The sequence below is a fragment of the Triticum urartu genome, chromosome 5A (genome assembly GCF_056163025.1).
Source record: "Triticum urartu cultivar PI428250 chromosome 5A, HENAU_Tu73, whole genome shotgun sequence".
In the NCBI taxonomy this organism is placed as follows: domain Eukaryota; kingdom Viridiplantae; phylum Streptophyta; class Magnoliopsida; order Poales; family Poaceae; genus Triticum; species Triticum urartu.
Window position 1 is genome coordinate 215,304,067 of NC_141877.1, and position 72,089 is coordinate 215,376,155.

General features: G+C 43.9%; 1 pseudogene; it reads left to right on the plus strand.

The window, feature by feature from the left end:
- Window positions 1–70,846: 70,846 nt before the first annotated feature.
- LOC147970833 (uncharacterized) lies at window positions 70,847–72,032 on the plus strand (annotated as a pseudogene).
- Window positions 72,033–72,089: the final 57 nt, after the last annotated feature.

The window sequence follows — 72,089 nt, forward strand, 5'->3', positions numbered from 1 at the left end:
AAAAACAGTACAAAAAAGTTGTTTGGAAAATTTTCAAATAAATCTTAAAATAAACTAGACATTATTTGAGAGATGTAGGAAAAAGAATCAATTCATTTGGAGTTATATTTAAAAAGTTATAGCCAGTCAAAGTTCTGGTCAAATCTGTTATATAAAATAAAACTGAAAAGAAAACGTTTCGGAGGGGAATACGCTTTCGGAGCGGGGAAAACGTACTGGGGGAAATACGCCTTCACTTGATCCCACGTGGACAGGCACGCGGTCACTGACAGTGGGTCCAGAGGGCCCACTGGTCAGGTTTGACCAGTCTATCCCTCCTCTTTCTCAGTCCCGAGCGGAGGCGGAACTCCGGTGATCGCCGCCGGTGATTGGCGGCTCCATTCGAGAAACCGAAGCCATCCACGGGCTCAGGGGGTCGAGGCGGTCCCGCCGGTGGGTGTTACGGTCTCGGGGGTGGACGGGGTCGTCGGCGGTGAGCTTCGCGGCGGAGGGGAGCTTCGGGAGCAAGGTGATTTTGGGGCTACGGTGGTTCCTGATCAACATCGAGTAGTGGGAATGGTTCACGGGAAGATGAGGAAGCTCTTGGTGGAGAGAACGGAGAGTGGGAGGTCCTGGTGGTGCCGAATTGGCCGGGGCAGTGGCGGCGGCTGCAGTTGCCGGAGATGAGGAAGGAGGCCTCCCCGGGTCGATTGGCTGCCACGGGAGAACTAGGGGAGCATTCTAAGATTGCCTGTGTGCTTGAATGGGTTCGGGGACCTCTTTTTATAGCTCGTCGAGGTCGGTTCCGCGGCGGCCGTGGATAAGCCCTCCGGCGAACCGCCTCTCTGTAGCCAGGGCGACGTGGCGGCGACGAGCACTAGTGGACACACTCGCGGATGAGCACGCGCTGTTCCAGGGGCCAGGTGGCGAGCGGAGGAAGGTTCGGCGGCGCCGACATGGGCAGAGGCTGTCGGGCGGCGGCGGCGGCTAGCGCTTGGCCTGCCGGGCGCGGCGAGGGGCGGCTTGGCGCGTAGCTATGAGAAGGGGAGTGCGTGGCGTGATGCCGCGGAGCGAGCCAAAACCGTGGGGGCTAGCGTGTCGGTTCGGGCGCGGGTCGTGCAATACGTGCGCTCTGCTCGTGCTCCGGGCGTGCGCGGGACGTGCTCGACGCAATGCCAGAGCGTGCTAGAGGTCGAGGTTGAGGCTGGGAAAAAACAGGACTAGGTTAGGAGTAACAGGGAGTCTAGTGGACATGCTTGTTTGATCAGAGGTGCAAGTTCACAGTTTAATGCCAAAACTCATGTCAAAACTGGTCTTGCCCATAAGGTGTTTGACAAAATGCTAAGGGCACTTAGGCAGGTCTTGGAGTGGCCAAAAACTCCAGATGGTGGTCTCTTTAGATGCAAGAGAGAGTGGTGAGGTTAGTTGGCCAAAAGCAGAAACTTGCTAGTGCAAGTTTTGCAAAACCACAATTCTGGACAGGAAATAAATGACATTATTTCATGAACCAAAAATATGCCAATGGGTGCATGCTCCTGGATTTAGGGGTTTGGTAGGGCTGTCTACAAGTAGGAAAAAGAATCAAGAGCTAAAGAGCAAGCAAGAATATGGTTGCTGTACAAACCATCATGTTGGACCAGAATGAAGATGAGGTTGATTCACTCAAAATTTTCAAATAACAGCACTAGGTTTTTGCATAAAGTTGATTCATAAGCTACTACCAACATCCCATAATTTTGGTGGAGGCCAGAAAGAAATATTTAAATGGGTTGTAGTGCAAATTGCACTCTGGACCAGAGAAGAAAAATTGAGTGTAGAGCTCAAAATATTTCATGGATAAAATATATTTTTGCATAAAAGTGATTTAAAAACATCACATGACATCTCCAAATTTTGGTTAGAATTTTAGGTGAATTTATCAAATGGTTGTAGTTCAAATATGGCCATATAACCTTGAAGAACCATTTTTCAAGAAAATAAATATTAAGCAAAATAATTATGTAATTAGTTATACTGATAAAAGGGAAGTTTTTCTTGAGAGGTTAAACAAGCCCAATAACATATTTGAAAGGTTTTCACTTTGGGAAAAACTCATCATAACAGGGAAGGAAATGATTTAAAAAAATCAAAATGGAGCTCAGAAATTCAAAGTTTTAATTCCTGGCAAAATTTTAAGTCAATAAAACAAGGCCAAATTTTTTTGGGGTGTCACAACACTACCCCCTTAAGAAAAATCTCGTCCTCGAGATTTGTCAAAAGCTGTTTTAAGAAAAACTATACGCAATAAAAATGTGGCCACAGTGAGAGGGCAATAAGTGGTGAAAAAAAATCACAGTGTGAAAACTGGTGCTGCGTGGAAAAGTCTACGGTTTGGGACAAAATCGTGAGATTTCTACGCTGGATATAAATTTAGAATAACTTCTAAATTTAAATATACGCTGATCGTACCCGAGAGCACAGTGCTCTCTCTGGCTGACAGGTGGACCCGGGGTCCACTGTCAGTCTCTTCTTCTCCCTCTGGTTCTCTCTTCTTCCTCTCTCCCGCGCGCTTTCTCCACCGGTGACGCCTAGCGCGTAGGGCATCTAGGACGTACTGCGGTAGTGCGCGGCGTGCTAGCTGCCGGTTCAGCGTGCACTCACCTCGCGGGCCAGCGCGCTGTCGGCACTGCTCGCGGATTCGACTCCGAACACCGACGATCGGCGACGAGCGGCGTTGGTGGACTTCGCCCACCGTACACCGAGCTCGAGCTATAAAACGGCCGGGTGCCTCTCTCTTCTTCCTCACACCTGGCCTCACTTCTCCTCCTCCTTCTTTCTCCATTACTGCTTACAGAAGCTCGGGCGAGGCTCTAATGGCGGAGGTGATGCCGGACTGGTTTGCGGTCCTGATATACGTAGGGCTGGCGACACTACTGGGGCTCTCCGTGCTCCTGTGCGCGATGATCCTCGACGATCGTCGCGACGCTGCTGCTCGGGTGTTGGCTCTCCGCGGTGGTGGTGATCACGAGGAGTAGGTGAGGTGTGCCGGGTGCTAACCGTTGTTAGGGGGTGATTAGCTGGATGCAACACTGTTGCAAAGTTTTGCAAGCAGTGTAGGTGTCCGAAAGATTATGGTTGTGAGTCTGCTGCGTGGTGCTGTGTGAAATTAATAAATCCATGCCGTGAGAAAATGTAGACGTAGCAACTCATGGAAAAGAAATCTCACTCCGGGATTTTGCGAGAGAAAAAAAACAGTTAATTTAAAGGAGCATAAATCACAACAAAAACTACACACATTAGTAGAAGCCAAATAATTGACTCGTCGTACAAACTCAGGGCATTAGGCATAAGTCACACACATAAATAAATGTTGCAAATAATGAACACTGCAGCGACGTCTAAAATGGAAACGGTAACTGGACGGGGTCCCTAGAAAACGTTTCTGGTACTGGGATACACTCCTCTTCTATCGGGGGAAGTGGTTTGACCAGTCGATGTACGTGTCTCTCCTGGTCGGGCCTTAGTGCTCTGCCGATGGCGATCTGAGGATTTAAATCTGCGAGGCTCTGAAGATAACCCATCACACGTTGGGATAAATGCTCTTGAGCGATGACGTACTGGACAAGGTTGGCCAGGACTGGGTCTCTCTCAATGCGTCCACCGGGAAAAGATGTCACTCCTCCGGGTGCTGCACGGCTCGGGAAGTAATAATACCCTCGTTCGCTGGCATAGGGTACCGCGAATCGAAGGCGAGCAAACGCTTTGTATGCAACAGCTTCTATGGCCATCTGTGGGGTTGGCATAGATTTCCCCACGAAGGAGACTTCCGTTGGATCTTGGTTTGAGTTTACGGGAGGGATGTGTACTGCTGCCCAATATCTTGAGGTGGAAGGGGTAATCCTCGATTTGAACAGCTCGTACTGGGGTGGCTGGGTAGCGCCCATGGTACTGCAGGTAAAATCCCGCAATATCTTGACAAAACTACCTGGGGTTGCATCTGGGGTTCTAAGGTAAATGCTAGGGCTCGGCATGGCCAGGAAATGGCTGTGAGGGTGGCGCACAAGGTGAGAGGTGCTTGGCAAGGTCACGCGGTGGCCTTTTTATAGCACCGGAGCTGGGTCATTTTTACCGAGGTGAATGGTAAATAAAATTTCAGCTCTGTCCCAAGGGTCGGGGTCAAGCCACAGATTCACACATTTCACTATAGTGATGTGTTACTGTGGGGTTGACGGGGTTATTTTTGGTAACTGCGTCCGGGATAGAAATCTTATACTACATACTGGCGCATCCAGGTAAGGCTACTATTACAATAGAGGCACGACAACAGGCGGCATTTAATTACAAGACCACACGATTACAAAGCGAGGGTACACTGGGACTCGATACGACTCGGGTGTCTTAGTCTACCTCGTTTACATCCAAGCGGGCGTGCCTTGAGGCTCCTCCACGGGTCTCGTCATCAGAATTAGCTGGAGTGGGTTGAGGGGCTGCAGGCTCTGGGTAGCGATGATGACCATCTCGGGGATTGTTGGCCACAACCCCGTTGGAGTGTGCTCCCAATATGCGACGAAGCACTTCTGGGGTTATCGCAGCTCCTTGGTCGATGGCTGGGGCAGTCCTCAGGGACTCGATCGGGTGTCCAAACAGCACGACTGGGTTGTTGGCGTTGGGCTCGTTCTGTTCTCTTGCCGGGGCTCGACGAACCAGCTCTCCACGAGCTGCGATTAAATCAATAGTGATTTGATCACACAGTTCCTCTAGTGCACTTACATAGCGCACTAGGTGCAACAATGCAGGATCCGTCTCATGATCTCCGTTGGCAACTTGGGGTGGTCTACCATACCCTTCACGTCTGGGGTAGTAGTGGAACGAGCGACAGTTAACTCTGGGCGACAAGTGCCGGAGATGAACTATAGCCTCTCGAGCAGCTAGTTGGATGGCTTGAAGCTCAAAGGAAGTTGTCCTTTCGGTGAACCTGTAGGGGCGCTCGGGCTCTAGACCCCTACCGTAGATGTGTACAGTGGCCCAGAATTGACGGTTCTCACCGCTCATGGGTCCTTGGTATACAACATATTCTGGGGGCTCTTCTAACGCATAGGCACGACGGGTGAGGTTTGCGAGTATGGTCACAAAGCCTCCAAGGTTGGTTGCTGTGGTCTCATTGTGCACGACAGGGCCAGGCATTGTAGCTTGGTTTGGGGTAGAGGCTGTGCTGTGCTGTGTTGGGGCTAGCGTGCCCCTTTTTATAGGAAAAAGGGGACGGAGTCTTCCTTCGCACGCTTGCGAGAAAGGACTATTTAGGGGCCGGTCACTGGCGCATGAGTGACAGGTTAGGTTGATAGGTTGGGCACCGACTGCCAAAAAGGTGTTGGGTCAATGTGTGGCTATCTTGTACAAGAAGCTTGGCTGGGGTTTGGTTATGGTTTGGTGGGTCGGTTTGCCTAAGTTTATAGACCCGGCTAAGATAGGATTAGCCAAAGGTCAGCCTGGCTCTGATACCAAGTCTGTCACGACCGGGTTTTCCGGGTATAAATTTCCAGAAAAGACCGTCGTGCTCATCAGCCCCAGGATTACTATTAGCTGATGAGGCTCAAACTGGATATAGAAATTCCAAGCAAAAGTACAAAATCTGTAGTACAAGACCATTCTGGCCTGTGAGTACAACAATTGGGTTTCTAGTGGTTGATAGCGGAAGCGGTTTGTGAATCATCAGTGTATGGGACTCCATTTCCCACGGGAACAGTTGACCAGGTTAACTCCTATCTTCGCGAGACTGCTATCACCGTTGCTTAAGTCTCGAGGCTGTCATCGCCACGCTCCTCTCCAAGCAAGCAATCTGGCCAAGACAATAGCCAGGGACAAGCCAGTGAGTACTTTGAATGTACTCGCAAACATTAGGAACACAGGTATAATATAATTGATAATCATGCGCAATTTTTTTTTTATGATCACATCGTCAGTCATAAATAAAATATCTTTTATGCATGCAAGCAGGTTATTATCATGCAACATGAATAAGCGGTAATGGAGTGGGAATAAAAATGCCACAGTCGGGCGTCTGAGCGACACCACATAAAGGGCTTTAAAAGAAATGCCACAGTCGGGCGTCTGAGCGACACCACATAAAGGGCTTTAAAAGAAATGCCACAGTCGGGCGTCTGAGCGACACCACATAAAGGGCTTTAAAAGAAATGCCACAGTCGGGCGTCTGAGCAACACCACATAAAGGGCTTTAAAAGAAATGCCACAGTCGGGCGTCTGAGCGACACCACATAAAGGGCTTTAAAAGAAATGCCACAGTTGGGCATCTGAGCGACACCACATAAAGGGCTTTAAAAGAAATGCCACAGTCGGGCATCTGAGCGACGCCACATAAAGGGCTTACAAGATAAATAATCACAATGAATATCCAGGAGGTAGAACCGTCCTAGGGATACTCAATAATATAATTAATGCAACGGGTTAGTCCATTACAAGATAATAATCATAATCTTCACAAGTCACAAGTCACGGTCCAAGTTCTGGTTTAACAATTTCTCCTCCGAAGACCGACACTAAGACCAACACTTGACCCATCCCAGACTGTAATCCTTAACCATGGACACGGCTATTCGAATAGGTTTTAATCTTTGCAGAGGGTGTACTCTTTACCCACGAGTAACGGATTTCCTTTAGTCCATCGGGACTAATTCCGTTTACGGTTTTTTTAGTTGAAAACACGCCTAACTTGCACACACCAGCTTAACTCATCGGTGTCTGGAATCACCCACGACACTTGTTAAGCAAAACTCTAAGTGGGGAGGCTACAACCTTGCGTAGCATGGGATCAAATTTATATCGCGCGCTCTAAGGGGTGGCCTCCCCTCTCGGTCCCAACCGGAAACACCCATGCCCCCAGACCAGGTGGCATGCCTACCGGCTACAACCGATATCTTCCACCATGGCCTCTCTGTACGGTGTGTGCTTGAAAGGGGTTGACGACTTACTGAACCATACCCTACCTGCGGCAGGGACAAGTGGTAGTACATAGCAAGTATGGGGGTTACTGGAAACAAGACTCGGTCTACGGTCGACTCAGGAGGTTTATAAGTTCCCTGCATGACATGTAAACAAATATATTTCAATCAACAAAAACACCACTCAATATACCTTACCATGCCATACCGGACATAACCGTCCCGACGGGGACCAGCGACAAGCTCACGCCTACCCAAGGCCGAGGCTTTCCCGGATTCCTTTCCGGCATGCATGCAAGGCACATGAGGATGATTACCATCACAATTATATTCATTTCCAACAGCGAGGAAATCACTAATATGCTTCCATGCAAATGATCATGTAACATGAAATAACAAGTCCTTTGAAGTAAGGTGGTGTTATAAACGTGTCAAATAACACACCAAAAACATTATGCCAGGGTTCAGAATGCTTGCCTCTAAGTTGTGGAGGGGTGAGGTGCTCTCCAAAACTTTTGAAAGTTTCTTCTCTCTCTCCAAAATCCTATTTTAAAATATATTTGAATTAACACACATTTCAAAAACAGTACAAAAAAGTTGTTTGGAAAATTTTCAAATAAATCTTAAAATAAACTAGACATTATTTGAGAGATGTAGGAAAAAGAATCAATTCATTTGGAGTTATATTTAAAAAGTTATAGCCAGTCATAGTTCTGGTCAAATCTGTTATATAAAATAAAACTGAAAAGAAAACGTTTCGGAGGGGAATACGCTTTCGGAGCGGGGAAAACGTACTGGGGGAAATACGCCTTCACTTGATCCCACGTGGACAGGCACGCGGTCACTGACAGTGGGTCCAGAGGGCCCACTGGTCAGGTTTGACCAGTCTATCCCTCCTCTTTCTCAGTCCCGAGCGGAGGCGGAACTCCGGTGATCGCCGCCGGTGATTGGCGGCTCCATTCGAGAAACCGAAGCCATCCACGGGCTCAGGGGGTCGAGGCGGTCCCGCCGGTGGGTGTTACGGTCTCGGGGGTGGACGGGGTCGTCGGCGGTGAGCTTCGCGGCGGAGGGGAGCTTCGGGAGCAAGGTGATTTTGGGGCTACGGTGGTTCCTGATCAACATCGAGTAGTGGGAATGGTTCACGGGAAGATGAGGAAGCTCTTGGTGGAGAGAACGGAGAGTGGGAGGTCCTGGTGGTGCCGAATTGGCCGGGGCAGTGGCGGCGGCTGCAGTTGCCGGAGATGAGGAAGGAGGCCTCCTCGGGTCGATTGGCTGCCACGGGAGAACTAGGGGAGCATTCTAAGATTGCCTGTGTGCTTGAATGGGTTCGGGGACCTCTTTTTATAGCTCGTCGAGGTCGGTTCCGCGGCGGCCGTGGATAAGCCCTCCGGCGAACCGCCTCTCTATAGCCAGGGCGACGTGGCGGCGACGAGCGCTAGTGGACACACTCGCGGATGAGCACGCGCTGTTCCAGGGGCCAGGTGGCGAGCGGAGGAAGGTTCGGCGGCGCCGACATGGGCAGAGGCTGTCGGGCGGCGGCGGCGGCTAGCGCTTGGCCTGCCGGGCGCGGCGAGTGGCGGCTTGGCGCGTAGCTGTGAGAAGGGGAGTGCGTGGCGTGATGCCGCGGAGCGAGCCAAAACCGTGGGGGCTAGCGTGTCGGTTCGGGCGCGTGTCGTGCAATACGCGCGCTCTGCTCGCGCTCCGGGCGTGCGCGGGACGTGCTCGACACAATGCCAGAGCGTGCTAGAGGTCGAGGTTGAGGCTGGGAAGAAACAGGACTAGGTTAGGAGTAACAGGGAGTCTAGTGGACATGCTTGTTTGATCAGAGGTGCAAGTTCACAGTGCAATGCCAAAACTCATGTCAAAACTGGTCTTGCCCATAAGGTGTTTGACAAAATGCTAAGGGCACTTAGGCAGGTCTTGGAGTGGCCAAAAACTCCAGATGGTGGTCTCTTTAGATGCAAGAGAGAGTGGTGAGGTTAGTTGGCCAAAAGCAGAAACTTGCTAGTGCAAGTTTTGCAAAACCACAATTCTGGACAGGAAATAAATGACATTATTTCATGAACCAAAAATATGCCAATGGGTGCATGCTCCTGGATTTAGGGGTTTGGTAGGGCTGTCTACAAGTAGGAAAAAGAATCAAGAGCTAAAGAGCAAGCAAGAATATGGTTGCTGTACAAACCATCACGTTGGACCAGAATGAAGATGAGGTTGATTCACTCAAAATTTTCAAATAACAGCACTAGGTTTTTGCATAAAGTTGATTCATAAGCTACTACCAACATCCCATAATTTTGGTGGAGGCCAGAAAGAAATATTTAAATGGGTTGTAGTGCAAATTGCACTCTGGACCAGAGAAGAAAAATTGAGTGTAGAGCTCAAAATATTTCATGAATAAAAAATATTTTTGCATAAAAGTGATTTAAAAACATCACATGACATCTCCAAATTTTGGTTAGAATTTTAGGTGAATTTATCAAATGGTTGTAGTTCAAATATGGCCATATAACCTTGAAGAACCATTTTTCAAGAAAAAAGATATTAAGCAAATTAATTATGTAATTAGTTATACTGATAAAAGGGAAGTTTTTCTTGAGAGGTTAAACAAGCCCAATAACATATTTGAAAGGTTTTCACTTTGGGAAAAACTCATCATAACAGGGAAGGAAATGATTTAAAAAAAATCAAAATGGAGCTCAGAAATTCAAAGTTTTAATTCCTGGCAAAATTTTAATTCAATAAAACAAGGCCAAATTTTTATGGGGTGTCACATACACCGAATGAATTTCAGATGAAAAACTTTTAAAACCATCGCGAGTATGAAAAAATGATCAACACGGAAAAGTTATGTGCTTACAGCAGCTTTCCACCGGTATATCACTTGCTCAATTCCGGTGAGTGGATGGAGAGTTACGAGCAGTGGATGGAGACCTACGAGCAAAAAAATCACGTGGAAAACAGAGTGAAGTTCAGGTACACGCGCCGAGAAGTTCAGGTTCTTCACGCGGTGCATTTTCAAAGAATCTGTTTCGCGATAGAGGCATAACGAATGATCCCGCCATTTTCCAAATTACTTGAAAACGGCAAAGAATCAGAGAAACCCATCAACATGAAAAAGTTTCGCATTTTCCGTAGCTTTTCAATGGTATATTATTTGTCCAATTCCGATAAAGTTTGTAGAAATTATGGCGAAAATACGTTTTTCGCCATTTTCGAAACTGACTTAAAACTGTAAAGAATTGGGAGAAACAATACATACCAAAAAGGTTCGCATTTGTTCATGCTTTCCAACGCCATATCATTTGCTGCATTCGGACGCACGGTTAAAAAATTAGCTCAAAAATACGAACTCGGTAGGACTTGGACCATTTTCTAAATTACTGTTAAACCATTCAAAATTAGAAAAAAACTTTCAAGATGAAAAAGTAGCGCATTTTCAAAAGCTTTCCAATGCCATATCATATGCCTCCATTGGATTAGCCGTTTAGAAATGACATCGAAAAAACGAACTCAGCTGTTCGGTTTACGAAATTTTACGTTTTTTCAAATTACTTTTTAACCACAGGGAATTAGAGAAAAACTTTCAACATGTGGAAGGAGCGGTTTTGTAGCAGCTTTCCAACACCATATTATATGCCTCATTCCGATAAACAGTTTAGAAATGCGATCGAAAATACGATTCACGTTTTTTGTACGAAGAGAAAACGGTTTTCAAAACTGCTCTTAAACCGCTTACATTTTGTCAAAAATTTAACTTGGGTCATGATACTGGTGTCCATAGCTTTCCAATGGTATATCGCAAGCCCCATTTCGGCAATGTTGGCAGAAGTTCAACCTAGTTCACAGGGAAGTTCAACGTACTACTAGCGGGGCAGGTCAGGTTGTGATCAGAATATTATTCTGATCCCGTGATCAGAATAGTGTTTATGTATATATGTATGTTTATATATATATGTATATATATATATGTAAAGATATATTTGTATATATATATGTATATATATATATATATAAGAGAAACCACGGACCCGGCTATTTGACATGCTCGTGGTCGGGATCAGAGGAAAAGGGGCATAGTACAGGCTCGGAGTAAAGAGTGCTGTCTACAAAAGGTAATTTTGGACCTCCTGTCGCACGTCTGCGTAGCCCATCCTCGGGGAGTGGGATCCTTAAAGGAAGTAACCCCTTAGGTGAGTGTATGGATCCGAACTCCGATAGAGTCCGCTGTAGATGCTTTCCAGTTGGTCACCTGTTCTTTAAACATGATACAGAAAAAATGAGAAAAACATATAAAAATCATTACGGGAATGCTTGTAGGGTTGTCCGTGTTGTGCTTCCGCCGATGCCCATGGTATCTTGAGTGCGTAGTGATGTGCGCGTGGTGCAAATTTCGCCAGTACAGTAGGTGGGTGGCGGGAGCCGAACTGCTATTTGCGTTCCGGGAGTGGTCGAATGTCGGAGGGGAACTTTTTCTGGCCCCTGGTGTTCTGCTGGCGAGCTGATCCGTCGTCTTTGGCACCCGGTGGCCTCCTCCCCTTGTGATCAGCGTTAAGCTTGCCTGCCTGCTTGAAGACCCAACAGTTACGGTTGGTATGATTAGCTGGCCTATCAGGGAGACCGTGAATCTGACAAGGTCGGTCCAATATCCTATCAAGGGTGGATGTTCCATCCTGGTTTGCCTTTAGTGGCTTCTTCCGTTGATCGGGCTTCGGATTGTGAAATCCGACATTCACCGTTATGTCGCGTATGTTGTTATGTTTGGTTCGTCGTGGCTTGTCGTTGCCATCTCGAATATCAGAAGTGGCCGGGCCGCTGGTGTCGTTGCTTTTATGAGCAAGCCAGTTGTCTTCTCCCGCGTAGAAGCGGTTCATTAGAGCGGTGAGGGATGTCATGGATTTGGGTCCTTCCTGGCCGAGGTGACGCACGAGCCATTCATCCCGGATGCTATGTTTGAAGGCCGCGAGGGCTTCTACGTCCGGACAGTCAACAATTTGGTTCTTTTTGACTAAGAACCTGGTCCAGAGCTCCCTAGCTGACTCGCCGGGCTTTTGGACAATGTGACTTAAGTCATCGGCGCATAATGGGTGGACATATGTTCCCTGGAAGTTGTCTCGAAAGGCGTCTTCAAAATCTTCCCAGTTGCCAATAGAATTTTCTGGAAAACTGTTTAGCCAGTACCGAGCTGGCCTTTTAAGCTTGAGATGTAGGTATTTAATGGCGTGGGGGTCGCCTCCGCGGGCCATGTGAATATGGAGGAGGTAATCCTCGATCCATACCGCGGGGTCTGTTGTCCCATCGTATGATTCGATGTTAATGGGTTTAAACCTGTCTGGAAATTCGTGTTCCATTACTTCGTCCGTGAAGCAGAGGGGGTGTGAGGCTCCTCTATGTTGGGCCACTCTATGAAGTACCTCCGGCGGGCTCCGTTTACGGTGCTCGGACCGGGCGTGGTCAGCACTGTAGTGTCCGGATAGGCGTCAATCATCGTCGGTCGGGGTATATCTTCGTGATCTGTACATCGATCTTGTGCGTCCTGCTCTACCCTCCGTGCCGGATGGGTTGGTATGGTGCTCCGCTTGGGCTTCTGCTTTGTCTGGACCGAACTGTGATCGCCCTGCCGCTTTATTCGATGGTGGTATGGGCTCCATTGCCCTGCCATCATATTGAGGGAGCCACCTACTCTCGGGGTGGCTTCTGTCTGGGCTTCTAAGGCCGTATTCTTTGGCGGCCAAGACCTCGGTCCATCTATCATTGAGCAAGTCTTGGCTTGCTTGAAGCTGCATCTTCTTCTTTCTTAAGCTCCTTGTAGTGGCTATAAGCCGGTGTTTAAAGCGCACCTGCTCGAGAGGTTCCTTTGGCGTGGTAAAATCCTTGTTGCCGAGGATCTCCTCCTCCTGGGAGAGGGGGGGATAGTTGCTGTCCTCCGAGTCCCCACATGTGGCCTGTTCGTCAGGGCTATCTTGCCCGTCTTCTCGTTCCTCCTTCTTGGATTCTACCTCAACAGGGTCTTCGTTGTTCGGAGTATCGTCTTCTCTAGTGCTAGCAGTGTCTTCTCTTGGGCGATGAGGCCCAGAGCGCCGATGTCTGGGCTGTGTACCAGGCGGTTTCTCTTCGACCGGATTCTCCTTCTCATCGTCAAGAGCACCGTAAGGTGTGTCTATCATACACACATTATACCAGGAAGTGCCTGTCCCGTGTCTAGCGGGTAGTAAGCTCCGCCCTTGCCCCTCACCGTCATCCATACCGTCGATGTCTTTGGTGCGGGGATCAGGTGTGTTGGTTACGTCTTTAACAGTGGCTATGAAGTGGGTGGCGGGTGGGAAGCAACATTCTCCGTTGTCCGCCGTAAGTTCGAACCGAACATAGTTCGGAGATGGGTCGCCTGTCAGGGATAGGGTTTTTTAGAGAATTTAGTATGTCACCCATGGGCGAGTGTTGGAAGACATCTGCAGCGCTGAACTTGAAGATTGATAACCGATCGAGTTCGGCGTACGCAGGCTCGCAGGGTTCGGAGCTCGACATCGGAGGCGAGTCCAGGGTTCCGTTGATGCAGATACCGTACGAAGTGGAATCCGCGTGTGGCTCCAGTGCCGCGGAATCGATGGTGCCCGTGATGGGGTTGAGCTTCCCATCTTCGGACGACTTGAATTGCTCCGGATTTGAGGTCGGAGCTGCTACAGGAGCTATCTCCTGGATGCAGCCTGATGACAGGTTTAAGCCATGTTCATTGGGGCAATGGGGAGCGGTTGTCGCGGTCTCGAATCCCTCGAAGATCAAGTCTCCATGGATGTCCGCAACGTAATTCAAGCTCCCAAATCAGACCTGATGGCCAGGGGCATAGCTGTCGATCTGCTCCAGATGGCCAAGCAAGTTGGCCCGTAGTACGAAGCCGCCGAATACGAAGATCTGTTCGGGGTGGAAGGTTTCTCCCTGGACAACATCATTACTGATGATCGAAGGGGCCATCGAGCCCTTTGCTGATGGCACAGTGGAACTCTCAATGAAAGCACCAATGTCAGTGTCAAAACCGGCGGATCTCGGGTAGGGGGTCCCGAGCTGTGCGTCTAGGATCGATGGTAATAGGAGACGGGGGACACGATGTTTACCCAGGTTCGGGCCCTCTTTATGGAGGTAAGACCCTACGTCCTGCTTCATTGATATATATGAATATGAGTGTTACAAGAGTTGATCTACCACAAGATCGTAATGGCTAAACCCTAGAAGTCTAGCCTATGTGGGTATGGTAAAGAGTATATGTGGTGTCCTTTCCGGACTATCCCCTTCGGTTTATATAGACACCGAGGGGATCTAGGGTGTACATGGAGTCGGTTACATAAGAAGGAATCTTCGGTTGCCAAGCTTGCCTTCCATGCCAAGTAGAGTCCAATCCGGACACGGTGTAGTCTTCGGCCTTCATGTCTTCACAGCCCATCAGGCCGGCCCATAGATAACAGGCCGGACGCCCGAGGACCCCTTAGTCCAGGACTCCCTCATCTGCCACCCCTCACCTCCCCATACTTATAGTCTCAGGCGGCGAAGCCGAAGGGGCAAGAACATGGGGGTCGTGGGATTAACTGCGCCCACGCCCCCACGATCCCGCTTTAACCGCGCAGTAACAATGTAAAGTTACTGCGCGGCGGGATTCCAACCGTTCGCCTCGGCCGCACCGGATCCGCGCGCGCGCCGAGGCACGGTAGTGGCGGGCCCTAGCCTGCGGCAATGTCCCGTCATACACGTGGGCTGGCAGGCCGGTCTAGCCGGCAGACGCCTCGTGGCGCGCAGACAGCGAGTGTCCAGGCTGCCAGCCGGCTGGCGCGCCACCCGGCTCCCGCCGCGACATTTCAAAAAAGCTGACGGTCCACCAGGTTGCGGCCGGCTCGTACCAATCGGCACCTCAAACGACAGATAGAACAAGATCATCGAGTCAGTTAGAATATGAAGCTGATGAGGCTTCTCGCCTTTTTCAGCCGCGGCGCCCCACCAGCTTCGGGGACTACTATCGAAGTAAATGACCACGGGTAGCCTCATCAGCCTCCCGTGGTGTTTCAAGACATCGGGGCCGGCTGCGCCCCTCAAGAATCAAAGACCAAAGCACCACCTTCTTTGCAGCTGCTGGTCCAAGCGGCCGGCTTCCAGAAGACGGCAAGGCTCAGAAGACGGCCCCAAGGTGGGCCAGCTCTTAGCAGGCGGCCTCAAGAGAGGCCGGCTCCTACCAGGCGGCCCCAATCGCCCTGAAAGTTTGCACCACATTATGACGACGAGACAGGGTGCGGCTACAGCGATGCCTGCCACCCTCGAATCCAGGGCGGAGCATGGCCATAGTGCGGCGTACTGGGTGAACATCCCTCGCCCGGCACGGCACTGTTGCCACACAGCCCATGACATCACCATGATAGAGAAGGCCATGCTCCCACTACGAGCTGTCCGTACGGCCCTAGGAGGCAGGCCCTACCTGACAGTGAGAAGCCGGAAGGCAGTGAACTCAGACCAATCGGCATGAGGGGAGGCCGACTCCCGGCAGGCAGCCCTCTTCTTCCCTCAGAGTTTCTGCGCCATTAACCAGAAGGGACGACGAGTTGCTATAGTAAACGCCCACCAGGCGGTGGCACTGTAGCCACGCCATCTCCGACAAAGCATGCATCATCTGCAGCATTGCCCCATTAATGAACAGCTGGCGAGACCTGGAAGCGGCGGGCGCGGCCTGTCGATGAAGTACAAGACAGCCGGTGGGACCACTAGGCGGTGGGCCCCAGCGGTCGGCAGAGAAGCCGGCACCTATAGACACTGATAGTCGGGTCCGCACCCAGCTGGATTACCATTGTACCCCTAGGGGGTAGGCCTATATAAACCCCCCAGGGCACCCATGCAAAGGTTTTAGCCTGACTGAGACCTTAACACACCCACACACGCATATAGAGGAAGGAAGCTAGGGCTAGCATTGTTCTTCTCCCCCTACAGAGAAACAGCTCAAGGAGCAAGCTTGTAGCCACCATTATTGCTTGAGTGATCATGCGGAGACCCCGCAGAGCAGGAGTAGGGGTGTTATCTCCTAGGAGAGCCTCGAACCTGGGTAAGCTTCGCCGGCAGGCATGTTTGCGCCTTATCCCGTTTCCTGGCACCGGCGACTTATTAGTAGCCCCCTCCATGATAATCCATCCATTGGCGTATGTCGCACAACACCCCCAACAGTGATTGAAGAAGGCCGCTGTTTGGAATTCGAAGGTCGTCGCTTCGTCGGAGCTCTCTCTCTCTCTCGCGGGGTATGTGTACCTACCAAATTCTTTGCCAACTATGTTGAAAATCACGGCCCATGTGATCCCGCTGCATTGATGTGTGTGGATCAAGGAAGGATTGCACCCATGTGGGAAAGAGAATCACATACTTGAAGGTTCCTTATTTATTTATGGAAAATTTCACAGCATCGGCTGTCCCCCTGATCAGATCTTCTGACCGTTAAACTTTTCTTCAATGGCATCAAAAATATGTTTTCTGAATTTCTCGGATCCTACCGATTTAGCAAATATTATCACGGTTTGGAAAATGGAGAATTATAGTTTTATTTTCCATGGAGAAAATTGATTAAATTATTGACAAGAACAAACCGAAAATGCTAAATTGAAGTGCCACTGTCGAGGAAAGGATATGTTCAGTAATATGGACTTGGATTATGGATAGTAAATGACTTGTGTTTATGTCTGAGTCAGTCTATTTTTCTTTGGCTATTGTATATTGGAGACTTAGAGTGAATGTATTGCATGGAAATTTATGTCCAATATGGAGCACCATTTTTGGGTGGAATATCTCTCTAGAAATATAGATTCTTGGCTATTATTATTTTTTGGAGATAAAAGCCATTGTTTTCCTAAAAAATTGTTAAAATAATTTTGTATACACTTGTCACCATGAGTGGTCATTCAATCTATGCAATATGGGATACTATTTGTTCTATGGAGGAAGACAGAAAACTCTTTGAGGGAACGATCTGGTCAAATATAGTTGACTACACCTTGAAGAGGAAGATGCAATATTTCAAATAGAATTGGCTAAGAGGAAGTGTCTATTATGGAACATCACTTATTTATGGAGGAAGGTAGAAACCACTTTATGGACAAGGAAAATTGCTCTTCATTTGTCGGTATGTTTAATGATAATATTTGGACTATATTTATTTATTTGGGGCTATTTTTTCAAGTAGTTGGATTGTGGCCATGTCTTATTGATGGAATACAATAGCAATTTTATTGACATACAAATGGTTTCAAAGGAAATTATAATGTTTATGTGTTTTGTCATTGCTGTTAAATCTTCTACACTCTCGAATTGGAAATTTTGCCATGAAACTCCCTTGTGGAGGAAAACTATTGTTGTTATAGGACACTCTGTGCAACTTCGGTGAGAAGGGATTTGATTTATTGTTTTACCTTGGAACCTAGTGACTATGCTATACTATTTGGAAAAGGAGGAGTGGAAAGGTTACTCAATAGTAAAATTAGTGTATTATTGAATTTTACACAATGGTCTCTTCTTTCTTGATGGTCCATTGGAAGTTAGCAACCCAAATTGTTTATTTGGGAAAATAACTCCACATCGAGTAATACTAACAATGGGAACATTGGAATCTCAATATTTATCTCATGTATGACTTGGTCACAAATCTTGGAGCATGATTAAGTGCTTTTATTAATTCTAGAATTCTAAACTTTAGTTGGAGGAGTATGGTACTTGTGAAGCTTCACATATATACTAGTTTTTTTGGTTTATATACACCCTTTTTCGAAGGTGGGAAGAGACAAAAATCTTCACATCATTATTATTTTGGTACCCTTATGGTATTTTCTTTACACTCCCACTAGAGGCCGGGTTATTTGTTTTATCTCATCATTGATGATTGCACTTGATATGGTTATGTTTATACTATTTCAAAATACAAGTCGGAATGTTTTATTGTACCTGTCATATTATGTACTGACGTGAAAAATCAGTTGATTAAAATATTTCAAAGTTTTAACAACGGATTGGTGGGGGAAGTACACTTCAGTAATATATCAATCGAACATGTAAAGATCATGGAATTATTCACCATTGTAATATACCTTACAGTCCACAGTTGAATGGATGAATTGAATGTCTTCTATACATCCTTGTTTTTTAAGGAAGCATTACGTACTGCTATTTGCTTATATCACTCTTCATCTACCACAGTCACTTGACTGGAAGGAGATACTCTATTTTGGCATGAAATTCTTAGTAACTACAAAGTGGACACCAAGAATTTTTCATGGTTATTCTAGTGGATCAAAGGGTGTTTCCTTAGTTATCTGGAAAATAAATACTGGTGGAAAGTAGGAACCCAATTATGTTTATGATCAAGGATGGAATTATTGACAATCATAATGGAATATAATCTTGACCCCAAGGAAACTACAAGTGACACTCCTAACATGACATGCTTAGGATAAGTGGGAGGAATTAACTTGGAATGTAAACTCTGGATAATTTTTATGTGATTTTGGGGGGAAGTCACTCTAAATACTAGAGGAAGACTACTAAGAAGGCTTAAAGTTTTCATCAATGTCAACTATGGGTGGAAGAAATGCGGGAATGAACAAATTCAATGAGGAAATATATTGTTTGGGAACTTATCCTATATACCTAAGAGATTCATCCCCACTATCTTTTCTATCTCAACATGCAAGCTATCCACATAAGCAACACTGCCACATCACCGTCTCTCAAAATTTCTACCTTAGAAAAAAATGGCACATGCAAGCACATGGAGCCCAATAATAAATCAGCAGACTTCCACAAAATCAACTAGAAAAATGAACGCACGCGAGCAAGCACATGCAGCCCATTACTCGAGCCAACAGGCATCCCATTATTAAGTGCTCACCAAAACTGATGGAAGCATACCACACTGATTTGCGCTAGCTTCTCCCCTTCCTATTCCAATGCTCACATATATCATTTGCCCTTCCTATATACTCCACAGGATGAATCCCTTCCCCGTCGCAGTCCTCCCACATTCCTTGCCTTGTGAACATGCCCAAGCCAGGGCCTCGCCGTGACTCAACAGGATGGTATTCTCGCCAGCCGGTTTACCACATCACCATGAGATGGAGCTCGATGCCTGCAGCGCGTCGGCGGCAACCGCACCAAGTCGACGTCACCCACGACGCCTCCCCCTTGGCCCACATCGGCTTTGCCTGACCGCGACGCCACGGCTGGATTGTGCCACCATAGTTCCGCAGAAGGTCGACGACACGAGCAGCATCTTCCGGTGCCCCACATCGGCTTTGCCTGGCCGTCCGTGGTTGCACTCCACACGCACCCAGAGTCATAGGAGCTCCACCAAAGATAGCGCTACCTCCCTTTGCTCTGGCGTGGAGCCCGACAAGCCAGTGGGCATGGCTTGTAGTTGGAGAGGAATAATAGGTGCTCTTCATTCTCGGTCTCAGCCTCAGCTTGCCTCGCGGTAGTAATTAATCTAATTTCACCTACATAGCTAACTCGACCATGCATGTTATAGGTACAAAACCTGCCTCAAAGTTTCACGACTGGTGTCACTCCATGCTCCCGACGATCGGAGGGAAGTCCTAGAATTAAGGTGATGTCATGAGGTTATCCTGTTAAAGCTAATAAAAATATTATAACTAATTTCTTGCCCATATTTTTCGAAGTAAGAAATTCTTGATTTGGGATCCATCTCCGTGGCCCATACCATGAATCATCTCACCTTACCAAGATTAACTTTCCGTAATCTTTATGTTGTTCTTACATACTCAACTAATTTTGCTTAAATTTGTTCATTTGTTGTTCTAACTGTTCCATACTTCCACGGCAGGAAATATTGCTATTTCATTTCCACGACCATTACTCCATTAGCATGTTTAGTCCCGAAACATTTATAGTTTCTAGAGATAATTTTTCTTCTACAGATAAAACTTATGTCATTGTTTCATTCTAGAGCAGGGACTTGCTATGAAATGCGGGCAATTCCCTCTCCTTTTACCTTGAGCTATACATTTTTTAACAAACCTTTAGCAGTACATGGTTATAGTCCTTTAGCTTCTCAAGTATAGGTGACTCCTATGTTGCACTCATCTTCATCATCATTTCTTGAAAGCACCTCCTTTTGTTTTCTTTTCAATTGTAACATTCATTGGGTCTCTCAATTTAGAAGTGACATATTCTCTACTCTACTCTAGAGGCACAATGTTATTGATTTGTCTTCGATCTTAATGTGCTATAAATTTAAAATTTATATAGCTTGCACAATGCCCACATTCATTATCTCATTTTAATAATTTTTGTAGAGACGTACTCCATATTGTCACTCGCAAGATGAAGCCTGAAGACTCTATTGTCCCTTCCTGTCAAGCATTAGTGACTACTATTTATATTAGCTTAGCCTCAAAAGTCAAAACATACCCTTTTCACTTAAAGGGGAAATAGGAGCATCGTTTGATTAACAAAGGCAAGGCCCTACTACCATCGGTGTTTCCAGAGCATCGTTTCCAACTGTTTGTAATCTCATATTATGGTTATGAGAAGATACAACTATTTAATGTAACAACTATTTTTACACTTGCTGGTATGAACTACTTGGCTATCGTATGTAGAACTATGTACCGAGGTGCAGAAGATTGATTTACAACAAGTCTCACATAATACAGAAGTATCTCAAAATGGCAATATGTACATATCCTTTCATGGCATCTCCATTTCAAATCCATGTTCTTTATTTTTAATAAACATTAGACTTATGTAAAACCTATGAGATTAGTTCTGTCATATCACTGTATTTAGTTAAAAATATGATACACTGCCATCTTTACAACTATACACCAAGTATTGTCCACAGGGCAGTTTTTTATGCTATATAAGAAACCCAACATGCGAACAAATTTCTTCAATTTATGTATTCTCATACGCATAGGACTAAGAGTTCCTACAGCAATGCGCAGGGTCTCATCTAGTAATCATAGCAAACAACCACAAGCCCATCATTTGTAAGTGTTTTATTTATTTATTAGGAAACTTGGCTCATTGGAATATTAAATTGTCACTCTTGCTATTCCGTCTTTACCCAAAGGGAAATATACTTTGTGGAAACTCTCTCTCCTGGAATTTAGGGAAAGATAAACTAAAGACATGATTTGTTAATTGAATACATTAATGTATGGTCTTATGACAAGCTTCACGTTAATGGAATAGCATGCGAGAAGGTTTTCTAAATGAAGAATGACTGGTCTTATGACAAGCTTCCACTAATGCAGGATGCTACTAACGCGCACTACGATCAGAGACCCTTCGACGAAACTGTGTGCGATGCAATAATCGCAAACGGAGATGTAAAAAACCGTCAAAAAAGATGCAAAATGTTTGTGATGGTAGAGACATCAAACACGGTTCAGATTTTTGTTCCGTGTGTGATGTGGGGCACACGGTTGATCCAGAAGAACTGTTTGCGATGAGGCAGAACAACAGAAATGGGCAGCCATATCGATGCATGTGCGATATACGGCATACAGTTTGCTCCAATGAACTATGTGCTATTAGGGAATGCAACAGAAACGGTCAGCCAGATCATGGTGTGTGTGTGTGATATACGGCATACGGTTCACTCGAACGAACTGTCTTCGATTAGGGAAGAGAACAAAAACAGTTCAACTTAACAATATGTGTGTGATATGCGGCATTTGCGATGAGCCAGAAGAACACAAATGATTCGCGTAAACAAGATGTGTGTGATACACAGCAACAGCCCACTCGGATGAACTGTTTGCGATGAGAAATTATAACACAGACAGTTACTATAGTAAGTTCATGTGCGATTCTGTTCGTACAAAAAACTTTGAAAAATGCAAACTAGTTGCTTGCAGTGGCTAGGAGTATCGCACATGATGCATCTGCGAGTACTCATGTGCAATGATTAGTAAGTTACACATACGTTTCCTTATGTGAACACGTGTGTGATAAATAACATGTGGCACCGCATACGGTATTCGGGTTGTGTGTGTGCTCCACTTAGTCTTCCCGCGCTACAACGAATGCTTCCCACGCTCCACATGGGTGAATTGTAAAATCCACGCCTCTTCCCTCATCGGTTTCCCACCACCAACTAATGGCTTGCTGCATATAACCCAGGCAGCAATGCACTGTCGTGACACTCTGCACAGATCTAGTCCTCACCCATCTACCATTAGTTATTCCAAGCATGCCAGGAAACAACCAAAGCTTCAACGTCGACCCCTACGTGCGTTACATCTTTGGCGAGGAGAACAAGCCGGAGCAGGTCGGGGAGAAAGAGCTTCATCGGCCGGTGTAGGCACCATGGCCCATTGGCAGCAATATCGGCGTGACAGTCCTTGGGCGCACACCGACATATTGTAGAGGAGGTGTGATGAGCAGTTTTCCATCCACTGTGCAAAATATCCAGAGCTGCTCGGCGACATGATTGATGACCCACCCGAAGAGCCGTCGTCGCTAGTGCTCGTCGAGAGCCTGATGCCCCGCAAGGAATGGGCAGAGGACCTCTGCGATTCAGTCAAGACACAGGCACCCTGCGGCTTCATCATTTCCCATGGCGGCCGTGTCAACCTTGACCCCGATGATGTGGTGTCTAGGCTCGAGCGCATCCTTGGCGGAGTTGACGTCCCCGACGAAGTAGAACATTGCTAACATGATATCTTAAGGATGCAAGTGATGGACAAAATTTGCTACCAGGCCAGACACATGGAAATGGTGCGGTTCTGCGGAGATATCATGCGCGCGATTGCACGCTGTCAAGCTATTCTGGAAGAGGTCCAACAGCCCCAAGAGCCTCCCAGCGCCAGCAGCTTTGTAGGTGGAGGCGGGCTGGGACACTTGGAATGAATGACAGCAAGGGTGCTATGCTGATCATGGAGTCCGAGAAGATTGTCGTCAGAAGGCCGCCAGCTCAGCCTTTTAGCCTATATTTTATTTTTATTGTATGCATATGTAGGTCGTGAGTGTTTTGGGCCTTGCCACATGTGGCATTTTAAATTATCCTGAATATGTACGTAAGACAATTATTAATTGTTGCCATTGTAAAATTGCCTCAATGGCGAGCAGAGTGCGCAGGGACGCCAGAGCGGAACGCGCTGCGACCGCCTCAATGGCGAGCAAAACGCGCGGACGGACACGAGCAGACACTACAAAAATAAATACACTTTCGTGATGATACATGTTTGTCATAGTAGGTCACGTTTTCTGTCATGCATGTACATCCATGATGATTTTATGACAGAATCAAGATAGTCATAGATGTGCTGTTGTAGAAGTGTTCCATGACATTACCAAAATTATCATCATGGAAGTGTCCACTTCCATGATGATAAATCGCGCGTCATAGAAGTGCTTTTGTCAAGGGTGACCGACACGTGGCATCGACCGTAACGGGTCACGGTTAAGCTATCGGGTCTGGTTTTGGATCCGATAACCCGTTAACAGCCCAGACCAATGGGGATTTTCCACGTGTAAAATTCTCATTGGCCGGAAGAAACATGTGTTGGCTCAACATTGGGATAGATGTCATCCACTCATTGGACACGAGGCGCCTATGATATGCGGACACGTGGCACGGCCCAACAGAGGCCCATTCCGGTGAAAAGGCCGTCCCAGCTAAAGGCCCGCCATGTTTTTTCACACACTGGTGGGCTGGCCCGTTAACAGCGTACCATGTGTTTGGGTCAAATTAAGGCCCATACCAGATCAGGCCCGTTCACAGCCTGCCGTGTTTTGGGCCAAATTATGGCCCATATCGAATCAGGCCTATTAACAGGCCACTGTTCTTTTGGGCCCATACTAAGACATGTTCGTATTTCTGCCTGTTAAATGCCCGTTTACCAGTTCGACCCGATAATAGTTTCGGCATGTTAGCGGCCCATGGTGCATCTGAGACATTGTCGGCCTAGTTTAACTTTAGTCCATTTAACGGCCCATGCAGAAACTAGGCTATTACTTGTTCGAAGTAACTTTAGGCCTCTTAACGGCCCGTAGTCTTCGTGAATAAATTTTAGCCCAAATAGCCTATCGGCCTTTTAATGGGCCGTGTAACAACTGGGCCTAATTATAGCCCGCATTGAATCCGGCCTGCTTACAGCCCATCTGATAATGGCCCGTGACACTTTTAGGCCTATGGCCCATGTAGATACCTACCTGCTTAAAGCCCATAATTTTATTGGGCCAAACAGGCCCGAGATATATTTTGGCCTGTTAACTGCTTGTCCTATTTGAGCCAAACATGGGCCTTAGGCAGTTTCGGCCTGTATTGGCCTGTGAAATTTTCAGCTCAACGCTAGCCCAATCTAGGTTTTAGCCTATTAAAAGCCCATGGTGCTGGACAGAACTTTACTCGGCCTGTTAAAGGCAGGAAACAACTATAGGTTTTTACCTTCTAATGGCCCAAGATGATTATAGGCCCACGTTTTGGCCCATATGAGTAACGGGACAGCCTGGAGACCGACAACACTGAGATCCACTGAACCTTCCAGCCTAAATTACAGCATACCGACCAAGAATAAACCTAGAATATACAACAAAGAAATTACAGCATATTACATCCCCTCGGCATCAAAGTTTGCCACCAGTGATAGTAAAGGGCAACCAGACAGCAGATTACATAAACTGGGCAGGTCGCCACTAGTGGAAGTTAGCCGGCAAACAAAATAATAGACAGAACCAACAACACTTCAACACAGTTCAAGAAAGGTTAGCCCAGCCCAGGAGCTGCAGCGCAAGCAGCCTAGCAACCTGATGAGACTGTGCTTCTTTGGTGCTCATATCCAGCAACTTAAGCTGTATAGCATCAATAAACGTCCTGTACTTACGGTTAATCTTGCATAGAGATTGGAGTTCTAGTCGTATTTGAGCGGAAGCATGTATTTCTGCTTGAATTTCAGACTGAAGAAGTCAAACAAATTCAGGCGGCGACTTCATCGAGCTTGTGTCACTGAGTAAGTTTGACACTGCATCAAGATGTGACTTCGTGGTTGTATCCCTACCCTCAATACGTGTTGCCTTCTCCTCTAGAATATGTGTTAGAGGGACAAACAATGGGTTTGTCTCAGTATCATTGTGGTAGTTCTTCCTAGCAGCAGTGTTGTCACCTTGAAATAGAAACAAGTAGGTAGACAACAGTTTTGCATGTATAAGCATCATCACAGTCAATTCATCTCATTTCTTTGTCAGAAATAAAGAGACATGGTTTAAAATAGCATTAACATAATAGGCATTGTTCATACTTAAGACAGCAGGAAATGGCATTGTGCAGGAGCGACCAGCTTCACCAGACCACTAGATTATAGATCAAGAACACAAGCATATATGTAGTTCTAAACAACGTATAAGCATGAATGGTGAGTGTACTGTCAATTTATACCATTTCAGATTGGTAAAGAGACACGATTTAAATAACATTAATATAATATGGCATTGTTCATAGTTGAGACATAGCAGGATATGACATTGTGCTGTTGTTGGTAGTCTCACCACACCACTGGATTACAGATCAAGAACACAAGCATACACATAGTGCTAAAGAAGATAACTTGCTATGTTTAGTTTAATTTACATGGTACGAATAAGGAACTAAATTTTACAACTAAAGATTGAAATTGAGAACGAAAAATTTATGTTTATGTACTTCTACTTTATAAACTTGGAACAAGCAATTTGATGCAGACGGCAAAAATAAACAATATTTGCACTCATAGCTATCCAAATATAAACAACCAAGTTTGAAGGCTTGAGTAGCACAAACTTACATTAGTAGTGAAGACAGACTCTATAAAGGCCTTGTCCATATTGATGTGGGGGGGGGGCAATTCAAGTAGTTTACCGCACACTCTTCTTCAAGAGTATTGCCTTTATTCTACATTTTGTTAAGAGTAAATATAGATGTGAAAAAATAGGAACAAATGGCGATTATTTAACTTAAGATGCAGAGTACAAATGTAAATACAACATATAGGCAGAAGGCACTGACAAGAGCAATGTGGAGCTAAACTTCTTCAGTAACATTGGTTTTATTCAATATTTTGGCAAGAGTAAATGTAGATCTGATGTGCAGAAAGATGGAGGACAAGGGAAAATAAGTTGCAAAGTGTAGATGAGGAACTAGCTGACAAATATAAGTACAGTGATGATGTACAATAGATACTTACAAGAACAATGCAGAACTAAATTTCTTCATAGGCATTGGGTTTATTCTACATTAATTTAAGCATTAATATAGATCTGATAATTTGGAGCGAACAGTGGATAAGAAAGCTATAATGCACAATGATGTCACATAATCCACCAGGTATGAATGTAAGGACATCGATAGGACAATAGGTACTCACAATATCAAAGCAGCGACCAACATAGTTGCGATATCCTAGGTTTTGCGGCACTGGTTCTATCGCCAATATACGTCGGGGGCTATGTGATTTCTCTGGTAGCACCACCTTTTTCAAGGACTTTGCTTGTACTCCTTCAGGTTTTGCAATCACCCTCTTCCTTTTGGATGTCTGAAACACAAGAACAACCTTTGAATGGAAAAACATGGTATGACGACAAATGGAATAGGTGTTGATAATGGATGGGCATGGCATTGATACGTCTCCAACGTATCTATAATTTATGAAGTATTCATGCCAATATATTATCATTATTGGATGTTTTACAATCATTTTATAGCAACTTTATATCATTTTTTGGGACTAACCTATTGACCCAGTTGCTATTTCTGCTTGTTTTTTACATCGCAAAAAATCAATATCAAACGGAGTCCAAACACCGCTAAACTTTAAGGAGATATTTTTTTTGGAATAGAAGGAACTCAATGGGCCAGAGCTGCACCTGGGGGGTGCCCCGATGGGGGCACAACCCACTAGGGCGTGCCAGGGCCCCCTGGGGCACCCAGGTGGGTTGTGCCCACCTCGGTGGCCTCCCGCACCCCATCTTTGCACTATAAATTCCCAAATATTCCGAAACCCTTCGGGGTTAACCTAGATCAGAAGTTCCACCACCGCAGGGTTCCGTAGCCACCGAAAACCAATCTAGACCCGCTCCGGCACCCTGCCGGAGGGGGGAATCATGTTCGGTGGCCATCTTCATCATCCCGGCGGCCACCACGATGAGGAGGGAGTAGTCCACCCTCAGGTCTAAGGGTTTGTACCAGTAGCTATGTGTTTTATCTCTCTCTCTCTCTGGTGATCTATATCATGGGCTTTGTTAATATAGTCGGATCATATGATGTTTCTCCCCTATATACTCTCATTGTGATGAATTGAATCTTTACCCTTTGAAGTTTTGTCATGTCAGATTGAATGTTCAGATTTGACAACACATGATATATGTCCTGCAATATGAATACTTGAGGTTACAATTGGGGTATCTTATTGATTCACTTGATATATGTTATGGCATTCAACTTGCGGATTCCCGCGGTGATATTGGGGTAATCTATGCATAGGGCTTGATGCACGTTTTTCTCCGATGGAAACTTCGGTGTCTCTTTATAGTTCTTTGTGTGGATTGAGTATTATGAATATGAATATGCTTTGGTGTAGTACGAACTCTAAGATAGATCGAAAGGAAACAATAGCTTTGTGTTATTTTAGTACAAACTCTTGAATAGATCGATCGGAAAGAATAGCTTTGTGGTGGCTTCGCACCCTACAAACAATCCCTACCTTTTGTTCTCTGCTAATAGGAACTCGGGAGTGATTCTTTCTGTACTTTGAGGGATAATCATATGATCCAACTATGTTAGCAATGTTGGGAGATTGCACTAGCGAAAGTACAGATCCTAGGCCTTGTTTTTAAGCATTGAAACACCATTTTTGGTGCTCGTTTACTATTTGCTACCTTGCTATTTTTATTTATTCAGATTAAAAAAAATATTTCTACCATCCATATTATAATTTTATCACCATCTCTTCGCCGAACTAGTGCACCTATACAATTTGCCATTGTATTGGGTGTGTTGGGGACACAAGAGATTTCTTGTATTTGGTTGCAGGGTCATTTGAGAGAGACCATCCTCATCCTACACCTCTCACTGATTGATAAACCTTAGGTCATCCACTTGAGGGAAAATTGCTACTGTCCTACAAAACTCTGCGCTTGGAGGCCCAACACGTGTCTATCAGAATAAAGTTGCGTAGTAGACATCAAGCTCTTTTCTAGCGCCGTTGCCGGGGAGGTGAGTGCTTGAAGGTATATCTTTAGATCTTGCAATTGAATCTTTCAATTTCTTGTTTTATCACTAGTTTGGTTTATAAAAAGAAAACTACAAACAAAATAGAATTTAGGTTGCATCATATTATTTATCATCTTTATAATGTCTTTCTTGAAAATGATGGTTCAGAAAATTATGCTCAATTGTTAGAAGAAGAGGTCAATAAAATGCTTGGCACAAAATATTTGAATGATGAGCATGATTGTAATGTTTTTTTTTACTTTGAAGACTGCAGGGCTTAGACCACACAGCGTTTTATTGAAAAACAGAGAATACAAAAGATTCCTCAAGAGGAGGAACAGACACAAAGAAGAGAAGAAAAAGAAAGAAAGAAGAAAACTATACAGGGCAGGCTACACTAAAACAGACCTGAAAAGAAAAGAAAAAATAGCTGAAAGTACATTAAGGAGGCAAGACATCAATCCATTTGAGCAGAGCCTCCTTATACCTTCTCTTAATCTTGTGAGAAAGGAGGGTAATATCATGTATGAAGCCATTTCTCCATTGCCTAAAAGAAGGCCTGACGTGCTGAAAAGCCTTATCATTCCTGACTTTCCAAATGTTCCACCAAGCTAGAAAGACCACCTCACAAAAGAAAGGTTTATCAAACTCTTTCCTGGCGTGAAGGGCAATTTCCACCATGTCATCACTATTCAGCCAACTGATTTGAACATAGTTCCAAATGCGTACACTAAAGTTGCATTGAAAGAAAAGGTGATTTCTGTCTTCCAGCACTCTGGACAAACAGAGAACACATTCCGGCCCCTCATTGATTTTCCAATGTCTGCGTTGTATCATATCCATGGTGTTAATTCTGTCCATTATTACCATCCAGGCAAACATTTTTATGGACATGGTGCAACAACACCTCCATACCCAATTGAGTATAGGGTTAAACATGACAGGTTGGTGGACAAAGTCATAGAACCTCTTGGCCGAATATTCAGATTTCTTTCCATGCCTCCAATACCAGATATCATTTCCATCAACATCCAAAGAGATCTCTCCCATCATGGAGGAAAGCTGGTTGAGTTCATGAAAGGCCAATTCAGACAGTGGCAAGGAAAGCATCTGCTGCAAATTGCCTGCCTGAAACATTTCCATGACCGAAAGATTTTTTTGCAAGCAGTAAGAATACAACCTTGGAAACCTATCCTGAAGAGGGGCACAAGAGTTGTTAATCATCCAGTGGTCAGACCAGAAAAGTACTGTGTCCCCTCTTCTGATTGTGACAGAGGTTACAACCCTAAATTTGTCCATTAACTTACAAATGTCTCGCCACCAAAAAGAACCACAGACTGTGGTATCATGAGGGACTCTCTCAAAATAATAAGAGTCCCAAACCAAGTGTACCCATGGAACATCTGCTCTGTTATAAAATTTGTTTAGGTGCTTGAGAACCAAAGCCTCATTTTGCAACCCCAGATTCAAGATTCTAAGTCCTCCCTTCATTTTTGGCCTGCAAACTAGGGGCCAAGCAGCCAATGAATGGCCCTTTTCCTGACCATACTTCCTCCAAAGGCACTGTCTCTGTATTCTTTCCAGTTGCTTTAGAATGCCCAGTGGTATGGACAGGCTACAAAGGAAGTAAATTGGCAGGGATGAAATCACAGAGTTAACCAACTGCAACCTACTGCCTTGAGGTAGAAACCAAGAACTAGCAGTAAGCCTTCTTTCCATGCAATCCACTAGAGGTAACGGATCAATGATTTTTGTCCTAGTGGTACCCACAGGTAGACCTAGATATGTGAATGGCATTGTGCCTATCTGGCAACCAAATAGAGTAGCAAGGTCAGAAGCAACAGAGGCCTCCATGATTGGGTACATTGAGGACCTGTGGAAGTTAATCTGCAAACCAGTAGCCAAAGAGAAAGAATGCAATACTGATTTAAGAACCTCCAACTTAGAGCTGTCAGCATTCACAAAGAGCAATGTGTCATCAGCATATTGCACCACTGGATAATCTGGATCATGTGTTGGCAGGGGCAGTTTAAGTAATCCCTGTCTGAGGAGATTATTAATCATGGTCTGCAAGAGGTCAGCAGCAATCACAAAAGGCAAGGGAGAGATAGGGTGTCCTTGCTTTACACCACACTTGCACTTAAAGTGCTTACCAGGGACTCCATCCAGTAGAATAGAAGAAGTGCCAGAAGATAACAGTTGCTGAATCTAGATGATCCATTTCCTATCAAAACCTTTTCCTCGAAGGATTTTTATGATTGCCTCATGCTGAATAGAATCAAGAGCTTTTTCAAAATCAAGCTTCAGTAAGCAGATTGGCTTCTTTGATTGATTACACTAGTGAATGTATTCAAAAGTCCAAGCAAGGCAATCTTGAATTGTTCTTGACTTAATAAACCCATATTGATTCTTATGAACACATTTGATGATTTCCTCCTGGAACCTATTAGCTGCAAGTTTGGTGAGAAACTTAAGACCCACACTGGTGAGAGATATTGGCCTGAAGTCACCCACATTAACAGGAGTTTGCTTCTTAGGAATCAATGTAATGAACTCATCATTGAGGTTCTCCAGCTGAGCTGTCCCTACATGAAATTCCTTCACCAACCTAATGAAATCACTGGAAATGATGTGCCAACAACTCTTCATAAAAAGCCCATTAAAACCATCAGGCCCAGCTGCCTTATCAATGGGCAACTCTTTAATCACTTTCTCAATTTCTTTGACCTCAAATTGCTTTGTGAGGACCTCAAACCCCTGCACTTTTGGTATCAATGAAATAATGTCCTCCCCCAACACAATTGGCTTTATAGTTCCCATTCTGCTCTTGAAAGCACCCAAGGATTCCTGAGCCATTATGTCATGATCTGAAGAAACTGAACCATCAGACAGAACTAAGCTAGCAATGGAATTCCTTCTGTACCTTTCTGTTGCCATTGCCTGGAAAAACTTGGAATTTTCCTCACCCACTTTGTTATATCTGATTGTACACCTCTTCTTCCAGTATAGAAACTGGAGATGCAAAAGATGTTCATGGTGCAACTTAACTACTTTCCTGAAGTTAAATTCAGTTTTGCACAAAGGTCTCATGTCTTCCAAGTTATCTAGCCACATGATAACCCAATTACACTTCTCAATCATTCCTTTAATCTGTGATAGCCATTTTTGCCATTTCTTTAGAGCAAACCTCAAAGCTTTCACTTTGTCCACAATAATAGCTGAAATGTGGGTTTCATGAGAAGGTTCAGCCAAAACCTCTTGCACACATTCCATGAAACCAGGCTGATGCACCCAGTAGTTCTCAAATCTAAAGATATGTGCCTTTGGAATTGTGGTAATGATAGAGATTAAGTAGGGCACATGATCAGAAGCCGTTTTTGCAAGAGGCTTGACTTGAGTCATAGGATACTGATTAATCCAGCTAGCAGAGGTAAAAACCCAATCAAGTTGTTCAAGTAGTGGCAAATCTTGCATGTTCGACCAGGTAAATCGTCTGCCTTTTAGTGGAATTTCTAACAACCCCAAATGACTAATGATCTCATTGAAAATGAACATATCATTAACATCTCCACCAGGAAGATTTCTATTTTCCCTTGATCTAATGAAGTTAAAATCCCCCATTAGCAACCACTTCTGATCAGGTTCTACCTAAAGGTTGTATAGCCAGCTAACAAAATCATCTCTTAATTCTCCTTGACACGGTCCATACACATTTACCAAAAACCATTGATCATTGTTATGTATGGAGGTGAAGCTAATAACATTACCAAAAGATTGCACATCCAACAGCGTTCCTTTAAAAACATCGTACAGTTAGAATACCTCTAGATGCTCCTCTCGAAGGAGATTCAATGAAACTATCAAATCCCACTGGACAAATGCTCTTAATTAAAGTGTGAACACAAGAGGAGAGCTTAGTTTCCTGTAAGCAAACAATTGCACACTGACTTTCAATTACTTTCTCTCTGACCGAGCATTGCCTAGCATCAGAATTTAAACCTCTGACATTCCAACAAAGGATTTTCCAGCTACGCGTATGTATTCGATTCATAGAAGCATATATAGAGTTGCAGCAATAACAATATGACATGCAATGCCATACATCCCAAAACACAGCCGAAGGGATACGCCCAGTCTCTAACACACAACACAAGTTCCAGAACCTCATAAAGAGTAGCAAAAGTAACCTGCACGCAACATCTAAAGAAATATTTGGTGTTCACCATTTAAACACTAGTGGAGGTTGAGTCGTCCTTGGGATTAGACATAAGCTTCTCCTTGGAAAGTAGAGAAGGGTCGATCTCCAACTCAGCACCAATCGCCTGCAACACCTTGAGTGGAGTGTTGGGGGGCACAGCTTCAGTCTTGTCATCTTCAGCAACGGTTACAGGAGTGGGCTGGGCCACAGCTATGGGCTTGGACCGCAGACACCTCTTCGTGGGCTGGAGAGAAAGTTGTTCAAATAGCACCGGTTTGAAGCCATCCCGTTTTGCCGCGCTGCGGGTGCATCGCCTCACAGACATGTCCACCAGAGGTGTAGAGGCCTTCTTTCTCCCCCTTAGTTTCTTCTCCTTAACCTGTGAATCTAAAGAAAAGATCATAGAAGAGATAGAGGACATTTCCTCCGATATTGCAGGCTGCACAGCTTCAGACAGGACAACATCAGAGTCCGGAGTAACTCCTTCAGAGTCAGGGGAAACATCTTCAGACATGGTGACAACAAGTGTGCCATTTTCAGAGCAAGAAATCACATCTATGGACGAACCTCCAAACAACGCTCTAGCCACAGGGCGCTTGGCCACAAAAGGTTTCCTGGCAGTGGAAACGATTGACAAATTTGCAACCAACATTGATAGCTTGCTGGACTCATCAAAAGCGATCGACCATGTTCACTTGGAGTAAGTGACCATACCCAAGGGTTTGAAGTAGATTGACCTGGGAACCTCCTTGATAGTGAAATCAGACATTAAGTTTTCGAACGACCTTTTCCAGATCATCTCAGTAGGGAGAGGTGGTCCAGCAACAATCCTAGCCATGTTAATAAATACTTGGTGATGCTGAATGACAGGAGGCTGGTAGGGAACAATCGCGAGCGGATTTCCCACCAGGGCAGGTTGCTCATCTTGAACATGCTGACCATGAATTATCATCTGTTGCTCCAGAATAGGTTGAAGCTGCTGATCATGCTCATTATGCTCCTGCACTTGCTGTTCAGCTGAAACTGATCCTTCCGGCTCTTCAATCACAATGGAAACTTGATCTTGCTCGGGCTGAACAGGCGGAGGGTGCTGATCAACTTCCACCTCATCCCCCAGAGAGCATTTCCCCAACCCGCAGCCGGGATGTTTTCGGGTGGTGGTGGAGGAGCGACAGGTGCATCGTTCCACCCCAGCATTGGGTAGGGGGGAGAACAAACATCAGAATATGTGGTATCAGATTCCCCGGCATAGGATGAGGATTGCCATCCAGAGGCATTGGGTCCTCATCATTTGGCATCTGGTCAGCAAAATCCGCCCCAAGAACATAACACGCAGCCGTCCATGAGACTTGAGTGCCACCCCGTTCAGCATAATCCCCAAACACAACATCACGTGGAACCAAGGGTGTATCTGGAAAACTGGCCTCAACCAAATTACGGACCAAGTATGGATCTTCACTGTCCCAAGAATGAAACTTTCCAAATGTGCCTACCGCTTGCGAGATAAACTCAGGAGTACAATAATCAAGAGAGATTCCAATGAACATAAACCAGCCTTTGCGAAAACCATGGGTGCCCTTAAAATTTTCCCCCTCGTCATGTTTCATAAATCTAACAAAACGATCATTTCCCAAAGGAAAGGGAGCATGCTGGATCAAAGAATATCTGATAGTAGGATCCCTAACTTGAAACAATCCAACTCCGTGAAACCAGGGCTGAGCAAAACGCACCAAGGTACCTCTGTCCTGAAGAAACTAAACAATCTCCTCCCGCACAGGCCCCAGCGGGCCCTCCGATGTGGGCATGACCTCCACGACCATGAAGTCCTCATGGCGACGGGGAGGGCGAGCAGCAGGCGTGAAGAAAGTGCGGGGAAGACGCCGGTCGCCACCATCGATGATGTGATGGCCCGCCGGCACAAAATGATGCGGATCAAGCTCGTAGTTCTCCATGGACAATGTGGGAGGAGCTGGCTTGGGGTTTTCTTCGGCAGGAAGAGGAGGAGATTGGAATAATGTGGGCGGCGGCGATGGGACTGGACTAGCTATCCCAATAACTCCGGCTCCCTTCCCATGACAGGCAGAGGTTTCCGATATACTCGTTTTTTGTTGCAGTGAAATTTGCTTCCAAACCAATCCATTGGAGCGCGTGAAATCAGTGCAGTCTTTCCTAGCGTGACCCGAGCGAGAGCAAGCCGAGCAGACCGCTCGCATTCCACATGCAGCTGCTAAGTGTCCCCTCTGGGTGCAAATTAGCACCCGGTCCACCATGTCATCGACCATGCACTCAAATTGTCGAGCTGCCTCTTGGGACGTAGGAATTTCCTTTGTGACGAAAAATGGACTTGAGATTGGAGGAGAGGCCTGCCCATCAGAAACTGGGCTACCACCAGAAATTGGGCTAGGCTGTAGCACTGGGCCTTGAACACGCTGGGTCCCCGAGGGCAGTGGGCCTGTGGCTGGGCAAGCATTTTGAACTGGAGGAATTCCCGCTTCCACAGAACTCGCGGAAAGATTACTAGGAAGCAGATCCATCGAAACCGGATCGCACACCGGCGACGAGGCGGCTGGACGGCGCAACTCCGGCATAGGGACGACCGATCCAAACGCAATAGGTGTCCTAGCCACAGTCCAATGCAAATCAGGAGGTGGTGGCTGATGAATAACAGCACGCTCATGCGCAGAAAGATCATAACCTCCATCAGTGATCGTGTCAATACAATTTTGTGTTGCCGGGTATCTATAACCTTTGCAAGCCGAATACTTCTCAAAAGTGGCAAAGATAATTTCTTCTTATAAGAACCAACCGACTTAAAAGAAGATCTAATAGGCGGCTTATGCATGGCTAGCAAACCCAAAGAAGATCTACGCTTGGTTGGACTAATTAAATTCCATTTAGCGTCACATTCCTTACGCCAGATCTTAACTTCTCTAACCCAATTTGGTCCACCATTGCCCCAAAGATTAAAGTAGCATTTAAACAGATCACAAGCAAAAGAACGTAGATCCATAATAAGAAGACCAACTTGCTTGCAGGAGACTTGGAAAGAGAACACCTTATCCTTGATGTGAGAAACCCGAAGATCTATTGCCGAGCCACCAATCGCAGCTTCCAAGGCCGCCGCCACCGAATCCTCTGACAAACGGAAGGCATGACGGCTAAAAGACATAATCAGAATAAAAGCCCTCCGTCGACCCAGTGGATGGATCGTGTGACCAGTAGATTTGAAAACCTCATCTGAGAAAATGCTACCCTTGGAGAAATCCAAGCCAAGGGTAGATCCACTAGAGGAACCCATGTGAGATGGGTATTGCCTTGATCCTTAGGAGACGCCGGAGAAGATGATTGGAAAGGATCCACAAATTAGTGGGAGAGGGTGTAGATCGCCGGAGGAGGAGGGGTCAGCGTCGTGGTGGGAGGTGGGAGCACCATCCTTTGTTGTTAAAGGTTATCAACTTCATCATTGTAATATGTTGCTAGTGTGAATTCTTTGAATATCCAAAATACTAATGATGATTGCACAAGTCATGGCAAATATGTTTCTTATAAGCATGTCACTTTTTGCGGAGTGAATTGGGAGTGAATTTAAACACCAAAAAGGGAAGATAGATTTTGTAAGAAGAATAAATATTTAGAAACAAAAAAGGTGCAAGAGAGGCTAGATGATTGTGCTGAAAGATTTAATTTTTTTGCCATCCTTGTGAACCTTGCAATGAACATGGTCATTTAACTCTCCAATGCAAATTCTTTCATGATCAAATCATGTCCAAAAATTGTGATAACTTGATTACCCTTGAGCATCATAAAGAGCTTGGTCTTCTTTTGGGGTATGAAGAAATGAACCGTATAACTAAGGTATTCCAAAATTTAATCTTGAGAGATTTCTTGATTTTGACCTAGAGGACATTTATATGTTTTGTACGGTAAATTGCATTGAGAATCCTTATATTGCCAATTATCTAAAGTCAAGAAAACAAATGGAATATGAAGAGAGTACTAATGAAAGGGAAAATATTTCCCAATACCCTCTTAGTGTTTATTATGATGAATCAGGTAACAAGGAGGAGCTTCCTATCCAGTCAATCTCTTCAACAAGAAGCTTGAAAGAATTAATTAAACCCACACATGGTGTGGTGAAGAAGAAGAAAAGAAGAAAGAAGAAAGGTAAAAAGGTATCCCCCCAAATAATGTTGCTCCTACTATTGTTGTGCCTCATGAAAATGAATTAAAATTAATTGTGGAAGATGATGCACTTGCTGATGATTTTCTTATGCCTATTGCTTGTTGTGATGATTATGATTGGGAACATATTGATACTTCTTATAATCTTGGAAATCTTTTTAGCACTTGCATGGAGGAATATGGTAATAATGTTTGCTATACTATTGGTGCCATTGATTCTATTGATAAGAATGATTGTGATGATATGCGAAACCACAAGCTTGGGGATGCTATGTTTGATGAGTATGAAATGTTTGAAGATTTATTTGCTAGAAATTATGCTTTTCCTAAGCTTTGGGATGCTTTGCTTAATGAATATGATCCGTTGATTCCTTCTACTTTCGATAAGAAAATTTATTATGATGATAGCATGCCTCCTATTTATGATGATTACATTGATGAAAGTGGGTTTGGAAGAGTGTCAGCTCTAGGTAGTAGTGATCCCACTATTTTGGAAGGTGTTGAATTTTATTACAATATTTATGAAAGTGGATTTGGAGAGGTCATGACTTTATTTAGTAATACATCCACTATTTTGGTAGAGGTTTCAATTGACTATGACAATAAGGTTGCAATCTATGATGATTATTATGATGACATGTATGCCATAAAGAGTGATAAATCTTCTATGCTTGTGCATCATGAAAAGATTGCTGTATGTGATAGCTATATTGTTGAATCTATTCACAATGTTTCTGAAAATTATTGTGAGGAAGGAGCTTATGCTCTTACATATCTCAATAATATCAAGTTTCTTCTCTATGTGTTGATTGTTTTGAAGTTGCACTTGTTTTGCCTTCCTATGCTAGTTGATTATTGTTCCCATAAGTAGTTTGCTCACAAAATCCCTATACATAGGAAGTGGGTTAGACCTAAATGTGCTAGTCATATGCTTCATGATGCTCTCTTTACATTTCAATTCTTATCTTTTATGCGAGCATCATTGAAATCATCATGCCTAGCTTAAAAGGCATAAAAGAAAAGCCTTTGTTGGGAGACAACCCAACACTTTTACCTACTTTTTTTGTGTGTTCACATGATAAGGATACTGTAGTAATCATGTTTTATTGCTTTTGTTTCAATAAAGTGCCAAGTAAAGCCTTTAGGATCTTGTTGGGTGATAGTTACTTTGATCTTGCTGAAAAACAGAAACTTTTGTGCTCACGAAAATAATTCTAGTTTTTAACAAAAGAGTGAATTTGAGTTTATTATTTTTGCAGAAGATTAATATACAAATTTATCAGGTTGTCCTAATTTTTTAGAATTTTTGGAGTAGTATAAGTATGCTTTGAGTACAGATTACTACAGACTGTTCTGTTTTTGACAGATTCTGTTTTCAATGCATAGTTTGCTTGTTTTCTAGTTTCCATGGCTTATATTGCTTAATTTAAATTGTGGAAATGATATTCTACAGTAGGAATTGTGTGATAACAATTATGTCTCTTGTATTTGAATTACCAAAAGTGGAATGGTTTGCTCTTTATCATACTAACGTATCTCACAATGTTCCGTTAAGTTTTGTCTGATTGAAGTTTTCAAGTTTTGGGTGAGATATCGATATGAGGAGAATAAGGAGTGACAAGAACCTAAGATTTGGGATACCCAAGGTACCCCCAAGGAAATATTCAAGGAAGATCCAAGCAACTAAGCTTGGGGATGCCCTGGAAGGCATCCCCTCTTTCGTCTCCAACAATATCGGTAACCTCACTTGGAGCTATGTTTTCATTCGTCACATGATATGTGTTTTGCTTGGAGCATCAATTTATTTTGTTAGGATTTTCTTTCTGTTATTTATAATAATGTTTTGCATCTTTTATTTCAATAGAAGTGGCAATGATAGCCTTTACTATGCTTATTTTGCAAGTATACATGTTGCTGTTTGAAAACAGAAAGTTTACCGCTGTTGCAAACATTCCCTAGAAAAGTCAGAATGCGATAAAATGTTGAAGCTTTTTGCAAAATGAGACCTGATAAATTGTCTTTAGTGTGGTAAATTTTCATAATGTTTGGAGTTAGGGAAGTATTGATACTATTGCATTCTTTACAAACTGTACAGTTTTGGCAGATTGCTGTTATGTTTGCATTGTTTGCACATGTTTGCTTGTTTAATGATTCTATTTAGTATTAAATATGCAGAGGCATTTAGTATGAAATATTGAATAATAATTTTAGTGATTTGCTACAGTAGAGAATGATAAGGTTTTTTGCATTGGTTTATACTAACTTATCTCACGAGTTCTTGTTGAGTTTTGTGTGGATGAAGTGAAGGAAATATGCCCTAGAGGCAATAATAAAGTTATTATTTATTTCCTCATATCATGATAAATGTTTATCATTCATGCTAGAATTTTATTAACCGGAAACATAATACATGTGTGAATACATAGACAAACATAGTGTCACTAGTATGCCTCTACTTAACTAGCTCGTTGATCAAAGATGGTTGAGTTTCCTAGCCATAGACGTGAGTTCTCATTTGATTAACGTGATCACATCATTAGGAGAATGATGTGATTGACGTGACCAATTCCGTTAGCTTAGCACTTGATCGTTTATTTTACTGCTACTGCTTTCTTCATGACTTATACATGTTCCTATGACTATGAGATTATGCAACTCCCGATTACCAGAAGAACACTTTGTGTGCTACCAAACGTCACAATGTAAGTGGGTGATTATAAAGGTGCTCTACAGGTGCCTCCGATGGTGTTCATTGAGTTGGCATAGATCAAGAATAGGATTTGTCACTCCGATTGTCGGAGAGGTATCTATGGGCCCTCTCGGTAATGCACATCACTACAAGCCTTGCAAGCAATATGACTAATGAGTTAGTTACGAGATGATGCATTGAGGAACGAGTAAAGAGACTTGCCGGTAACGAGATTGAACTAGGTATTGAGATACCAACGATCGAATCTCGGGCAAGTAACATACCGATGACAAAGGGAACAATGTATGTTGTTATGCGGTTTGACCGATAAAGATGTTCGTAGAATATGTAGGAACCAATATGAGCATCCAGGTTCCGCTATTGGTTATTGACCGGAGACGTGTCTCGGTCATGTCTACATAGTTCTCGAACCCATAGGGTCCGCACGCTTAAAGTTCTATGACGATCGGTATTATGAGTTTTTGTGTTTTGATGTACCGAAGGTAGTTCGGAGTCCCGGATATGATCTCGGACATGACGAGAAGTCTCAAAATGGTCGAGACGTAAAGATCGATATATTGGACGATTATGTTCGGACACCGTAAGTGTTTCAGGAGGTTTCAGACATATACCGGAGTACCGGGGGGTTACCAGAACCCCCTGAGGAGTATATTGGGCCTAATGGCCCCTAGTGGGAGAAGAGGAGGGGCAGCCAGGGCAGCCGTGCGTCCCCTCCCCCTCTAGTCTGAATTGGACAAGGAGGGGGGGTGGTGGGGGTGGGGCGCCCCCTGTCGGTGTCAAAACCGGCGGATCTCGAGTAGGGGGTCCCGAACTATGCGTCTAGGATCGATGGTAACAGGAGACGGGGGACACGATGTTTACCCAGGTTGGGGCCCTCTCTATGGAGGTAATACCCTACGTCCTTCTTGATTGATCTTGATGAATATGAATGTTAGAAGAGTTGATCTACCACGAGATCATAATGGCTAAACCCTAGAAGCCTAGCCTGTATGACTATGGTAATGAGTATATCCTTTCTGGACTAACCTCTCCGGTTTATATAGACACCGGGGGTAGGGGGATCTAGGGTTACATAGAGTCGGTTACATAAGAAGGAATATTCATAGTCGATCGCCAAGCTTGCCTTCCACGCCAAGGAGAGTCCAATCCGGACACAAGTACAGTCTTCGGCCTTCATGTCTTCTCAGCCCATCAGTCTGGCCCATGGATAACAGGCCGGACGCCCAAGGACCCCTTAGTCCAGGACTCCCTCAGTGGCCTCAATGACGAGGAGTCCGGCATGCAGATTGTCTTCGGCATTGCAAGGCGGGTTCCCTTCTATCCAAACTTCAAGATAGTCTTCAGATGCGATGATAGTATCCGGACCTGTCACACACACCATACACAACCACAGAGAGAATATATTCTTACATGAGTTCCATCCGCTAACAACTTTTTCGTAGCACAATATTATGTCTGACCGGCCATAGTTCCAAACCACTTTCATGTTTCGACGCCCCATGTCTCGAGACGCGGTTGCCAATGGCACGTCTTGTCAAAGCAGAGATTGTGTCCCCTTATCGCGGGATTCTCATCAGTGCTTGTATGGGTAACCCAACCATGCCATTTATACTTCCCTTGGGAATAGGCGAATCTTAAGGCGAGTGAGGAGGCGTTTAATATTCGTTGCCTTTATAAGGGGATAATGATTCCCTCTTCCTCTCCCACGCCCTCTCTCTGTCTCCGCCTTTCCAATCTCGAGCTCTAGCGCCCAAGTTCTCATCTCCTTTCCACTCAAGCAACCATGTCCGGATCCGGAGGTCAAGGCAAGTGGATGGTCTCCTCTGTCAAGGAGGAGAACATTACGGAGCTTCGAGCGGCCGGATACTTGGCGAAGGAGATCACTCACCGCCTGCCGACCGAGGGACAAGTCGTCCCCATGCCGAAGCCCACCGAGAGGGTAGTGTTCATCCCCCATTTCTTCCGCAGGCTAGGGTTTCCACTCCACCCTTTCATCCGTGGGCTGATGTATTATTACGGAATAGACTTCCATGATCTATCCCCGAATTCCTTCCTCAACATTTCGGCGTTTATCATCATGTGTGAGGCCTTCCTATGCATCCAAGCCCACTTCGGGCTGTGGCTCAAAGTCTTTAACGTGAGGCCGAAGGTGGTGGATGGCCAGCACGCGGAGTGCAGAGGAGCCATGGTGAGCAAGCTGTCCAACGTCTCCTGGCCTAAAGGTACTTTTGTGGATATGGTAAAGGAGTGGCAGAAGCAGTGGTTCTACATCACAGAACCTCGCGGCACCACTTGGGCCGCAACTGCCGAATTTCGCTCCAGCGCTCCCATGCGACTCACCTCCTGGGTCAAGAAGAGTCGGGACTGGGGTTCCCTTGACGAGATAATAGCGCTGCAGACGCGCATTCAAAGCATGGTAACCAAGAACATCAAGATCATTGATGTGATCCAGGTGATGCTAGTTCACCGGATCCTTCTGTGCCAACGCCGAAGCCATCCTCTGTGGGATTTCATCCCGAATAAGCACCAGACCCCGGTGAGGCTCTTCGAGACTACTCACGAAGGTGCATGGGAGTTGCTCTTTAAGGGCAACGAGAAACTACCAGCCGCAGACTCAGATCGTGGGCACAACGCTAAACACCTCGCTAGCGAGGTATGTCTTTTTTGATGCATTCTCCACTTGTTTGTTTCAAGGATGATGTCTGAGCTTTTATTGTTGCTTTTTTAGGACTGTATGGAGAGGGCGAAGAGGATCCAGTTTCCGGCTCCACTGCCTAAAGAACCGGTCATCCCTCATCTAGCGAAGATGCTGGTGCCGGTGCCTTATAAGGCGCCGGAGAAGAAGGCCAAGAAGAAGGCCAAGAAGAAGGCCAAGGGGGCCAAGAGTGGCCCCTATCACAAGGGCACTTCGGACGTGACATCCGAAGATGACAAAGCTCATTCCTCTGTTCCTGAGGACAATGGAGACGAAGAGGAGGAGGAGGAAAACAATCCTCCCCCTCAGGAGAGGAAGAAGAAGAGGGCGGCTTCGGCGCATCCGGAGACGGAAACGCCTTAGAAGGGGAAGGGCGCCCCAGTGATCAACACCGCGTGGGATGTTGACAGCAGTCCGGAACGACGCCCCCGCACTAAGCCCCAGGCTGCATCGTAAGTGACACGGCTCGCTCATGCGTGCATCCGGCGCTTTCTCTTCATTATCTTGACATAGTTAATTGTACTATTTAAGTCCAGACCGCGACCTTATCCACCGATCCTCATCTGGAGGTTCGTTGGATCCGTCGGAGATGGCGAGAATGTCGGCACCGCCTGCTTATTCCCCCGGGGACAGGGACGACACCGAAGTGTTATCCCAGAGGACCGCTCCGAACCGGGGAGGAGCCCAGGACACCGCCCGGGAGGCGCCACAAGGCGAGACCTCCACTGCCGGACACATGGAGGAGCTGATCCCCATGGAGACTGGCGAAGAGGGCCGCATCCAGTTCGGCCCTCAGCCGAATATGATTCTGGAGGCCCATATGGCTCCGGAGTCGGGCAAGCAACCCCCTTTGAAGGAGACTAACATAATATGGACGTATAAGCAGGCGTCGCTGTTGGCCACAACCTCGCATGTTGCCGAAGTCTCTGAACTGAGGCAGAGGCTGGAGCGGACCGAGAACGACCTCGGCGAGGATAGGGTTCGGCTCCAGGAGAAGCAAGGTGAGTGACGACTTGCTGTGTGTTCGGAAGGAGTAGGCGCGGTATATTGACCGTGGTGTCATAATATGTGCAGGAGCCGCGACCGAGGTCGAGGCCCTGAAGAAGGCCCTGGGCGAGGCTGAGGAGAAGGTTGTCCAGCAGCAAGCCGCCCATATGAACCTCAAGGCCCGGGTCAAAGAAGTCTAGCAGGAGCTCCAGGATGCGGTGAAAAAATGCGAGGCCTTGGAGCATTATGCGTCGGTTCAAGGGGCCGAGCTCGCCAAGGCTCGTCAGAGCACGGAGACCGCACGGAATGAGGCCCAGGCCGCCCTTCAGGATATCCAGGAGGCCAAGAAGATCACGGCGAGTAAGGCATTTAAGATGCAAAGCAAGTATGCGGAGAAGCAATACCTTTTACTAACCCGGGTTCGGAGTTCCCCAGGAGCTTTTGCGGATTTACCATGCAGTGTATCAGACGCCGTGGAGTTCTATCAAGCCAAAGGAGGGGGTTCTATGGAGAAGTTATTCCGGTCGCAGTATGTGATACGTCTCCAACGTATCTATAATTTTTGATTGCTCCATGCTATATTATCTACTGTTTTGAATGTTTATGGGCTTTATTATACACTTTTATATCATTTTTTGGGACTAACCTATTAACCTAGAGCCCAGTGCCAGTTTCTGTTTTTACCCTGTTTTAGGGTTTCGAAGAAAAGGAAAATCAAACGGAGTCCAATTGACCTGAAACTTCACGGAACTCATTTTTGGAAGGAAAGAAGCCCAGAAGACTTGGAGTGCATGTCGGGGGACCTACAAGGAGGCCACGAGGCAGGGGGGCGCGCCCACCCCCCATGGGCACGCCCTCCACCCTCGTGGGCCCCTCGTGGCCCCCCTGACGTACTTCTTCCGCCTTTATAACTCCATATACCCTAAAAACATCCATGAGCACAATAGATCGGGAATTCCGCCACCAGAAACCTCCGTAGCCACTGAAAGCCAATCTAGACCCGTTCCAGCACCCTGCCGGAGGGGGAATCCTTCTCCGGTGGCCATCTTCATCATCCCGGTGCTCTCCATGACGAGGAGGGAGTAGTTCTCCCTCGGGGCTGAGGGTATGTACCAATAGCTATGTGTTTGATCTCTCTCTCTCTCTCTCTCTCGTGTTCTTGATTTGGCACGATCTTGATGTATCGCAAGCTTTGCTATTATAGTTGGATCTTATGTTTCTCCTCCCCCTCTACTCTATTGTAATGGATTGAGTTTTCCCCTTGAAGTAATCTTATCGGATTGAGTCTTTAAAGATTTGAGAACACTTGATGTATGTCTTGCCGTGCGTATCTATGGTGACAATGGGATACCACGTGATTCACTTGATGTATGTTTTGGTGATCAACTTGCGGGTTCCGCCCATGAACCTATGCATAGGGGTTGGAACACTTTTTCGTCGTGATTCTCCGGTAGAACTTTGGGGCACTCTTTGAGGTCCTATGTGTTGGTTGAATAGATGAATCTGAGATTGTGTGATGCATATCATATAATCATACCCACGGATACTTGAGGTGACATTGGAGTATCTAGGTGACATTAGGGTTTTGGTTGATTTGTGTCTTAAGGTGTTATTCTAGTACGAACTCTAGGGCTGTTTGTGACACTTATAGGAATAGCCCAACGGATTGATTGGAAAGAATAACTTTGAGGTGGTTTCGTACCCTACCATAATCTCTTCATTTGTTCTCCGCTATTAGTGACTTTGGAGTGACTCTTTGTTGCATGTTGAGGGATAGTTATGTGATCCAATTATGATATTATTGTTGAGGGAACTTACACTAGCGAAAGTATGAACCCTAGGCCTTATTTCCGCACATTGCAATACCATTTGTGATCACTTTTATCACTTGCTACCTTTCTATTTTTATATTTTCATCTTACAAATACCTTTGTCTACTATCCATATTGCACTTGTATCCCCATCTATTCGCCGAACTAGTGCACCTATACAATTTACCATTGTATTGGGTGTGTTGGCGACACAAGAGACTCTTTGTTATTTGGTTGTAGGGTTGCTTGAGAGAGACCATCTTCATCCTACGCCTCCTATGGATTGATAAACCTTAGGTCATCCACTCGAGGGAAATTTGCTACTGTCCTACAAACCTCTGCACTTGGAGGCCCAACAACGTCTACAAGAAGAAGGTTTTGTAGTAGACATCAAGCTGTTTTCTGGCTCCGTTGCCGAGGAGGTGAGTGCTTGAAGGTATATCTTTAGATATTGCAATCAAGTCTTTTAGTTTCTTGTTTTATCACTAGTTTAGTTTATAAAAAAACTAAGAAAATGGAATTGAGTTTACTTCATACGCTTCATCTTTTTAATATCTTTCGTGAGTATGATGGAAAAGAAAATTGTGCTCAAGTGCTAGAGGAAGAAATCTATAAAATGTTTGGCACTAAATATTTGAATGATGAGCATGATTGCAATGTTGTTAGTATGAATTCCTTGAATATCCATGATGCTAATGATATGCAAAGCCACAAGCTTGGGGAAGCTATGTTTGATGAAGATGATATTTTTTGTCCCCCAAGTTTTGATGATCAAATTTATTATGATGAAAGCATGCCTCATATTTATGATTATTATATTGATGAAAGTGGATTTCGAGAGGTCATGACTTTATTTTGTGATGAATCCACTATTTCGGAAGAGGTTCCAATTGATTATGAGAACAAAGTTGCTATTTATGATGATTATTGTGATGATTTGTATGCTATAAAGAATAATGATATCCATGAAACTTGTCATCATGATTTTAGTTTTCAATTGGATTATGCCTCACATGATAATTATTTTGTTGAGTTTTCTCCCACTATTATTCATGAAAATAATTTTGCTTGTGTGGAGAGTAATAAAATTCCCAAGGCACCCCAAGGTAATATTCAACGACAACCAAGAACCTAAGATTGGGGATGCCCCGGAAGGCATCCCCTCTTTCGTCTTCGTTCATCGGTAACTTTACTTGGAGCTATATTTTTATTCCCCACAGGATATGTGTTTTTCTTGGAGCGTCAATTTATTTTGTTAGGATTTGCTTGATGTTATTTAGAAAAATGTTTTGCATCTTTTATTTCAATAAAAGTGGCATTGATAGCCTTTACTATGCCTATTTTAGAAGTCCACATGTTGCTGTTTAAAAACAGAAAGTTTACCGCTGTTGCAATCATTCCCTAGAAAAGTCAGAATGTGATAAAGTGTTGAAACCTTTTGCATATTAATCTTTGATAAATTTACTATAATGGGAATGTTATTTCATAATTTTTGGAGCTAGGGAAGTATGGATGTTGCAACATTCTTTACAGACTATCCTGTTTAGGCAGATTGCTGTTATGTTTGCATTGTTTGCATATGTTTGCTTCTTTAATGATTCTATTTGAGGATAGGACTATTAAATATGCAGAGGCATTTAGTGTTCAATGTTGAATAATAATTTTAGTGATTTGCTACAGTAGATTATGATAAGATTTTTGCAATGGTTTATACTAACTTATCTCACGAGTCCTTGTTGAGTTTTGTGTGGATGAAGCTTTTGAGATTTAGGGAGACCGTGATATGAGAGGAATTAAGGAGACACAAAAGCTCAAGATTGGGGATGCCCAAGGCACCCCAAGATAATATTTCAAGAAGTCTCAAGCATCTAAGCTAGGGGATGCCCCGGTTGGCATCCCACCTTTCTTCTTCAACAACTATCGGTTAGTTTCGGTTGATCCTAAGTTTTTGCTTCTTCACATGATGTTTGCCATTCTTAGAATGTCATTTTTATTTTGCTTTGCTTGCTGTTTGAATAAAATACCAAGATCTGAAATTATTAAATATTAGAGAGTCTTCACAAAGTTGCATAATTATTCAACTACTCATTGATCTTCACTTACATCTTTCGGAGTAGTTTGTCATTTGCTCTAGTGCTTCACTTATATATTTTAGAGCATGGTGGTAGTTTTATTTTGAAGAAATAGATGAACTCTCATGCTTCACTTAGATTATTTTGAGAGTCTTAAATAGCATGGTAATTTGCTTAAAATCCTAATATGCTAGGTATTCAAGAATAATAAAACTTTCTTATTAGTGTGTTGAATACTAAGAGAAGTTTGATGCTTGATGATTGTTTTGAGATATAGGGGTAATAATATCAATGTCGTGCTAGTTGAGTAGTTGTGAAATTGAGAAATGCTTGTGCTGAAGTTTGCAAGTCCCGTAGCATGCACGTATGGTAAACGTTGTGTAACAAATTTGAAACATGAGGTTTTATTTGACTGTCCTCCTTATGAGTGGCGGTCGGGGACGAGCGATGGTATTTTCCTACAAATATACCCCCCTAGGAGCATGCACGTAGTGCCGAGGTTTTTGATGACTTGTAGATTTTTGCAATAAGTATGTGAGTTCTTTATGACTAATGTTGAGTCCATGGATTATACGCACTCTCACCCTTCCATCCTTGCTAGCCTCTTCGGTACCGTGCATTGCCCTTTCTCACATTGAGAGTTGCCGCAAACTTCGCTGGTGCATCCAAACCCCGTGATATGATACGCTCTTTCACACATAAACCTCCTTATATCTTCCTCAAAACAGCTACCATACCTACCTATTATGTTATTTCCATAGCCATTCCGAAATATATTTCCATGCAACTATCCATCATTCCGTTCATCATGACACATTCATCATTGTCATATTGCTTAGCATGGTCATGTAGTTGACATAGTATTTGTGGCAAAGCCACCATTCATAATTCTTTCATACATGTCACTCTTGGTCCATTGCATATCCCAGTACACTGCCGGAGGCATTCATATAGAGTCATCTTTGTTCTAGTATCGAGTTGTAATCATTGAGTTGTAAATAAATAGAAGTGTGATGATCATCATTATTATAGCATTGTCCCAAGTGAGGAATAAAAAAAGAGAAAGGCCATAAAAAAGAGAAGGCCCAAAAGAAAGGCCATAAAAAAAGAGAAGGTCCAAATAAAAAAATGAGAGAAAAAGAGAGAAGGGACAATGCTACTATCCTTTTACCACACTTGTGCTTCAAAGTAGCACCATGATCTTCATAGTAGAGAGTCTATCATGTTATCACTTTCTTATACTAGTGGGAATTTTTCATTATAGAACTTGGCTTGTATATTCCAACAATGAGCCTCCTCAAGTGCCCTAGGTCTTCGTGATCAAGCAAGTTGGATGCACACCCACTAGTTTCTTTTGTTGAGCTTTCATATATTTATAACTCTAGTGCATCCGTTGCATGGAAATCCCTACTCCTTGCATTAACATCAATCGGTGGGCATCTCCATAGCCCATTGATTAGCCTCGTTGATGTGAGACTTTCTCCTTTTTGTCTTCTCCACATAACCCCCTCATTATATTCTATTCCACCCATAGTGCTATATCCATGGCTAGCGCTCATGTATTGCCTGAAAGTTTATGAGTTTGAGATTACTAAAGTATGAAACAATTGCTTGGCTTGTCATCGGGGTTGTGCATGATGAGAGCATTCTTGTGTGACGAAAATGAAACATGACTAAACTATATGATTTTGTAGGGATGAACTTTCTTTGGCCATGTTATTTTGAGAAGACATAATTGCTTAGTTAGTATGCTTGAAGTATTATCATTTTATGTCAATATGAACTTTTGTCTTGAATCTTATGGATCTGAATATTCATGCCACAATTAAGAAGAATTATAATGAAATTATGCCAAGTAGCACTCCGCATCAAAAATTCTGTTTTTATCTATACCTACTAATAAAGCAAGGTGTGTTTCTCCTATTTTTTCATCCGTTCAACATCGAAAAGATTTTTTTCTATTCGAGGTGGTACTAAATTTGTGTACGTTCGTTTATTATAAAAGGAAAAATGTCAGAATTTCATACATGGGCCGCCCACAGTATGGCCCATCCGAGCCAACCCATTTATTTTCGTACCCACGCACGTAATACGACCTTATTTATCGCATTGAGCGTGAAATAGTCGCAAATTCGCACAGGGCGCCCAACCTGGGTTGAACCAGTTTCCTTTACTTTGTTCTGTGTTATGTTTCTATTTTTATTTTTCCCTTCCTTTCTCCTTTTCTTTCCTGTATCTTTTGTTAAAAAAATCATGATTTCAAAAAAAATCGAATTTTTACAAATGTTTAGCATTTTAAAAAATATTCTATTTTGAAAAATGTTCAGAACATTACATCTTGGTTGTCATTCCAAAATTGTTTCAGATTTAAAAAAATGTTCCGCTTTTTCTTTGTGTTTTTTCAAAGTTGTTAGAGATTTCCCAATAAAAATAGCATTTTAAAAATGTTCCAAATACGTCTCCAACATATCTATAATTTTTGATTGCTCCATGCTATATTATCTACTGTTTTGAATGTTTATGGGCTTTATTATACACTTTTATATCATTTTTGGGACTACCCTATTAACCCAGAGCCCAGTGCCAGTTTCTGTTTTTACCCTATTTTAGGGTTTCGAAGAAAAGGAAAATCAAACGGAGTCCAATTGACCTGAAACTTCACGAAACTCATTTTTGGAAGGAAATAAGCCTAGAAGACTTGGAGTGCACATCGGGGGACCTACGAGGAGGCCACGAGGCAAGAGGGCGTGCCCACTCCCCTAGGCACGCCCTCCACCCTCGTGGGCCCCTCATGGACCCCCTGACGTACTTCTTCTGCCTATATATCTCCATATACCCTAAAAATATCCGTGAGCACAATAGATCGGGAGTTCCGCTGCCAGAAGCCTCCGTAGCCACCGAAAGCCAATCTAGACCCTTCCCGGCACCCTGCCGGAGGGGGAATCCTTCTCTGGTGGCCATCTTCATCATCCCGGTGCTCTCCATGACGAGGAGGGAGTAGTTCTCCCTCGGGGCTGAGGGTATGTACCAGTAGCTATGTGTTTAATCTCTCTCTCTCTCTCGTGTTCTTGATTTGGCACGATCTTGATGTATCGCGAGCTTTGCTATTATAGTTGGATCTTATGTTTCTCCTCCCCCTCTACTCTGTTGTAATGGATTGAGTTTTCCCCTTGAAGTAATCTTATCGGATTGAGTCTTTAAAGATTTGAGAACACTTGATGTATGTCTTGCCGTGCGTATCTATGGTGACAATGGGATACCACGTGATTCACTTGATGTATGATTTGGTGATCAACTTGCGGGTTCCGCCCATGAACCTATGCATAGGGGTTGGCACACGTTTTTGTCGTGATTCTCCGGTAGAACTTTGGGGCACTCTTTGAGGTCCTATGTGTTGGTTGAATAGATGAATCTGAGATTGTGTGATGCATATCGTATAATTATACCCACGGATACTTGAGGTGACATTGGAGTATCGAGGTGACATTAGGGTTTTGGTTGATTTGTGTCTTATGGTGTTATTCTAGTACGAACTCTTGGGCTGTTTGTGACACTTATAGGAATAGCCCAACAGATTGATTGGAAAGAATAACTTTGAGGTGGTTTCGTACCCTACCATAATCTCTTCGTTTGTTCTCCACTATTAGTGACTTTGGAGTGACTCTTTCTTGCATGTTGAGGGATAGTTATGTGATCCAATTATGATATTATTGTTGAGGGAACTTACACTAGCGAAAGTATGAACCCTAGGCCTTATTTCCGCACATTGCAATACCGTTTGTGCTCACTATTATCACTTGCTACCTTGCTGTTTTTATATTTTCAGATTACAAATACCTTTATCTACTATCTGTATTGCACTTGTATCCCGATCTCTTCGCCGAACTAGTGCACCTATACAAATTACCATTGTATTGGGTGTGTTGGGGACACAAGAGACTCTTTGTTATTTGGTTGCCGGGTTGCTTGAGAGAGACCATCTTCATCCTACGCCTCCTACGGATTGATAAACCTTAGGTCATCCACTTGAGGGAAATTTGGTACTGTCCTACAAACCTCTGCACTTTGAGGCCCAACAACGTCTACAAGAAGAAGGTTGTGTAGTAGACATCAAGCTCTTTTCTGGCGCCGTTGCCGGGGAGGTGTGTGCTTGAAGGTATATCTTTAGATCTTGCAACCGAGTCTGTTAGTTTCTTGTTTTATCACTAGTTTAGTTTATAAAAGAAAACTAAAAAATGGAATTGAGTTTACTCATACGCTTCATCTTTTTAATATCTTTCGTGAGTATGATGGAAACGAAAATTGTGCTCAAGTGCTAGAGGAATAAATCTATGAAATGTTTGGCACTAAATATTTGAATGATGAGCATGATTGCAATGTTGTTAGTATGAATTCCTTGAATATCCATGATGCTAATGATATGCAAAGCCACAAGCTTGGGGAAGCTATGTTTGATGAAGATGATATTTTTTGTCCCCCAAGTTTTGATGAGCAAGTTTATTATGATGAAAGCATGCCTCATATTTATGATTATTATATTGATGAAAGTGGATTTGGAGAGGTCATGACTTTATTTTGTGATGAATTCACTATTTCGGAAGAGGTTCCAATTGATTATGAGAACAAAGTTGCTATCTAGGATGATTATTGTGATGATTTGTATGCTATAAAGAATAATGATATCCATGAAACTTGTCATCATGATTTTAGTTTTCAATTGGATTATGCCTCACATGATAATTATTTTCTTGAGTTTGCTCCCACTATTATTCATGAGAAGAATTTCTATGCTTGTAGATCATGAAAAGAACGCTTTAGGTGCTGGTTATATTGTTGAATTCATTCATGATGCTACTGCAAATTATTATGAGGGAGGAATATATGCTTGTAGGAATTGCAATAATACCAAGTTTCCTCTCTATGTGCTTAAAGTTTTGAAGTTATGCTTGTTTTACCTTCCTATGCAAGTTGATTATTGTTCCCACAAGTTGTTTTCTCACAAAATCCCTATGCATAGGAAGAGGGTTAGACTTAAATGTGCTATTCATATTCTTCATGATGCTCTCTTTATGTTTCAATTCTTATCCTTTATGTGAGCATCATTGAAATCATCGTGCCTAGCTAGGGGCATTAAACGATAGCGCTTGTTGGGAGGCAACCCAACTTTATTTTTGTTCCTTGCTTTTTTTCCTGTTTAGTAATAAATAATTCATCTAGCCTCTGTTTAGATGTGGTTTTATTGTTTTAATTAGTGTTTGTGCCAAGTATAACCTTTGGGAAGACTAGGGGAAAGTCTTGTTGATCATGCTGTAAAAAACAGAAACTTTAGCGCTCACGAGAACAGCTGCCATTTTTATTTGGACAGTGCTATTTAGTTAATTCTTTTTGCAGATCATTAATAGATAAATTCCTCAGGTCCAGAAATTTATTTGAGAATTGTATGAGTTCCAGAAGTATACGTTTGATCCGGATTACTACAGACTGTTCTGTTTTTGACAGATTCTGTTTTTCATGTGTTGTTTGCTTATTTTGATGCATCTATGGCTAGTAAAATAGTTTATAAACCATAGAGAAGTTGGAATACAGTAGGTTTAACACGAATATAAATAAAGAATGAGTTCATTACAGTACCTTGAAGTATAGTTATGTTTTCTTTTGCTAACGGAGCTTACGAGTTTTCTGTTAAGTTTTGTGTTGTGAAGTTTTCAAGTTTTGGGTAAAGATTCGATGGACTATGGAACAAGGAGTGGTAAGAGCCTAAGCTTGGGGATGCCCAAGGCACCCCAAGGTAATATTCAAGGACAACCAAGAGCCTAAGCTTGGGGATGCCCCGGAAGGCATCCCCTCTTTCGTCTTCGTTCATCGGTAACTTTACTTGGAGCTATATTTTTATTCCCCACATGATATGTGTTTTGCTTGGAGCGTCAATTTATTTTGTTAGGAATTGCTTGCTTTTAATTAGAAAAATGTTTTGCATCTTTTATTTCAATAAAAGTGGCATTGATAGCCTTTACTATGCCTATTTTAGAAGTCCACATTTTGCTTTTTAAAAACAGAAAGTTTACCGCTGTTGCAATAATTCCCTAGAAAAGTCAGAATGTGATAAAGTGTTGAAACCTTTTGCATATTAAGCTCTGATAAATTTACTACAGTGGGAATTTTCTTTCATAATTATTGGAGTTAGGGAAGTATGGATGTTGCAGCATTATTTACAGACTATCCTGTTTAGGCAGATTGCTGTTATGTTTGCATTGTTTGCATATGTTGAGGGAACTTACACTAGCGAAAGTATGAACCCTAGGCCTTATTTCCGCACATTGCAATACCGTCTGTGCTCACTTTTATCACTTGCTACCTTGCTGTTTTTATATTTTCAGATTACAAATACCTTTATCTACTATCCATAATGCACTTGTATCACAATCTCTTCGCTGAACTAGTGCACCTATACAATTTACCATTGTATTGGGTGTGTTGGGGACACAAGAGACTCTTTGTTATTTGGTTGCAGGGTTGCTTGAGAGAGACCATCTTCATCCTACGCCTCCTACGGATTGATAAATCTTAGGTCATCCACTTGAGGGAAATTTGCTACTATCCTACAAACCTCTGCACTTGGAGGCCCAACAACGTCTACAAGAAGAAGGTTGTGTAGTAGACATCAGTATGCGGTGCCAGAGCATCCCGTGTCCTTCACCGATCAGCTAAAACAGCTGGTGGAGCTGCATAGGATGCCCGAACTAGCCATGAAGGATTTGATAATCCGGCTATGGCCAACCGAAGCTATGCCAAGCAGCTACTTCGGACTCGTGAGGCGGATGGTGAACGCCTGTCCTCGGCTGGACGCTATCAAGCGCTCGGCCTACATTGAAGGTGCACGCATGGCCTTCGCCCATTGCAAGATGTGGTGGGCGAAGATGGATGCCGTCGAGGTGACCAGAGGGCCACCGGAGGGCAAGGAGCACCGCACACCCGAACGGTATTTTGCGGATGTCCTGGAGGGGTCTTGCCTTGCGGCAGCACAATGTTCGCAGGACATTGTATTTGAATAAATGTATTCATGTTGCCTTTGCCTTGTATTATAAAAAACAAAGCCTGTTTTGTGATGTGATTTTGTTATGCTTTAATTGTTTCCTCCTGTGCGGCCGTGTTGTATGTAATCTGAGGGTTGGCCAGTCGTCGGCTTCTGCCCTCACGTAGGTAGTACGGAGGTGCTCGGGATGGAATCTAAACAGTCTTGATCCAATTATATGGTCCTTGAAGGAGTTGTTTAGCGCAAAGAACAGGGCAATCAGACTATACGGCTTAAATGCCCTCACTTAGCCATAGGAGTTTTATAATAAAGCATGGGCGCAGCCCCTGGTTCAAGACAGGGTGCTGTCAGCATGTGATCGGGAAGTGCCGATCTTTCGCATAATGCGGAAAAAATCTCCAACGATTTGTAACCCTCGAACAGTTGACCGGCTCTCTCGCCGTATCATGGCAGTCAGTCTTCGGCTTTCTCTACCGAGGTGCTCATCTGGTCAAGGCCAAGGCACAATCGCAGTAGTTCTCCCTTTACTACCATAGCCGATTTAGCGGAACGTAGGGTAGCAAGCATAGGAGCCGGGCAACCCAACAATTAACCAAAGACATGTTTCGGAGCCAATGAATATAATGCTAAATTCAGGGTGCCGAACTTATCTTTAAGGATTGTTCGGACTTTGTTGCCGTATCGTGGGGCTATGGGAGCCCCTGGCAAATATGAAACGTACCAGAGTGTATGGTTGCTAGAAAATAAGTAATTTAAAGGAAAACAGAGGAAGAACAGAGATAGGATCTGGGGCCCTTGAACTTTGATCATGAACTGTTTCCATTATAGTTGGGTTAATGCGTCCAAGCATATTAGTACAAAATAATGCAATAAGTAACCGGCTGTTTGTCATGCCGCGACCAAAGGAGAACTGCGTGTGTGTCCTAAAAACGGATAGAGTAATCATTTAGTTAGCCTCTAGGGCTTCCCATGTACGCCTGTGCTCCATGTCAATCCGGTGTGTTTATCCTTTGATAGGACCATTAATCAGGCCGTCGAAGGAGGCCCGCATAAGAGAAACCTGAAGAAAGGGAAAAGGAGATAGTAAAGTTATATGTGTGTTCGGGATCGGTCTAGCCGAACTGTAGATCTCGGGCTGGCTTGTGCCTCCGTCGATGTCCATGGAATTTTGAGTGTGTAATTATGTACGTGTGGTACGAATGCCACTACTTCATCAGGACTGGGACGAAGGCCGAATTTCTAATTGAGCTCTTGACGAGCTGCGCTGTCCTGTTGCAGTGTAGTCCGGAACCTCTTAATGATGTCCAGGGGCTCGACAGCCGTACTATGGTGCTGCTTGACAAGACCACTCTGTACCTCTACTGCTAGGGCGGCGGTGTGCTCCTCTATTCGGAGGGAGCGTTCATTATTGCCATTGACTGTTATGACGCCGCATGGATCGGGCATCTTGAGCTTGAGATAAGCATAGTGTGGTACTGTCTTGAATCTAGCAAACGCGGTTCGTTCGAGCAGTGCGTGGAAGCCGCTGCGGAAGGGGACGATATCGAAGATTAACTCTTCACTTCGGAAGTTGTCTGGAGAACCGAAGACCACCTCCAGCGTGATTGAGCCCGTACAGCGGGCCTCTACGCCTGGTATGACTCCTTTAAAGGTAGTCTTTGTTGGTTTGATTTGTGAGGGGTTAATGCCCATCTTCCGCACTATGTCCTGATAAAGCAGGTTGAGCCTACTACCACCGTCCATCAAGACACGTGTTAGGTGAAACCCGTCGATAATTGGGTCGAGGACTAGTGCGGCTGAACCGCCATGGTGGATACTAGTTGGGTGATCTCGATGATCGCAGGTGATCGGGAATGACGACCACGGATTGAATTTTGGGGCGACTGGCTCTACCGCGTAGACGTCCCTAAGTGCTCGCTTGCGCTCCCTTTTAGGGATGTGTGTAGTGTATATCATGTTCACCGTTTTGACTTGAGGGGGAAATTTCTTCTACCCCAGTGTTCGGCTGCCGGGGCTCTTCGTCCTCGTCCTCACTTTGTGATCCCTTCTCTATGTGTTCGACATTTAACTTGCCAGCCTGTTTGAAAACCCAACAGTCTCTGTTGGTGTGATTGGCTTGTTTATCTGGGGTACCATGTATCTGGCACGGACGATCGAGTATGCGATCCAGGCTGGATGGTCCCTCACTGTTCCTTTTGTAGGGCTTCTTTCGCTGGCCGGACTTGGAGCCGCTGAATCCGGCGTTAACGGTGGTGTCATCGGTGTTGTCTCCATTGCTTCGGCGTTTGTGTCTATTGCGCCGGAGCTTGCCATAGCTGTTCTTGGCCTCGGAGGGGCCTGTCTCGCTGGCTGTGTTTTTGCTACGAGCCAGCCAGTTGTCCTCACCCGCGCAAAAGCGGATCATGAGTGTCGTAAGGGCTGCCATGGACTTCGGCTTTTCTTGGCCAAGGTGGCGTGCTAGCCATTCGTCATGGATGCTGTGTTTAAAGGCCGCTAGGGCTTCGGCATCCGGATAGTCAACGATCTGGTTATTTTTGGTTAGGAACCTAGTACAGAATTTTCTGGCTGATTCTCCAGGTTGTTGAACTATGTGGCTTAAGTCATCGGCATCGGGTGGCCGGACATATGTACCTTGGAAGTTGTCGAGGAAGGCCTCTTCCAATTCCTCCTAGCTGCCGATGGAATTCTCGGGTAGGCTATTTAGCCAGTGTCAAGATGGCCCTTTGAGTTTTAGTTGGAGGTATTGATACGTCCATTTTGCATCATGCTTTTATATCGATATTTATTGCATTATGGGCTGTTATTACACATTATGTCACAATACTTTTGCCTATTCTCTCTTATTTTACAAGGTTTACAAGGAGAGGGAGAATGCCGGCAGCTGGGATTCTGGGCTGGAAAAGGAGCAAATATTAGAGACCTATTCTGCACAGCTCCAAAAGTCCTGAAACTTCACGGAAGACGTTTTCAGAATATATAAAAAATACTAAGCGGAAGAAATTCACCAGGGGGCCACACCCTGCCCACGAGGGTGGGGGCGTGCCCTACCCCCTGGGCGCGCCCTTACCTCGTGGGCCCCCCTGGTGGCCCTCCGGTGGCCATCTTCTGCTATATGAAGTCTTTCGATGGGAAAAAAATAGGAAGCCATCTTGTTGGACAAAACTCCGCCGCCACGAGGCGGAACCTTGGCGGAACTAATCTAGGGCTCTGGCGGAGCTGTTCTGCCGGGGAAACTTCCCTCCCGGAGGGGGAAATCATCGCCATCGTCATCACCAACGCTCCTCTCATCGGGAGAGGGCAATCTCCATCAACATCTTCATCAACACCATCTCCTCTCAAAACCCTAGTTCATCTCTTGTATCCAATTCTTGTCTCCAAGTCCGGGATTGGTGCTAGTAGGTTGCTAGTAGTGTTAATTACTCCTTGTAGTTAATTCTAGTTGGTTTAATTGGTGGAAGATCATATGTTCAGATCCTATATGCATATTAATACCCCTCTGATTATGAACATGTTTATGCTTTGTTAGTAGTTACTTTTGTTCCTGAGAACATGGGAGAAGTCTTGCTATTGGTAGTCATGTGAATTTGGTACTCGTTCGATACTTTGATGAGATGTATGTTGTCTCTCCTCTAGTGGTGTTATGTGAACGTCGACTACATGACACTTCACCATTATTTGGGCCTAGAGGAAGGCATTGGTAAGTAATAAGTAGATGATGGGTTGCTAGGGTGACAGAGGCTTAAACCCTAGTTTATGCGTTGCTTTGTAAGGGGCTGATTTGGATCCATATGTTTCATGCTATGGTTAGGGTTACCTTAATACTTTTGTTGTATTTGCATATGCTTTCAATAGAGGTTAATCATAAGTGGGATTCTTGTCCAAGTAAGGGCAGTACCCAAGCACCGGTCCACCCACATACGAAATTATCAGAGTACCGAACGAGAATCATATGAGCGTGATGAAAACTAGCTTGACGATATTCCATGTGTCCTCGGGAGCGCTTTTCTCTATATAAGAGTTTGTCCAAGCTTGTCCTTTGCTACAAAAAGGATTGGGCCACCTTGATGCACTTTATTTACTTTTTTTACTTGTTGCTCATTACAAATTATCCTATCACAAAACTATCTGTTACCACTTATTTCAGTACTTGCAGAGAATACCTTGCTGGAAACCGCTTTATCATTTCCTTCTGCTCCTCGTTGGGTTCGACACTCTTACTTATCGAAAGGACTACGATAGATCCCCTATACTTGTGGGTTATCAAGACTCTTTTCTGGCACCGTTGCCGGGGAGTGAAGCGCCTTTGGTAGGTGAAATTTGGTAAGGAAAAATTTATATAGTCTGCTAAAATTTATTGTCACTTGTTATTATGGAAAGTAATCCTCTGAGGGGCTTGTTCGAGGTATCTTCACCCCGACCAGTAGAGCAATGAGTTGCTCCTCAACCTACTGAACCTATTGAAATGAAAATGATTGCTTTGAAATTCCTTCAAGTATGATAGAAAAACTACTAGCTAATCCCTTTTTAGGACATGGAACAAAACATCCTAATGAGCATCTAATATATGTGGATGAAGTTTGTGGACTATTTAAGCTTGCAGGCGTACCCGAAGATGTTGTTAAGAAGAAGGTCTTCCCTTTATCTTCGAAGGGAGACGCATCGACATGGTATAGGCTATGTGATGATATGGGGTCTTGGAATTACAAATGATTGAAATTGGAATTTCATCAGAAGTTTTATCCTATGCATCTTGTTCATCGTGATCGCAATTACATATATAATTTTTGGCCTCGCGAAGGAGAAAGCATCGCTCAAGCTTGGGGGAGGCTTAAATCAATGTTATATTCATGCCCGAATCATGAGCTCTCGAGAAAAATGATTATTCAAAATTTTTATGCTCGGCTTTCTGATAACAATCGCACCATGCTTGATACTTCTTGTGCTGGCTCTTTTATGATGAAGACTATTGAATTCAAATGGGATTTATTGGAAAGAATTAAACACAACTCTGAAGATTGGGACCTCGACAAAGGTAAGGTGTTAGGTATAACACCTAGTTTTGATTGTGTTAAATCTTTTATGGATACCAATATTTTTCGTAAATTTAGCACTAAATATGGACTTGACTCTGAGATAGTAGCTTCTTTCTGTGAATCTTTTGCTACTTATGTTGATCTCCCCAAGGAGAAGTGGTTTAAATATCATCCTCCCATAGAAGTAAAAGTAGCTACACCTATTAAAGTTGAAGAAAAGATTGTCACTTATAATGATCCTGTTGTTCCTACTTCTTATGTTGAGAAACCGTCTTTCCCTGTTAGGATAAAGGATCATGCTAAAGCTTCAACTGTAGTTCGTAAAAGCAATATTAAAACATATACACCTCCTGAGCAAGTTAAAGTTGAACCTAATATTGCTATTGTTAAAGATCTCTTGTCCAATAATATTGATGGGCATGTTATTTATTTTTGTGATGAAACTGCTAGAATTGCTAAACCCTGTGCTAAAGATAAACCTAGACCTATGGTAGGCATGCCTGTTATTTCTGTTAAAATAGGAGATCATTGTTATCATGGCTTATGTGATATGGGTGCTAGTGCTAGTGCAATACCTTATTCCTTATACAAAGAAGTTATGCATGATATTGCACCTGCTAAGATGGAAGATATTGATGTCACAATTAAACTTGCCAATAGAGATACTATTTCACCAATGGGAATTGTTAGAGATTTTGAAGTCTTGTGTGTGAAAACTAAATATCCTGCTGATTTTCTTGTTCCTGGTTCCCCACAAGATAGATTTTGTCCCATTATATTTGGTAGACCCTGCAAAAGAGATGTTGTTACTGTCGGTCTAGATGATATGACTCATGAATTTAATTTCTCTAAATTTAGTAGACAACACCGTGAAGAATAATTACCTAGTAAGGATGAAATTATTGGTCTTGCTTCTATTGCCGTACCTCCTAATGATCCTTTAGAACATTATTTGCTAGACCATGAAAATGATATGTTTATGAATGAAAGAAGGGAAATAGATGAAATATTCTTTAAACATGAACCTATTCTGAAACACAATTTGCCTGTTGAAATCCTAGGGGATCCTCCTCCACCCAAGGGTGATCCCGTGTTTGAGCTTAAACCATTACTTGATACTCTTAAATATGCTTATCTTGATGAGAAAAAGATATATCCTGTTATTATTAGTGCTAACCTTTCAGCGCATGAGGAAGAGAGATTATTGAAAACTCTGAAGAAGCACCGTGCTGCTATTGGGTATACTCTTGATGATCTTAAGGGCATTAGTCCCACTCTATGTCAACATAAAATTAATTTGGAAGAAGATGCTAAACCAGTTCATGATCATCAACTACGGCTGAATCCTAAAATGAAAGAAGTGGTAAGAAAGGAAATACTAAAGCTCCTTGAGGAAGGTATAATCTATCACGTTGCTGATAGTCAGTGGGTAAGTCATGTCCATTGTGTCCCTAAGAAGGGAGGTATTACTGTCTTTCCTAATGATAAAGATGAATTGATTCCTCAAAGAATTATTACAGGTTATAGGATGGTAATTGATTTCCGGAAATTAAATAAGGCAACTAAAAAGGATCATTACCCCTTACCTTTTATCGATCAAATGCTAGAAAGATTATCCAAACATACACATTTTTGCTTTCTAGATGGTTATTCTGTTTTCTCACAAATACCCGTGTCAGCCAAAGATCAATCAAAGACTACTTTTACATGCCCTTTTGGTACTTTTGCTTATAGACGTATGCCTTTTGGTTTTATGTAATGCACCTGCTACCTTTCAAAGATGCATGATGGCTATATTCTCTGACTTTTGTGAAAAGATTTGTGAGGTTTTCATGGACGACTTTTCCGTCTATGGATCTTCTTTTGATGATTGCTTAAGCAACCTTGATCGAGTTTTGTAGAGATGCGAAGAAACTAATCTTGTCTTGAATTGGGAAAGGTGCCATTTTATGGTCAATGAAGGTATTGTCTTGCGGCATAAAGTTTTTGAAAGTGGTATTGAAGTTGATAAATCCAAGGTTGATGCTATTGAAAAGATGCCATGTCCCAAGGACATCAAAGGTATAAGAAGTTTCCTGGGTCATGCCGGATTTTATAGGAGGTTCATTAAGGACTTCTCAAAAATTTCTCGGCCTCTGACTAATTTATTAAAAAAAGATATACCATTTGTTTTTGATGATGATTTTGTAGAAGCATTTGAAATACTTAAGAAAGCATTGATTTCTGCACCTATTGTTTGGCCACCTGATTGGAATTTACCCTTTGAAATTATGTCTGATGCTAGTGATTATGATGTAGGTGCTGTTCTAGGGCAAAGAGTTGATGAGAAATTAAACATTATTCAATATGCTAGTAAAACCCTAGACAATGCTCAAAGAAATTATGCTACCACTGAAAAACAATTCTTAGCAGTTGTATTTGCTTGTGATAAGTTCAGACCTTATATTGCTGATTCTAAAGTAACTATTCACACTGATCATGCTGCTATTAAATATCTTATGGAAAAGAAAGATGCTAAACCTAGACTTATTAGATGGGTTCTCTTGCTACAAGAATTTGACTTACATATTGTTGATAGAAAGGGAGCTGAGAACCCCGTTGCAGACAACTTGTCTAGGTTAGAAAATGTGCTTGATGACCCACTTCCTATTGATGATAGCTTTCCCGATGAGCAATTAAATGTCATAAATGCTTCTCATACTGCTCCATGGTATGCTGATTATGCTAATTACATTGTTGCTAAGTTTATACCACCTAGTTTCACATACCAACCAAAGAAAAAGTTCTTCTATGATTTGAGGCATTACTTTTGGGATGACCCACATCTTTATAAAGAAGGAGTAGATAGTGTTATTAGATGTTGTGTACCTGAGCATGAACAGGAACAGATCCTACACAAGTGTCACTCCGAGGCTTATGGAGGACACCATGCTGGAGATAGAACTGCACATAAGGTATTGCAATCCAGTTTTTATTGGCCTACTCTCTTCAAGGATGCCCGTAAGTTTGTCTTATCTTGTGATGAATGTCAAAGAATTGGTAATATTAGTAGACATCAAGAAATGCCTATGAATTATTCACTCGTTATTGAACCATTTGATGTTTGGGGTTTTGACTATATGCGACCCTTTCCTTCCTCTAATGGATATACACATATTTTAGTTCCTGTTGATTACGTAACTAAGTGGGTAGAAGCTATTCCAACTAGTAGTGCTGATCATAACACTTCTATTAAAATGCTTAAAGAAGTTATTTTTCAAAGATTTGGAGTCCCTAGATATTTAATGACCGATGGTGGTTCACATTTTATTCATGGTGCTTTCCATAAAATGCTTGCTAAATATGATGTTAATCATAGAATTGCATCTCCTTATCATCCTCAGTCTAGTGGTCAAGTAGAATTGAGTAATAGAGAACTCAAATTAATTTTGCAAAAGACTGTTAATAGATCTAGAAAAAATTGATCCAAGAAACTTGATGATGCATTATGGGCCTATAGAACTGCATATAAAAATCCTATGGGTATGTCTCCGCATAAAATGGTTTATGGAAAAGCATGTCACTTACCTCTCGAACTAGAACACAAGGCATATTGGGCTATTAAAGAACTCAATTATGATTTTAAACTTGCCGGTGAGAAGAGGCTATTTGATATTAGCTCACTTGATGAATGGAGAACCCAAGCCTATGAAAATGCCATGTTGTTTAAAGAAAAAGTTAAAAGATGGCATGACAAAATAATACAAAAGCATGAGTTTAATGTAGGTGATTATGTATTGCTATACAACTCTCGTTTAAGATTTTTTTCAGGAAAACTTCTCTATAAACGGGAAGGTCCTTACGTTATCGAGGTGGTCTATCGTTCCGGTGCCATAAAAATCAACAACTTTGAAGGCACAAATCTGAAGGTGCTGAACGGTCAAAGAATAAAACATTATATCTCAGGTAATCCCATAAATGTTGAAACCAATGTTATTGAAACCATAACCCCGGAGGAATACATAAGGCACACTTTCCGGAACATTTCAGACTCCAAAAAGGAATAGGTATGTGGTACGGTAAGTAAACTGACTCCAAAACAGTTTTTAAGGCAATACTTCTCCGTTTTGGAATATTTAGAAAAATAGAAAAATAAGAGGCAGTCTGGTAAGGACACGAGGGCTCCACGAGGGTGGAGGGTGCGCCCTACCCTACTGGGCGCGCCCCCTACCTCATGGACACCTCGTGTGCTCTCCGGACTCCGTTTTCGTACACAACACGTATTTTGGTCGGTAAAAATTCATTATATAATCCCCCGGAGGTTTTGACTCCTGTATCACGCAAAAATCTCCCATCTTTGTTTCGAGCTGTTTTCTATCAGGGTTGTCAAGGCCAGGCATTATGTCGTCTCCCTCCTCCTCCAACCATGAGGGCAACGATTCTTGGCTAATGAAGATAGAGCTGAAGAGAGAAGAACCCATGGAGGTCAACAAGGATGAAGGAATCAAGAAGGCCATGCAGGACCAAGTTCCGGCAACAGAAGACACCCATCAACTTGATCATAATCTTCTCACCCCAACAGAGATCGAAGCTTGAAAGATGATTGAGTTAGCTTGTATACAAAATAAGTATCTCACACGTGAAAATATTTTGTTGAAGGAGCATATCATCGCACTCAAGGGCATTATCCGCAAGTTAGAAGACCTCCTATGCTCGATGTGCGACTATCCATCATAGACAACCCCACCTTCTTCACCAACAAAGGATACATAATCACATGGGTATGGGCACTCCCCTTGGCAACTTCCAAGCTTGGGGGAGTGCCCCGGTATCGTATCGTAGCACCATCACTTTTATCTTTACCATTTTACTTAGTTCGATCCTTTCGGTAATATCTTGATCTAGTAGAATAAAAGCTCTAAGTATGATCTAGTTGTGAGTTTTGCTTTATTATACTTCTATGTAATCGAGTTCGTGAGATATATAATAAAGATTAGTGTTGAGTCAAAGGCTTGATTGTTTTGCCATGATCCTAAGTGAATAAAAGAAAAGAGAAAGAAATAAAAAGAAACAAAGAGATCATATGGATCTTATGGAGAGTAATGAGCTCACATAGAAAAAGTATGATGAATAAAAGTTATTGAGAGTTGATAAACATAGTCTTGGTCATCGTTGCAATTAATAGGAAGTAATAAACAAAGAGAGGTCTTCACATATAGTATACTATCTTGGACATCTTTTATGATTGTGAGCACTCATTAAAATATGACATGCTAAAAGAGTTAACGTTGGACAAGTAAGACAACGTAATGGGTTATGTTTTCTTACATCTAAGATAAATTATATTATCATGGATCATCCAACATGGTTGAGCTTGCCTTTCCCTCTCATGCTAGCCAAATTCATCGCACTAAGTAGAGATACTACTTGTGCTTCTAAATACCCTTAAACCAGTTTTGCCATGAGAGTCCACCATACCTACCTATGGATTGAGTAAGATCCTCCAAGTAAGTTGTCATCGGTGCAAGCAACAAAAATTGCTCCCTAAATATGCATGACTTATTAGTGTGGGAGAAAATAAACTTTATACAATTGTGTGATATGGAAGAAATAAAAGCGACAGACTGCATAATAAAGGTCCATATCACAAGTGGCAACATAAAGTGACGTTCTTTCGCATTAAGATTTTGTGCATCCAACTATAAAAGCGCATGACAACCTCTGCTTTCATCCGCGAAGGGCCTATCTTTTACTTTTATCTCCTACCCTGCATAAGAGTCATGGTGATCTTCACCCTTCCTTTTTACATTTTATCGTTTGGCAAGCACAGTATGTTGGAAAGATCTTGGTATATATGGATAATTGGATGTGAGTTTTCATGAACTATTACTGTTGACATTACCCTTGAGGTAAAACGTTGGGAGGCAAAACTATAAGCCCCTATCTTTCTCTGTGTTCGATTAAAACTCCATACCCATAAGTATTGCGTGAGTGTCAACAATTGTGAAAGACTATATGATAGTTGAGTATGTGGACTTGCTGAAAAGATCTTATATATTGACTCTTTCCTATGTTATGATAAATTGCAATTTCTCCAATGACTGAGATTATAGTTTGTTAGCTTTCAATGAAGTTTACGATTCATACTTGAAATTGTGATTGAATTATTAACCTAGCATAAGAAATCATATGACAAGAATTATATAAGTTGCTGTTCTAAGAATGATCATGATGCCCTCATGTCCGTATTTTATTTTTTATCGACACCTCTATCTCTAAACATGTGGACATATTTTTCGATTTTGGCTTTTCGCTTGAGGACAAGCGAAGTCTAAGCTTGGGGGAGTTGATACGTCCATTTTGCATCATGCTTTTATATCGATATTTATTGCATTATGGGATTTTATTACACATCATGTCACAATACTTATGCCTACTTTCTCTTATTTTACAAGGTTTACATGAAGAGGGAGAATGCCGGCAGCTGGGATTCTGGGCTGGAAAAGGAGCAAATATTAGAGACCTATTCTGCACAGCTCCAAAAGTCCTGAAACTTCATGGAAGACGTTTTCAGAATATATAAAAAATACTCAGTGGAAGAAATTCACCAGGGGGCCACACCCTGCCCACGAGGGTGGGGGGCGCCCCCCCTACCTTGTGGGCCCCCTGGTGGCCCTCCGGTGGCCATCTTCTGGTATATGAAGTCTTTCGATGGGAAAAAAATAGGAAGCCATCTTCTCGGACGAAACTCCCCCGCCACGAGGCGGAACCAATCTAGGGCTCTGGCGGAGCTATTCTACCGGGGAAACTTCCCTCCCGGAGGGGGAAATCATCGTCGTCATCATCACCAATGCTCCTCTCATCAGGAGAGGGCAATCTCCATCAACATCTTCGTCAACACCATCTCCTCTCAAAACCCTAGTTCATCTCTTGTATCCAATTCTTGTCTCCAAGTCCAGGATTGGTGCTAGTAGGTTGCTAGTAGTGTTAATTACTCCTTGTAGTTGATGCTAGTTGGTTTAATTGGTGGAAGATCATATGTTCATATCATATACGCATATTAATACCCCTCTGATTATGAACATGTTTATGCTTTGTGAGTAGCTACTTTTGTTCCTGAGGACTTGGGAGAAGTCTTGCTATTAGTAGTCATGTGAATTTGGTATTCGTTTGATATTTTGACGAGATGTATGTTGTGTCTCCTCTAGTGGTGTTATGTGAACGTCGACTACATGACACTTCACCATTATTTGGTCCTAGAGGAAGGCATTGGGAAGTAATAAGTAGATGATGGGTTGCTAGAGTGACAGAAGCTTAAACCCTAGTTTTGTGTTGCTTCGCAAGGGGCTGATTTGGATCCATATGTTTCATGCTATGGTTAGGTTTACCTTAATACTTTTGTTGTAGTTGCGGATGCTTGCAATAGAGGTTAATCATAAGTGGGATGCTTGTCCATGTAAGGGCAGTACCCAAGCACCGGTCCACCCACATACCGAATTATCAAAGTACCGAACGCGAATCATATGAGCGTGATGAAATCTAGCTTGACGATATTCCATGTGTCCTCAGGAGCGCTTTTCTCTATATAAGAGTTTGTCCAGGCTTGTCCTTTGCTACAAAAAGGATTGGGCCACCTTGCTGCACTTTATTTACTTTTGTTACTTGTTGCTCATTACAAATTATCCTATCACAACACTATCTGTTACCACTTATTTCAGTACTTGGAGATAATACCTTGCTGGAAACCGCTTATCATTTCCTTCTGCTCCTCGTTGGGTTTGACAGTCTTACTTATCGAAAGGACTACGATAGATCCCCTATACTTGTGGGTTATCAGGTATTTGATGGCATGGAGGTCGTCTCCATGGGCCATGTGGATGTGGAGGATAAAGTCCTCAATCCATACTGCGGGATCAGTTGTTCCATCGTATGATTCAATATTGACGGGCTTCAACCCCTCGGGGAATTCGAGATCTAGCACCTCATCTTTGAAGCAGAGACGGTGTGCGGCGCCTCTCTATCGGGCCGTGTCATGGCGCACCTCCGATGAAGTCCATCTACGGTTATCGGCCCGGGTGTGACTAGGTTTGTCACGTCCGAATAGGTAGCTGTCGTCCCGAGTTGGGAAGCGTCCTCGTGATCCGTAGATTGATCTGGTGTGTCCTGCTCTACTGCCCAGCTCTTGCTGAAGGTCGTATGTATGGTCCCGAGCTGTTCTGTCCCTGTTTTTCCGAGGCGATGGGGCGGGCTGTTGTTCGACATGAGTTGCCGTTTTATCCCGACCGCGGGGTGGTCGGTCCGCCGCACTATCCCGACCACGTGGTGGTCGGTCCGCATTGCGTGAGGAAGGTATGGGATCTGGTGCTTCCTCATCGAACTGAGGTAGTAGTCTGCGCTTTGGGTAACTCTTGGCTGGGCACTAGAGGCCGTATTCTTCGGCTGCCAGGACATTAGTCCATCTGTCAATGAGCAGGTCTTGATTAGCTTGGAGCTGCTGCTTCTTCTTCTTCAGGCTTCTTGCAGTGGCTATTAGCTGGCCCTTGAAGTGCTCCTGCTTGAGGGGTGCCTAAGGCACGATGAAGTCCTCATTGCCGAGGCTCTCATCATCCTTGGGGACTGGACAATAACTATCATCATCTTGGTCATTGGGCATGGCCTGTTTATCATGGTTATCTTGCCCGTTATCTTGTTCCTCCTGTTCGGATGCAGTCCCGACAGGGTCTTCATTGATTTCAGCGTCGCCCGGAGTACTATTTTCTCCGGTGCCAGTGTCGTCATCTCTTGAGCGACGAGGCTTAGAGCGGCATTTAGGGCGCCGACACTTGGACTGTGTCTCATAAGGTTTATTCGCAACTGGAGCTCCTTTGTCATCGTCGCTAGCTTTTTTAGGTGTGTCGACCATGTACACATCGTACGAAGAGGTGGTCGTCCAACGTCCAGTAAATGGAGGGTCTTGGCCTTGCTCCTGGTCGGCATCGTCGTCCATACCGTCGATGTCTTCGGAGCCGTAGTCAAGCACGTCAGTTAAGTCATCGACGGTGCTTATGAAGTGGGTGGCGGGTGGGAAGCGAAATTGCCCATCATCAGCCTCTGGCTCGAACAGAACATAGTTCGACTGTGAGTCCTTCTCCAAGGACAAATTATTTAGAGAGTTTAGCACATCACCCAAAGGTGAGTGCTGGAAGATGTCTGCGGCGTTAAATTCAAAAATTAATAATCGATCCAGCTCGGTGTCCGCAGGCGTACCCGGTCCGGAACTTATAGCCCGAGACAAGTCCGGAGTTCCATTGACGCGAATATTGCAGGCTGTTGAGTCTGCATGCGGTTCTAGCGCCGCGGACTCTGTGGCCTCGAATGGCACGATCTGCTCTGGTTCTAAGGCCATTGCAGCAACAGGAGCCATCTCCTGAATCTGGTCCGATGACAGATTTAAGTCATGTTTATCGGGGAGAGGGGGAGCGATCGCTGCCGTCAAAAATCCATTGAAGATCAAGTCTCCACAGATATCCGCGACGTAGTTCAAGCTTCCAAATCTGACCTGGTGGCCAGGGGCGTAGCTACCGATCTGCTCCAGATGGCCGAGCGAGTTGGCCCGCAGTACGAAGCCGCCGAACATGAAAATCTGCCCGGGGAGGAAGGTTCCTCCTTGGACACCGTCACTATAGATGATTGAAGGGGCCATCGAACCTTTCGTCGACGGCACCGTGGAACTCTCAATGAAAGCACAAATGTCGGTGCCAAAACCGGCGGATCTCGGGTAGGGGGCCCCGAACTGTGCGTCTAGGATCGATGGTAACATGAGACGGGGGACACGATGTTTACCCAGGTTCGGTCCCTCTCTATGGAGGTAATACCCTACGTCCTGCTTGATTGATCTTGATGAATATGGGTGTTAGAAGAGTTGATCTACCACGAGATGGCTAAACCCTAGAAGCCTAGCCTATATGACTATGGTAATGAGTATATCCTTTTTGGACTAACCTCTCCGGTTTATATAGACACTGGGGGGATCTAGGGTTACATAGGGTCGGTTACATAAGAAGGAATCTTCATAGTCGGTCGCCAAGCTTGCCTTCCAAACCAAGGAGAGTCCAATCCGGACACAGGTACAGTCTTCGTACTTCATGTCTTCTCAGCCCATCAGTCTGGCCCATGGATAACAGGTCGGACGCCCGAGGACCCCTTAGTCTAGGACTCCCTCACCCCCCTTTCCTTCTCTCCTTCTCTCTCTCCCTTCCTTCTCCTCTCCTACTCCTACTTGGAAGGGGGAGTCTTCCCGGTATGAGTAGGACTCCTCATGGGGCACTCCATAGGAGGTCAGCCCCTCCCCCTCCTCCACTCCTTTATATACGGGGAGGGGGGCATCCCTTGGAGACACAACAATTGATAATTGATCTCTTAGCTGTGTGCGGTGCCCCCCTCCACCATAATCCACCTCGGTCATATCGTAGCGGTGCTTAGGTGAAGCCTTGTGTCAGTAGCTTCATCAACACCATCACCACACCGTCGTGGTGACGAAGCTCTTCCCCAAAGCTCTACTGGATCGTGAGTTCGCGGGACGTCACTGAGCTGAACGTGTGCTGAACGCGGAGGTGCCGTACTTTCGGAACTGAGGATCGGTCAATCATGAAGATGTACGACTACATCAACCACGTTGTCATAACGCTTCCGCTTACGGTCTACGAGGGTACCTAGACGACACTCTCCCCTCTTGTTGCTATGCATCACCATGATCTTGCGTGTGCGTAGGATTTTTTTTTGAAATTACTACGTTCCCCAATAGTGGTATCCGAGCCAGGTTTATGCGTAGATGTTATATGCACGAGTAGAACACAAGTGAGGTGTGGGCGATACAAGTCATACTGCTTACCAGCATGTCATACTTTGGTTTGGCAGTATTGTTGGATGAAGCAGCCCGGACCGACATTACGCGTATGCTTAGGCGAAACTAGTTCTATCGATGTGCGTTGCACACTGGTGGCTGGCGGGTGTTAGTTTCTCCAACTTTAGTTGAACCGAGTGTGACTACGCCCTATCCTTGTTGAAGGTTAAAACAACACTAACTTGGCGAACTATCGTTGTGGTTTTGATGCGTAGGTAAGAACGGTTCTTGCTCAGCCCGTAGTAGCCACATAAAACATCCAACAACAAAGTAGAGAACGTCTAACTTGTTTTTGTAGGGCATGTTGTGATGTGATATGGTCAAGGCATGATGCTATATTTTATTGTATGAGATGATCATGTTTTGTAACGGAGTTATCGGCAACTGGCAGGAGCCATATGGTTGTCGCTTTATTGTATGAAATGCAATCGCCATGTAATTGCTTTACTTTATCACTAAGTGGTAGCGATAGTCGTAGAAGCAATAGTTGGCGAGATGACAATGATGCTACGATGGAGATCAAGGTGTCGCGCCATGACGATGGTGATCATGACGGTGCTTTGGAGATGGAGATCAAAGGCACAAGATGATGATGGCCATATCATATCACTTATATTGATTGCATGTGATGTTTATCCTTTATGCATCTTATTCTGCTTTGATTGACGGTAGCATTATAAGATGATCTCTCACTAAAAATTTCAAGGTACAAGTGTTCTCCTTGTGTATGCACCGTTGCAAAAGTTCGTCGTGCCGAGACACCACATGATGATCGGGTGTGATAAGCTCAACGTTCTTATACAACAGGTGCAAGCCAGTTTTGCACACGCAGAATACTCGGGTTAAACTTGACGAGGCTAGCATATACAGATATGGCCTTGGAACACTGAGACCGAAAGGTCGAGCGTGAATCATATAGTAGATATGATCAACATATTGATGTTCACCATTGAAAACTACTCCATTTCACGTGATGATCGGTTATGGTTTAGTGGATTTGGATCACGTGATCACTTAGATGATTAGAGGGATGTGTATCTAAGTGGGACTTCTTAAGTAATATGATTAATTGAACTTAAATTAATCATGAACTTAGTACCTGATAGTATTTTTCTTGTCTATGTTGTTGTAGATAGATGGCCCATCCTGTTGTTCCATTGAATTTTAATGCGTTCCTTGAGAAAGCAAAGTTGAAGGATGATGGTAGCAATTACACAGACTGGGTCCGTAACTTGAGGATTATCCTCATTGCTGCATAGAAGAATTACGTCCTGGAAGCACCGCTGGGTGCCAGGCTTGCTGCAGATACTACTAATGACGTTAAGAACGTCTGGCAGAGCAAAGCTGATGACTACTCGATAGTTCAGTGTGCCATGCTTTACGGCTTAGAACCGAGACTTCAACGACGTTTTGAACGTCATGGAGAATATGAGATGTTCCAGGAGTTGAAGTTCATATTTCAAGCAAATGCCCGGATCGAGAGATATGAAGTCTCCAATAAATTCTATAGCTGTAAGATGGAGGAGAATAGTTCTGTTAGTGAACATATACTCAGAATGTCTGGGTACTGCAATCACTTGATTCAACTGGGAGTTAATCTTTCGGATGATAGTGTCATTGACATAATTCTTCAATCACTGCCACCAAGCTACAAGAGCTTCGTGATGAACTATAATATGCAAGGGATGGATAAGACAATTCCCGAGCTCTTCGCAATGCTAAAGGCTGCAGAGGTAGAAATCAAGAAGGAGCATCAAGTGTTGATGGTCAACAAGACCACCCGTTTAAAGAAAAATGGTAAAGGGAAGAAAAAGGGGAACTTCGAAAAGAACGACAAACAAGTTATTTCTCAGGAGAAGAAACCCAAGTCTGGACCTGAGCCTGAGACTGAGTGCTTCTACTGCAAACAGACTGCTCACTGGAAGCAGAACTGCCCCAAGTATTTGGCGGATAAGAAGGATGGCAAGGTGAACAAAGGTATATGTGATATACATGTTATTGATTTGTACCTTACTAGAGCACGCAGTAGCACCTACGTATTTGATACGGGTTCTGTTGCTAATATTTGCAACTCGAAACAGGGACTACGGATTGAGCGAAGATTAGCTAAGGACGAGGTGATGATGCGTGTGGGAAATGCTTCCAAAGTCCATGTGATCGCCGTCGGCATGCTACCTCTACATCTACCTTCAGGATTAATTTTAGACCTGAATAATTATTATTTGGTGCCAGCGTTAAGCATGAACATTATATCTGGATCTTGTTTGATGCGAGACGGTTATTCATTTAAATCTGGGAATAATGGTAGTTCTATTTATATGAATAATATCTTTTATGGTCATGCACCCTTGAAGAGTGTTCTATTTGTGTTGAATCTCG